The sequence below is a fragment of the Orbicella franksi genome, chromosome 6 (assembly GCF_964199315.1).
Source record: "Orbicella franksi chromosome 6, jaOrbFran1.1, whole genome shotgun sequence".
Taxonomy (NCBI): domain Eukaryota; kingdom Metazoa; phylum Cnidaria; class Anthozoa; order Scleractinia; family Merulinidae; genus Orbicella; species Orbicella franksi.
In genome coordinates this window covers 5,094,643-5,164,001 of record NC_138150.1, presented here as the reverse complement: position 1 = coordinate 5,164,001, position 69,359 = coordinate 5,094,643, and the positions used below count along the sequence as shown (strand labels likewise).

Here is a 69,359-nt window from a genome sequence, read left to right as displayed (position 1 = left end):
GCGTAGTAAGTCAAAAAACTGCGATTGAATGAAAAATTGCACTCTCGGTCTCTTCGAAATACGCCTATTTCTCGAGAACCGCTCATTAGAATTTCACGAAATTTTGCATGAGAATACATTAGGAAATAAGTAACTAGAGTATTGAAAATAATTGAACTTTAACAAAGGAGATTTGAGATATTCCAGTGAACCTTCAACAAGGGATAAGTAAAGTTCTCTCTGTTAAATTATTAGCAAAATGGTGTCAACTTGTGAGAATCGTTACAAGCTTGTTGCATGCAAATTATAAAGAAAATCTAATGACTGGTTTTTCTACAAATAAACAAAACCGATTTTAAAGGCCTGTTTATATTTATTCATGTTGCCATGGCAATGGCACATACGCCAGCTTAACTATCAAAAAACCAAAGTTTGTGTTGTTTACTTGCTTGCTGCCATTTTTGGCGACCGAGGGATCAAGGGTTTGGGAGAAAAAGGTGAATGAACACAGGTATCAAAACTGCGTTCAGCCACCTTAACAAAATTGATGATAAAGCCTTTCCAATGTACCAAACAACAGTGAAACGTGGAATTTTTCTTAAAGAATGCGTTGTTGCGTTCTTAGAGAATCCGTAACTTAGTAACCAGGCATTACATCAGACGATGAAAAACTAGTTTCCAGGCTCTTCGCCTGAAGTAGGTTGGAACGCCTGGAGGTTAAAAATTCGTCACGAACGAAATGACTTGTTTTCATTCGCTGTTTCAGGAGAAAAACTAGTTCGAAATAATCAATATCTTCGGAATTTTTACTCCCAAGGATGATAAGGGGCTGTGTTATCGCTAACGTGAAACACTTTTTATTTCATGCGGAAAAAAGCTCTGATTATGCTGAGGATGCGGATGTCAGCGAATTATGCGGATCCGCACCACTTCATCCTGTGAGATGCCCTGTATAGTGTTTTTACTATTTCACTGACATACATATACTCTACAATTTTAGGAATACATTGGGAACAAGGATCAGAACACCCTTATCATTAATGATTTGATCGAGCCAATCAAGGCCCAGTATGTTCGAATTCTTCCCCAAGAATGGCATGGACACATTTCGATGAGAATGGAGTTGTATGGCTGCGATTCAAGTAAATATTTATTGTGTTCCTTATATAACTTTGTCTCAGCATAAATGTCAATTACGTATCATTTACGATATTTGCGGCTCTAGCTTTTTGTGACTTTTTTTAAACTAAAAAAAAGAAAACTATCCCCACTTAAAGGAGCACAGTCACTGTTTTAGGTTATTTTGACGACGTACAAAATTACCTTTAAATTGAAGAAAACCTGAAAATAGTTCTTCGCCAAGATAGAAAAAGTACCAAAGAGATAATAATAAACCATAAAGGAACGAGAATGGCTAAGGATGGAGAAGATTAACACGGATTACAAACGACGAACTTGAAAAATTTAGGCTTAACTTTTCAAGATGTGCAAACCGTGACGTAGCTTATTCAAGAGTGTCTTCATTCTCTAAACGAAGAACAGCGGTACGAAAAATGAAAACTAGAGTGATAACTCGAATACCAGGGGGTTACAATTAAGACTCCCCGATTGTTCATCGAGAGGTACATTTTTAATCGTTGCGTCATTGAAACTTGTCGCCCTACTCCTTCATCGTGGTAGCGTATAGAACTCACAATTGGTCATTCTAGCTGTTACCCAAATTATTTTCTCAGACTGTCTTTACAATGTTCCAGTTGAAACATAAATTCTTTAAAAATTTAAAACTGACAGGACATTTTATTTCATGAAGGAGCTGTCAAAGGTGACTATTCAGATTGGGGAGAATGGGACCAATGTTCGGTCACGTGTGGTGGAGGCTCCCGTTCAAGAAGCCGATCATGCACCAATCCCCCTCCACAGCACGGTGGAGCAGACTGCTTGTCTCTGGGACCGAGTCAGGAAACTGGGTCTTGCAATGAAAGTCCTTGTCCAGGTAAACTTGTGTGAAATTATAAAATATAGGAATAGGAGAGTGATGGGTTCCTGATAAAGCAGGTATAGCCAAAAGTTGCCCAGAAGAAAAATATTATTACAGTTGTTGTTTACTCCCTGTTCGATGATTATTCCTGATTAATTATAACAAATTGGTTCAGTGCGTGCCCTTGGTGAGGAAGGTATCCCGCAAAAGTGAAAACGCTCCGGAAGACCAAGCATTCTCTGACTTTCTGTCAGGAAATGAGGAAAACAGATACCTCGTGGTACCTCAACGCAGTGGCTCACACCCGCAAATCAGTTATCGTCTGGCAGAGTTTAAACCGAAACTGCCCCTAGTAGCGTTCATAATGTAGAGTATCAACTGCAAAGGTGGACTGACTCCTTCGAAATGCTTTTCGAAAAGTAAAAAACTGATAAATGTTTTAGAGTAAAGATTGTGTTTGTGTTTCACGTTCGTCACTAGTTACACATAGTGTTCTGTGGCTGAATTCTCTACTCTACCCTATTCTATGATATGTCATTATACTATACTGGAATTCATAGCGAATGGTGGTTACTCGGATTGGGGACCATACGGCAAGTGCTCAAAAACTTGTGGGGGTGGGGTGCAAAGACGAACAAGAACATGTACCAATCCACCACCTTCAAATGGCGGAGAAGGCTGCAGTGGACTAGGACCCGACAGTTCTACCAGGGAATGCAACAATCAGGAGTGTCAAAGTAAGAGAAATAAATGTTATTTGCATAGTTAGTTACTGTGCCTTCTTGGAACAAAATAAGGCTTGTTATTTATTTATTCATTTATTTATTTATCAACCCGGACAACCGCATAAACAAGATATGCAGTCGCAATATTTTTTGTTTTTTGCTTTATGGATTTCTTTGTCCTCTTGGAGAGGGGGAAGGGAATGTAACTAAAAAAACCCTTTGTTGTGTGTATCTTCATTCTTACTTTACTACACTTTTTTCGACAAACGAACCTTAAAGTAGTCCTTAAGGGTAGAAAATATATAAAAAAAGTCAGTCTTAAAAATATTGTACCTTTTGACTCCAATGCTGAACTTAACTTAATTGCTTTGTTTTGCTTAAGTACAAAATTCTTATCAGTAAGTATAAATCGAGTCATAATCGTACGACTTGCTTTCTCTTTTTCCGTCACTAGGTATGGGTTGTAAATGTTAAGAAGTCGCTGATTATATTTCTTTATTTATTCGTTACATCCTTTCTTGATTATGAACAGACCAAATTTCGACTGAGATTTTAATTAAACATCTGTATGTGTTCATGTGAAAACTTGACGAAAAGTGAGTATTTGATTTTGGCAAACATCGCGCTTATCGCAGATGTCCTTCCCTAGCAGAACTAATATTGCATTGAGATCGCTTTTACAAACAAGCTTCTAAGATAGAACGATCACGCACGAGGCCATCATCAGACCGCGTAGGTTAGAGGATGGTCGGTAGGCTTAACAATTCATAACTGGGCGGCTGGAGCGATTCCCCTCCTAACTGGCTCCATAGAATAAGTTTCTTGTCAGAACATTTTCTTACTGGTTATACTTTGATTTCCTGCTAAGGAGATTAGACCTGTCAGCAGTTAGGATACTGCCTAGACAAACACAAACTTATAAGCCAGAGTGACTTTCTTGCATGGGATAACTAGTTTAATAATGTATCATTTGATGGTGTAATCAATACGAAACCAGTTTAGCTCTCGGAAGTACTTTTCTCAAATATAAATTTCCAAGTGACTATTTTTAACATGCCGTCCTCCCGTTGAGGGATGTCGTGTCTTTTGTATGCGTGTCGACCGAAAATATTTTAAGAACGCCTGCTAGCACGTGAATTCGAATAATTGACAAGTTAAATGAACATCCATCGAATTACTCTTTGAGAATTAGCATGTAAGTTAGTTCGCGAAGTTCGCGAAGAAAGTTTCGTAAGAGAGCTCAGAGAATTTCTAAGCGAACGTAGATTGAGATGTGATGCGTAGAAACGCATATTAAGGCTAAGAAAAATTGTACGACGCTGTGGAACTCTGAGGTAAAGGTCAAGATTAAAACGTGGTGTTTTCAAGGGAATTGCAAGAAAACTACGGCAAAGTTCTATATACCCAATCGCTGTTCATCCCCAGCAAAAATGAAAGGAAAAAAAGACCTTTGTGCCCGATTCGTACCAGTGGCCTTAGTATGGTAATCCAATATTGTAATCCTGCGTCCTACTAACAGCGAAATATGATGCAATTATTTGAACCTGAACAATTATGCACAGAATCGCTTTACTAAACTGGTAATTGCTCAGCTATAAATAACTCAATCCAAAAACAAAACAGACAGTGTTAAGGCAAATGATACAGAGATGATGCCTGCTAAATTTCAGACCTACAGCTCTAATACTCAAGCTAGAAAAAAATATTTGTTAAATTACAGAGCATGTATAGCAACGTCATTACAGAGAATGTATGGGCATGTTCACATAATTGCGATTTTCTCGACTATAAATGATTCAATCTAAAAACAAAATGACCATTTTAATACCAGTCATATACGAATACTTTTCACCAAATATCAAAAGAAAAGGTCTAAAATTGGAGCTATACGAATTGTGTAATTATTTAATTATAATTATTTAGTTTTATTTACTTTATATCTTGTTTGTGTATTTATTTATTTATTTATTTGAGCACTAATCTGGAAGTCCAGTTGCAAGTAGATTCAATACATTTACCACACGATGACTGGAAATGTACAAAAAATCGAAAGGAAATGAAAAAACCCCTAAAACGAAAAAAATATGGTCTTGTTATTTCTTTTTATTATATGGCTGTCTCACAAGGACTGGGAACTACCGAATTCACGAATTTGATTGGCTGAAATCGATATTGAACGCAGTCTAGATTTAGTAAGATCTAGATCTAGAACGGTTACATTTTGCGGTGAAAGAGCTGCGAACTAAATTACAAATATATTGACTATCTTCTGAAAATATTTATTTATGGAAGTGCGTGCCAGAAAGCCGGATGAGAAAAAAAGTAAAGAGAACGAACGAATTTAGGCACCTTCGAGTTCAGCTCATCACCGTTCGCAAGCAAAATGTCAGCTAGTACAAATCAGTTCGTCCTGTACCCCGACCTCGATCACGATTCTCCTAGACAGACCTCCTGCTCGGTTAATAAGAGCTAAATAATTGGGAAATCACATTATTTCACTGAAAACGCTGTTGAGCATGGAAGCAGTTGAGCAGGCCAAAATGGACACACAACAGCAAAGTGGCGTATTATCTTATGAACTGTAATTACTAGCAGTTTAGTTTCGTTCACGGTCAAACTCCATTAGTGTGGCTGCGCTAAATGGAAGCTGTACAGTTGAGGCCACGGAGAATATGTTTTATACATGTTATATCATTAGTCTCCATTTAATGTTCTGAAAATATTTGTTACTGACAGAAACGTGGAAGCCAATTGGATGCTACCAAAACAGAGGACGAGCCCTTGGCGACATCCTGTTCAAATTTAAACGTTTTGCCAAAACTTCAACGAAATATGAGCAATGTGTAACCGCGGCTTCCAACCAAGGGGCCATGTTGTTCGGTTTGGAGGACACTAAATGCTGGACTGGAGAAAATGCAGCAGGGTCTTATGATATGTACGGGCTTGCCAAAGGAAAGTGCTAAACTGCTAAAAACGGCTTGCGTTATGGCTTCATGGCCTCAGAAACAATGTTCGTGTACCAAAATAAAGAAGGTAAATATTTAGTTTACATGCCGCTTTGGTTACTTACTTATTTCTCACGATGCCATCGTTTTACCCTTTTATATAAACCGGCCGGCCAATACTTTTATGGGTACATGTTTTTATGACTATCGGCGACCCTGCAAAATAATAGGTCGGAATGGCCTAGCATCCCATCCAAACGGAATAGTGGTACTCCTTGAAGCTTTATCCTACGTAACCTGAAGTTATTATCGTCACTGACCAGTATTTCCCCAATCCAGTCCCTTGTATTGGATGGGATTTCACCCAGGGCTTGCCTTACTTTTGATTTACTGTACCTCTACTAACACAGAACGTGGAACTTCAAAAACTGAAGGGCCAGGTTGTTACTTTTCAGCCATCAGGGGGCACTTCACAATGTAACATTCAGCCAAGGTACTTAGTTGTTTGAAAGATTGCACGTGGCTGTTTAAGTCATACTCCCGGATATATCAAAACATGGCTAATGGAGGGATCCGGAAATGGTTAAGAAGCCCGGCAAACTTCAAAGAAGCAAACAAACAGGCTAACAGTTGTTTCGGAAGGTTCTTGACCCTGCACACCTTTTGTTTTATGCTCATCGACTACGTATGAATTACATAATCGTAATGCTTCTATTGGTTAGTTGAGCACACATAACCACCTTTTGTATTTTGCCAGGTTTTGTGCAGGGTCAACCCCCAAAGCAACCAACAAAACATATAACAAATAACTTCGGCAGGTATCTTAACCAGCTCCCTCTTTTAACTATGATCAAAACCAATGCCAATGCACACAAAAGTTATGCAATTTACATACATACAAAAAACTGGGACTATACGGATAGTGACAATCCTTCCCCTAAAGAGTCTACTTCTTCTGTTCTATGTATTAAAGGTGTTTGGCAACCACTTGACTGCTTCAACAACGTGTCCCCTAGTGACGCTTTCGCTTTACCGGAATTATTTGACGACAAAGTGAGTGCTAAGGGCCCCGATGCAATTTTTGACTACTGCAAGGAGAAAGCTGAGGCGTTTGGCTTCAAGATTTTTGGAGCAGACAATAAGAACTGTTGGTCAGGAGATGACGCTGAGAATACTTACAAGAAGTACGGAGAGTCTAAACTGTGCGAGTTTAGCAGGAAGACCGGCCATGGGTCTGGACTGGACAAGAACGGAGATGTGTTTGTTTACAAATTGGCCTGAGGTAAGCGGAATAGGGTTAAAACAAAAGAAATCATTTGCATTTGTTTAAGCAATAAAGCTTTGACATATCTAGCGTGGGTTACGCGGTCGCCTATTGTTTGATGTAAAATATCAAACACGGAAAACCGTGTTTGACCACATTTTCAAACACCCAGAAGAGAATTGAAGACGCAACGCGTGGCGACGTGCTTTTTACAAACTTCGCGGTGTTTGAAAATGTTGTCAGAGACGGTCTTGAATGTTCAATATATCTTGTCAACCGACACTAACACTACAGAGAATACTGGAGAAATAAAATCATAAAATTAAATCAATCCGGCTGTTATGATCAGATATCCAAACATCGTCACGGTTATGATTTCCTTTGTTTAAACTTGATGAATTGTTAATGCGTCTGAGGAAGAATATTGTTGAAAGGTCTGGGTTGTTTAATCTTTATACCCATAATCTCATGATCCCATAGTTCCCCATCGATAACTCACAGCCATTACCTTCCATTTGATAAATGAGTTGCGTTGGTCTATTTTTAATTATATATATTTTTCCTTTTTTTTTAGGACTTTGGAATTGCAGAAGATTACCAAACCGGGAATAAGCCTAACATAGACTAAGGGGTGCTGGGATAATTGATAATGAAGTGGGGATTTCTAACAACGAAATGTAGTTTGCTGAAAAAAAAAAAAAAAAAAAAAAAAAAAAGAAAAGAAAAGATGACGCAAAAAAGTGGGTTTTTTCTTTAAGCTAGGTAGTTTAATTATATTGGGTCTGGGTGCAAGAGATTTTATTGAAAAGGAAATAAAACTGTTTTGGTTGCAAACCAATTTAAGTCTTTTTGTCCATCCTTGTAGCACACCCCTTATCGCAGACCAAAAGATCTAGGTCTAATAGAGTTCCTAAAGGGGTAGGGAGGGGAGAGGGACCACCTATGTTAATGAACGACCAGGTTAGAGTTCAACTGATTTGATAGGGTCGTAACTCTTTAAGTATGCGAATATCTCGACAAACAAGAGGTTCTAGCAAAAGAGTTGTACCATAGATTTATTTCAATTTTTTCGATTTTCTCGCTTCTAATCATCATAAACACTCTAAATACCTAGGAAGAGAATTTAACGATGGACATTGCCTCAGTCAATTTTTTTGTCACAACATTGCCTCATTCATTCCTCATTTTTCTGGCTACGACCTTACTGCCACTGAATTTAGAATTTGTCCTAACTTCAACTAGGTCTGGAAAGGTTGTCATGGCCTCTCCAATATTCAGTCCTTGTTCCTACCCACACTTCAAGAAAATTCCACTTCAGTTTTTATCTTGTCTTATCCGTTTCATGGTTTCGTGAGAATCATCTTTACCGGTTTTATTGTATGTTGCTTGACTAGGGCTGGTGCGCCGATAGCTATGTACGAATTTTGAAATTACCTTTATGCGTGAACAGATCAGTGTTTCAGCAATTTCAGGATTCTTATCTTGCCTCGCAGGAAGGGCGGCGGCCTCATGGCTACTGCGCTCGTCTCCGGTCGAGCGGTCCGGGTTCGAGCCCTAGCCGGGGACATTTCGTTGTGTTCTTGGGTAAGACACTTCACTCTCACAGTGCTTCTCTCCACCCAGGTACAGAAATTGGTACCGGCGAACTCAATGCTACGGGGTAGCCCTGCGATGGACTAGTATACCATCCAGGGGGGAGTGGAAATACTCCTAGTCGCTTCATGTTATGGAAGCCGGGATTAGCTCCAGCCTGATGGACCACTTGTCTCGTATGCAGACTTGACCTATTTTTTAACCTTAACCTCTGATTAAGGCGAGAATTACTATTGCAAGTCCAGCCCAAGGAAAAGAATCTGCAAAAGAAATAATTGCCATTCTAATAAATGATTTTAAATCAAACAAGATCCAGCTAGTACCGTTAGCGAGGTCCTGTTTAAAATTTTCGACGGTTCCCTCTATCTATATTATCCACCTTTTTACAGGAGAGTTCCTCCTGTCTACTCCTCACCTACCCCACCAGCACGGGAGTGTAGTAATAAAACACAGGTGTAATTCGGTTACTTTAAAAAATTTCAAATTGTTCCTCGCATTCTTGTGAGACTGTTTGCACACACATTTTAATGAAACAACACCTTCATTAATTTCGTTAGCTTTTTTATGCCCTTTCTCATGACTCTTGATGTCAACTATAAACAAAAAAAATCAGTAGATTTTTTCTCGATTTGTCTCATTCTGTTAAAATGCTTTTAGAACATTGCGTTGAGTATCTTCTTTCTTGACGGGTAACACACATATAATGTTTGTTCAGGCTTTTACCCCAAAAATTGAATTCAGATAACACTAGCGTGATAATTTTCTATCTCAACCCCCGAAATGGTGTGACAACGACCACTATAACTTTTCCTCCAAAGGCTCCCACCCTAAGAATGCTACTGGGCCGAGCTCGCCTGGCTTGTGTAAAGAGGTAATTGGGAGAGTTTTGTGTTGCCTGATAATCGCTTGCAACATAGCCTGCAGTGTAGGTTTCTTGTTTTTGTTTGATGATGGTGGGGCTGTGGAAGGATGGGAGGCTGGTGGGCTTTGAGGGAGGGGGGTAAGCAACAAAACATTCCTTCCAAAAAATAATATATGAGTTAATATAGTTGTGAGCAAGGCGTACAATGGAGAGAGATCTTCTCTCAAAAGGTATTGAGTCGTTCATGTGAGACCTTGCGAGAGCTGTTACCCGATCCAAAGTACTTACTGTGAAGTATAGACCAAGTCCCTCCCGAATTTTCTTCTATTCATGGTCCAAGGGCAAAGCACGAGTAGCCAAAAATGGAGACCTTACGGTTTATCTGTAAATATAACGGCTGTCAAGTTAAAGGAGAGTAAGCTACAGTCCTTGGAATTGGGTAACGAGATGGCCTGGCCCATCCGTGTAGGAGTTCTGTGTCTTTACTCGGGACGGGATCCTAATCCATAGCAAGCTAATTCCCGGCATTTTTTTTGGTTGCCTTGACAACTCGCAGGTACGACAATATATCCCAGTAGCAGAGAGTCAACGTGAGAGTAACAGGTACACAACATAGAACCACGCTACTCCATTCACCGGGATCATCAACCGGCCTCTTATAGTGCGTATGGCATTATTTAAACTTTAAGAACTTACTTTTACGAGAAGAAGGTTGGCATGAATGAAGATGTGTGCTTCTCCGTTGACCGTCTTTCCCGAACCATTGCGGTCCTGTTACTAAAGGCTGGTTTCCATATGATCGCAGACGATCGCGGATCGCGGATCGCAGATCGCAAAAAGTTTTGCGATCGTCTGCGATCATATGGAAACACACTTCTGCGATCGTCTGCGATCCTGCGATCGTGATCGCAGACGATCGCAGAAGATAGAACCATGTTCTATCTTCTGCGATCGTCTGCGATCAATTGTGATCGTGCGATCATATGGAAACCAAAGTTCTGCGATCTGCGATCGAAACGTATCCCATGATATTTTGAATTCCGACCCATGATTCAACGCTTCTTTGCAAGAAAGCAACCGCTTATTTGTTGTAAACATGGCTGGCGTTGAACAAGGTAACGTTAGTAACGAGAAATTTATGGAGGAAGTTGCATGATATCAGTGCGTTTACCACCGTAACAGTAAAGATTTCAAAGACAAAAACAAAAAGGCTAACTACTGGGAAAAAATCGGGGAGAAATTTAATTTATCGGCGGCTGAGGCGGAGGTCAAATTCCGCAACATAAGAACTGCTTATGGTCGTTATCTGAAGCGATTGAAAACGTTACCTTCTGGCTCGGGGCGAGATGCAGTGCCAAGGGAATTTCAAAATAGGTTGACAAAAAGAAGGAATACATTTGCTTGCAGCAAAATTTCCTCCTCGACGTCCGCCATATTGTCTGCTGCGATTTTCCCGCCAGCACAACGCGCGTGTAATTTTGACAGCTCCGCTGTCCGAAATACATGCAACAGTCGGTTCTGCGATCGCTTGCGATCGTCTGCGATTATATGGAAACAACTCTCTTTGCGATCGTCTGCGATCTGCGATTTGCGATCCGCGATCGTTTGCGATCGTCTGCGATCGTCTGCGATCATATGGAAACCAGCCTTAAACTCGCACAGTTTGGACTCCCCGTACTTCTTACAAGCATTCTTGGCGTCATCTCCTGACCAGCAACTCTTATTGCTTGCTCAAAAAAACACTTGTAGCCAAGCGCTTCAGCTTTCCCCTTGCAGTATGTTGAAAATTGCATCAGGGCCTTTAGCACTAACTTTTTCGTCAAATAATCTCGGGAAAGGGAAAGCATCCCTAGGGGACCCGTTGCTGTAGCAACCAATAGGTTCCCAGTCAACTTAGAGAGAATGAATGAGTTAACTTTATTCGTAAGTATAGGAGTATTTAGCTTAAATAACTAATTGTGCACACTCAAATGAAAAAAGTAACAGTGTTAGGAACATCAGAATAGTAAGGACGGGACTGCACAGGAAATGTCGTTCGTCTTGTCTATAAATTTTCCATATGCTCCATATGATGAAATTCGAGGTGCTTGGAAATAAGCTCAAAGCTAAAACTAAGGAGAGAACGGAGAAAAAAAATTGTGCAAATCCATGCTAATTAAGACTAGACATTAAAACGCCTCCACGGTTGTGATTTCCTTTGTTTAAACATGATAGATTATAAGTGTATTTGAAAATGAATTATGTTGTTTTGAAGGGTTCCTAGCCCCCCCTCCATTTTCTCAAGGTGCTCCAGTCCGACTCGCCAACACTCATAGTTTGCAAAACAAAAGGCATGTAGCCCCATTAATTTACCTCCTTACTTTTGGTAAACAAGCACAGTTTCTGATGCCAAGAACCCATAAGACAAACCGCCTTTAGTGGAGCCGCACCTCCCTGTAGCAGTTCCACAAATACCTTAAGAACTTGCAGCATTCTGGCCAGTCCAGCATCTGGTGTCATCTGAACCAAACACGTGCACCATGACTCCTTTTTTTGTTGGCTGTAGTCATGCATTGCCCATATTTTTTTGTATTTTATTTGTTTTTTTCTTTTACTGGTGTAGTGCATAACTTATAAATCGATCCGGCTGGCGACAGTCTATTTTCACCGGGACTACCATGTTTGAAGCGGAATGGAGACGCAAAGCCGTAAAGAAGCATGAAGAACAAAAACGCTGCCTCGCAGCCCCTCGTCCCCCGCCTACCCTCCCGTGCCCCCTCTGCCCTCGCAAATTTTATGCAAGGATTGGCCTGCTAAGCCACCTCCAAGGCCATCAAAGAAGAGAAGATCGTTAGAGGAAATTGATGTTCGGACAAAAGCCAATTGCGACGACGAGATAGTAAAAGAACGTGCAGGTCGATACGTAATTTACAACAATTACGTTAATTACAAACTACAAAGAAAACTTCACTGCACTACACTACAAGGATTACATAAGTTATTCAACTTAAATAAAATAAAGAGTAATTAAGGGAGTCTTAAAAAAACGAGGTTTCAGATAACAGCTACTGTTGTTTTAAAGGTCGTAAAGGTTTCCATTTTTTATCGTGGAAATGGATTTTGTTGTTTTTACTCGCGATAGAACGTTCGGTTTGAAAAGTTTTCTTTTTTAAATTTATCGGCTAACAGTCTTAAACATAAAGAGCCCTTATTTAATTTACAGCGGTAAATAAAATATTTACCTTCAAGAAGGATGTTGTTGACTAGGGCTGTTATATAAACCGTTAGGTATCTAAAATCCCAAAAAAGAACATCCTTGATATCAAACCTAACAGTTATATTTAAAGAATTAAGAACAACCTTTAAATCATCTCAAAACATACACACTTTTGTACACTAAGAGATGCTCTGTGGTCTCCAACACCTTTTCACAAAAATCGCATAAAAGAGTATCTTTTTCTTTAAACTTAAACCCCATCTTGTGTGTACAAGATCCTGTTTAATATTCTATATAGGAATTTTCTTAATTTAGTATCCAATGTTGTTTTGAAGGGCAGTAGATATATCTTTTCCCAGTCTAACTGGGATGTGTGCGTGCTGAAAGCTTCGTAAAAGCAAAACTGTCATATAAGACTACGATTGAAGATTTTGGAAATTGACTTTTTTTCCCTTCAATACGTAAATTGAAATCAGTTTTTGAGGAGATAGAGTTTTTATTTGTTTTTAATAGTTTGCGCCATTCTTCAGGAAAAGCATTGAACAGACTGAAAGTAGAAAATGTTCAACTAGTGAAAGAGTTGAATATAATGGTTCCTTATTCCACTTGAACTCTCCCCTTGTGTGGTAGAGGTCTCCAAATTTTACGATTTAGCTTTTGCATCTTGCCAAATCGTTTAAATTTGAACAGGTTGTCACCCAGAGCTCGTCCTCGGCTTTGGTAGCGTCGCACTGGCTTCCAAGTTTCTGTCATTAAAAAAAAAAAAAAAAAAATTAACAAAACTATTCTAACAGCTTTTATTTTTGTTAAAAACTTTGATAAACTATAAGTACAAGAAATTATAAGATATACATATTTTTTCTTCTTCTTTCAAGTGATCGGTAATAGAAAAGTGAAAATAATGCGATTGGAAATGAACGAAATTTGCCTCTTTTGTATGTCTGATAATTGCAATAACAGCTACTGAAAAAAAGAATTTTTTTTTCAGAAACGAGACTAAAATGAAAAAGTTAATGAACGATTTGAAATCGTCTCGCTATTGGCTGTCTAGTGTGGCAAGGTTAGTTGCCCCCATGCCCGCCTGTCAAAATATTACATAATGTGAAACCAAAGAAGTTTTGTCTCACCTTGACACGTCTGATTGTTGCATTCCCTGGTTCTGCTTTCGGGTCCCAGTCCACTGCAGTCCTCCCCGCCATTGGAAGGCGGTGGATTGGTACACGTTCTTTCACTCGTCTGTTCTCCACCACCACAAGTCTTTGAGCACTCACCGTACGGTCCCCAATCTGAATAACCACCGTTCACTACGAAAATGGATAAAAGTATAAATAACGAAACAGTATACATAACAGTAGACATAATAGTGTACATAACAAAATAATATAAATAACAAAACTGTGGATGTCGGACTCGCTATGCAGCCGGCCCCGGTTCGAGTCCCGCTTTGACTACTCCCTGGATTTGTTTCTCGGTAGCCCCGAGTTCAAATCCTCGGCCACGCTTGTAAATAGTCAACTGGTTTGCCTCCGGCCAGTTGGGATTCTTAACAATGTTATATTCAACTTGAATTATTTGTTTCAGTTGTGGCAATGCTGTCGGGTCGAAGTCCACTGCAGTCCTCTCCGCCATTGGAAGGCGGTGGATTGGTACACGTTCGGAGCGAGTTTGATGGGATCTTCGACAAATTTATAGGTAGGTATTCTTTATTTATCCATTGGTTCACTTGATATAACATGCTTTTCCATCGAACCGTGCTTACTAATGTAACTAAGTTAATTTTCTGTACAGAATGATACTAAAAACTATTAAAAAAACTATCCTATATAATTATTAGCCATAGTGGTTTAACCTTAATTATATAAAATATTTAAAAGAGCTAAGAGTGGGCTGTATCTCAAAGGCAAGCTGTTTCAAAGAACAGAACCGCGATATCGAAAACTTCTAAAGCCTGCTTCAGTATTCGGTCCAGGGACGAAAAGGTTGTATTTGGAATTTCTTAGATTATGTGAGTGAACACTGAATATGAGATGCAGACTTAAAAATGATATTTAAACTAGTCAGAGAAGGATTTTGGAGAGCCTTAAACAGAATAATTGCTAGTGGCTTAGAACGCTTTCGCTCCAAAGAATCCCACCCGAGGTCACCGAGTAAAGTGGAAGTTCTTATATTTAAGTCAGAGAAAGTAATGAAACGTGCATCTTTATTTTGTAGTTTTTGGAGTCACTTAGAATGACACACATCTATGCTGCCCCATACAGTATGGTTGGATGAGAGTATGGCTGGATGAGAGTATGGTTGGATGAGAGCTTTATAGATCATAGTAAGAGTCCCACGGGAAACCAAGTTCCCGACACGCTTGATAGCCACACATAGCCTTAGAAAAATGGAGCGAGTAAAAGAGGGGGGAGGGGGAGGGGGAGGGGAAGGAAGGAAGGAAACGCTTGCAGACAAACCCCTGGATTTTGAAAACCGCCTACTTGGCCTTTCATGCCTGAGTGCGCACACTGAGATTTCGTGCTGTCATCGGCTGTCATAAATTAACCAATAAAATCTTCGGCCTTCCGTAGCGGAAGTAAACTTTGAACCAAAATAAACCTTAACTTGTCAAAATATGTCTGAAACAACGAGTGCACGGTGGGGACGGAGAAATCTCGATGAATAAAAGTTGGTAATTTATAATCAAACTATATTTCTACTCAATCAGTCTAAAAGGAAGGACTGCAAGGATGAAGTTTTAGCACAAATCTGCCAGAAAGTTAAAATGTGAGAAGTATTCAAGTCGCGTTAGTTATCCTTGTGCTCGCAAGATTCGAAATCTTGGAGCACTGTATTCATTCGTCCAGGAATCGATACAAGGTAAAATTAGCAAGTCAACTCCCACAAAGGCAACTCCAGTAAAGAAGCGTTTGCCGGAAACGCCAGATCCGCGAGTCGGTTCGAATGTTATCGCCTGTAGCAAAAACAAACAACGGAAAGTCTTCTCGGAAAACTCTGGAATTTGGGCAGGAGGGGCTTCAAACATCTAAGAGGGAAAATAACGATAATCTTGACCAGTGTCTGAATAAAGATAATCTTTCCCTTGGCCAGACGAAATCACTAGGTTTTCCCACGCAGTAGTGCGAATCTTCTGTCCCGCGGTTTATTATCTTGTCCTTGGCGCATGTGGCATTCAAGAAAGTGATGTTAAAATTAAAGGAACAGCTGCAAATTGTGTCGCGCTTGCTTCTGCAATAATGTCCAGGCTTCGAAAAACCAAAGCGTCGGTATTGCAATACAGGATTTCTACCGTCCTGTCGAAGCTGACGACTAAATCCTCTTTCAGCGAGAAAAGTTAAAGCGTTTTGTAAACAAGCTTCGAACGCGTCTTCCCCTTTTGTCTGGCACTCAAAGGTATTAAAATATCTTTGATCGACACATGCCAATAATATTGGACTAGCCCAGCCAATCACGAGCCCCGTTCGCTGGCGAACGGAGGTTTTCAAAATCCAGGGGTTTGTCTGCAAGCGTTTCCTTCCTTCCCCTCTCCCACCCACCTCTTTCTTTGTTTTGGCCTTCGCCCCATTTTCCGCGCAGAAAAAACACCGAAAATCCCGTTCCTCGGTCTCTCTTTGCTTCCAAACCCCACGGAAACGCTTGCTACGCAGGCTACGAAGAGCGAGCAATGTGGAAAAATATAATGCCCGGGCGGAGTATGGGGTTTGGACGTCTGGATGTTGCTTATACAAGGTAGACGTGTTAATAAACCGCTGTACATGTTTACCATGCTTGCTTGCGGTTAGCACGGTTAGGTTTGCTTGCGGTTAGCGTCACTCCATTTTGCTTGCGGTTAACGTCACTCCATTTTGCTTGCGGTTAGCTTTCATTTGTATGTTAGGGTAACTCTATATTAATTTATATTACTGTTCATTATATCTAGTTTTGGAGTGCCAGGGAAGCTAGCAGCCCGGTGGTACAGTGGTAAGAAAGGGCACAGTGGCCCGGGTTCGACTACCACTGAGTGCAAAATTATATAGTTCTTTTTCGTCATAAAATAGTTACAAAACTTAAAATTTTAAGTCGTATTTAGTTGACATAGTGTTTCTTCGTTTAGGAACCCGAGAGGAAGTCACCCTCAATCTACGCCCGTGAGATAGAAACACCTGAGCAATGTCGCGTTTTTCGTCCCCAGTTTTCATGGTCTACGGATGGAACGCCTGGGACCATGACGCCACTTTTGGCGACCAAAACGCTAGCATTTTAAGACTCGGGCTTTCCTACGGAAGCCCGAGTAAAAATACATCACTTCAAAATTCGTTATTCTGTTTACAAAAGGTAAGCAGAATTTACTTATGGTGCTCAAGAAATGGCTCAGAAACTGCTTCACGCGATGCAGTCCTTAATCATCAGGCACGTTGTAACTGAAAATACCTGCGCGGTAATTGACAATGCCCTTGCAAGATCTATCGTACTCAAAGATAGTACCAAAATTTGAGGTCAGACGCTATCCATGAATTAGAAAGCACTAAGAAAGAGATTTTTACAGTTGTTACTCCGAGATCTATGAATATCCCCTTGTATTTATTTGCAATTTGTAGTTTACGATTAACTACAGAACAAAGCTAATAACAGTCTCAAGTGATTTCCATTATACCTGGACATTCCTGGATGTTGCATTCCATGGTAGAAGTGTCAGCTCCAAGGACACTGCAGTCTTCTCCTCCGTTTGCCGGGGGCGGATTGGTACATGTCCTCTTACGCGTCTTCACCCCACCTCCACAAGATTTTGAACACTCGTCGTACGGTCCCCAATGCGAGTAATTACCGTTTACTATATAAGCGAGACAAGAAGAAACAAATCGGACCTCTCAGAATGATAAATTCAATGGATTACTTGCATATTATGTGGAAGTGAATAATTAAAATAACTGTCTAATTTCACGTGCGCTGATTGGCTTATTTTTATCATCAATAAGAGTACAGACGAATAAAATTTTAACTTTCAGGTCTCAAATTGTAAACTTTTTAACCAATGAGATTTTATGGACTTTTTTAAGTACATGTAGCCAGTAAAAAGCAAGAAGAAGAGCTATTGACAATGTTCGTGTCATTTTGAATAAACTTCACTTATCTTTGTTTAAGTGAAGTTTACGGTGTCTTTCTCCACATTTATTCCCACCATTTGACCATTTTGGGGTCTTTTTATTGTAAAAAACAAATTAACGTCAGTTTTTTATGGGTCTGTCCTCTTCGTCATAACATTCTCAAAGTTTATTGCGGAACCACGAGCCGCAGGCAATGGTTCCACAGCCACTTTGACGATGTTATGACGTGATATATCATCAATAAGAGGACATACCCATAAAATCTGACGTCAATTTGTTAAAACTGCTCATTTTTTACCGATAGCTTGCGTACCCACCGTTATCTAGAAAAACACTTTATTGCACGGTAGGTTTCTTTTAGTAGTGGATGTTTTAGTGTGTGTTCTGGAATTTTACAGTTTGGCAGTGTTACTCAATGGGAAGCTAGTCATATCTGGCTCAATAACGGTAAATAGTATACAGATTTAGCCAAGGCTAAAAGCAGAGCTCCCGGGCCTTGTTTTTACACAGGCTGATTAAGTTAACCCAGGATAAGCGAGAATTTTGATTTGTGTGTTTTCTCTTTAACTTGGCAGTGAGGTTTAGTTGTTTGGCCTTCTGAATTTGAGTAATCTCAAACTACACAGAACATAAGCAGTGAAAAACATTTTTATAAGAAAAATTTATACTTCGGTTAACTTTTAATCCTGGGTTAACTTTAACCGGATCAGTTCCGAATCACCCAGCCATGATTACAGTAAGTTAAACTGTTTTGAGCCCGCGATGCAATTTAAAAGCCGGTAGGTGGTCAGCAGTTAACTTTAAAAACTCCAAAGATGTGCTAACTTCAGTGGAATTGTCGTCCTTATTTTCTTCGCGGGATGAGTGAGACAGGATCGGTGGTCGTCACCTAGGCCTTATGGAACTTACCTGTTGCTATTCGCCAATTTTACCTGGACACCGCTGATTGTTGCATTCCCTGGTAGAACTGTCGGGTCCCAGTGCACTGCAGTCTTTTCCACCATGTGATGGTGGCGGATTGGTACACGTTCTTTTACGCGTCTGTTGTCCACCCCCACAAGTCTTTGAGCATCTACCGTACGGTCCCCAATCTGAATAACCGCCGTTCACTACAAAAATGGATAATAGTATAAAGAACGAAAAATATGTTTTTCTGCAGCGATCCCTTTCTATGTTCCCATAATAGTAATCATTTTATTTACAAAGCGCCAAATTTTCTAACTGCCCATGGCGCAGATTACAATAAAAATAGGGAAAAGATGCAAAAAACAGTAATAAGAAAAAACAAGGCATTGATAAAAAGGAAGGCAAAACGTCAATTTGAAAAATGTGAAAGATATTACTGGTAATTTTAAAATGTCTTTTGATTATGGCAATAAAATCCCAACAGCTTAAGTCATACAGAAAAATGCTTGTCAACCGTTCATCCGGGAACACTGGGCAGATGTTCGGATTTTGTATATTATTTAGCCTAGCGCAGGAGTCTTACTTCTAGCCTAGCTCTTCACAATGCTCTACCAGTCATACTAGGCAAATGATCTTTGTTTTTTTTGTTGTTTTTTTTAGCGTAGGGCTTAGCCTACACTGGAGCTCCTGGCAATCCTCTCCCAGCCACACTTGGCGAAGGATCTGTCTTTGTATGTTTTATAGCCTAGCTCTTCACAGTACTCTCCCAGCCACTCTGGGAAAGGCATTTTTTGTATGTAGTAGTCTAGTTTCTTTTAGAAGTGTCAGATTTTGAGGTCGTTGATAGGATGATCCAAATGTAGCTAATAATATTGTCCATATCCTTACCTGGGCACTCCTGATTGTTGCATTTGCTGGTACTACTGTCGGGTCCCAGTCTACTGCAATTTTTCCCTCCGTTTGCCGGTGGTGGATTAGTGCACGTTCGTTTTCGCGTCTTCACCCCACCTCCACAAGTCCTGGAACAGTCGCCATACGGTTGCCAATCCGTGTAACCTCCGTTAACTATAAAATGTGAGTGACGAAAAGCCAACTTTGCATCTCTGTACAAATACGTCAAGGGGAACGCGTTTGATGGTATCTTCGACAAATTCATTGTTTACATCTCGAATTTAAAAATATATCCCTTCAAAACCCGTTTGCTTTACAAAAGGCAAGCAAAATTTACTTATGGTGCTGAAGAAATGGCTCAAACATTGCTTCAAATGATGCAGTATTAATCATCATGCAGGTTTTATTAAACTTCCATGGTAATTGACAATACCTTTTCCAAGGTCTAGCGAGCTTAAAGATAAAGTTGAGTGCGAAGGTTATCTATGAATTACAGAGCGCCATTAAGATCAGACGTCAAAGGCACTAGAAACTGGCAGTTTAGCAACTGTTAGTCCTTGAGAAATATTTGACAAGTGACTCAAATAAGTAAAGGAAGGGTGAAAGAATTTTTGACTGCAAGAAAGAGGATTTTGCAGTTGTTAATCCGAGATCTATGAATATCCCTTTGTATATATTTGCAATTTGTAGTTTAGGATCAATTGTAACAAAGGTAAAAACTGTCTCGTTATACCTGAACATCCCTGGATGTTGCATTCCATGGTAGAAGTGTCAGGTCCAAGGGCACTGCAGTCTTCTCCTCCGTTTTCCGCGGGCGGATTGGTACATGTCCTGTTACGCGTCTTCACCCCACCTCCACAAGATTTTGAACACTCGCCGTACGGTCCCCAATCCGAGTAATTACCATTTACTGTATAGAAGCGAGATAAGTAGAACCAAATCAGACCTTTCAGAATGATGAATTGAATGGATTACTTGCATACTATTTGCAAGTGAATAATTGCTGATTTTTTCACCAATAGCTTGCGTATCCACCGTTATCTGTGAAAACACTATATGGCACGGTAGGTTTCTCTCAGCAGTAAATGCCTTAGTGTGTGTTATGGAATTTTACACCTTAGCCGTGTTACTTGATGGGAAGCGAATCACATTTGGGTCAACAACGGCAAATAATATATAGATTTAGCCAAGCCTAAACGCGGAGTTCCTGGGCGTGGTTATTTAAAACCTGATTAAGCTAATCGAGGATAAGCGAGAATTTTAATCTATTTGGGTGTTTTCTCTTTAGCTTGGCCGTGAGGTTTTCTGCTTATATTGTTTGGCCTTCTGAGTTTGAGTAATCTTAAACTACACAAAACATAAGCAGTGAAAAAAATTTTTATACAAGAAAAATTTATATCTCGGTTCATTTTTAATCCTGGGTTAGCGTTAATCGGCTCAGTTCCGAACAGCCCGGCCCTGATTAAATTAAATAAACCTGTATTGAGCCAGCGATCCAATCGAAAAGCTGGTACTTGGTCAGCAGTAAACTTCAAAAACGTCAAAGCTATCCTAATTTTAGTGGAATTTTGGTCCCTTTTTTTCTTCGTGGGATGAGTGAAACGGGGTTGGTGGTCGTCACCTAGGCCTTATGGAACTTATCGGTTGCTATTTGCCCATTTTACCTGGACACCCCTTATTGTTGCATTCTCTGGTAGAGCTGTCCCGCCCCAGTGCACTGCAGTCTTCTCCACCATGTGATGGTGGTGGATTGGTACACGTTCTTTTACGCGTCTGTTTTCCGCCCCCACAAGTCTTTGAGCATTTACCGTACGGTCCCCAATCTGAATAACCACCGTTTACTACAAAAATGGATAATAGTATAAATAATAAAAAATACGTTTACCTGTAACGTTCCGTTTCTATGTTATTATAATAATAATTTTATTTACATAGCGCCACATTTTCTAAATGCCCATGGTGCCGATTACAATAAAAATAGGGAAAAGATACAAAAAATAGTAATAAAAAATGAGTAAAAATCAAGGCATTGATGAAAAAAATTAAGTGATAAAATACAAAATAGCTTTTTGAAAAAAGGTAGGTAAAATGTCTACTGGAAAATTGTGAAAGACATTCAGGCAATTTTAAGTTGTCTTTTGATTATAGCAATAAAATCTCAAAAGCTTAAGTCATACAGAAAAATGCTTTACAACCGTTTTTCCTGAACACTACAGAGAGGCCCGGATTTTATATATTATTTACCCTAGCGAAGAAGGCTTACTTTTAGCCTAGCTATTTAGGATCCTCTACAAGCCATACTGGGCAAATAATCTTTTTTCGTTTGTTTTTTAGCCTAGCGCAGGAGGCCTCCTTTGGGGTTAGGGTTAGGGTTAGGGTTAGGGTTAGGGTTAGGCCTAGCTCTTCACAATGCTTTCCCAGCCCTACTGGGGGAAGTGACCTTTCTTTGTATGTTTTTCAGCGTAGCGCTTAGCCTACACTGTAGCTTCTGGCAATCCTCTCGCAGGCACACCGGGCGAAGGATATTTATTTGTATGTTTTACATCCTGGCCCAGGAGTCTAACTTTTAGCTTAGCTCTTCGCAAAATTCTCCCAGCCACTGTGGGAAAGGGTTTTTTTGTATGTAGTAGTCTAGTTTCTTTTGGAGGTGCCAGAATTTGAAGTCGTTGATAAGATGATCCAAATGTAGCTGATAATATTGTCCATATCCTTACCTGGGCATTTCTGCTTGTTGCATCCGCTGGTACTACTGTCGGGTCCCAGTCTACTGCAATTTTTTCCTCCGTTTGCCGGTGGTGGATTGGTACACGTTCGTTTTCGCGTCTTCACCCCACCTCCACAAGTCTTGGAACAGTCGCCATACGGTTGCCAATCCGTGTAACCTCCGTTAACTATGAAAGGTGCGTGACAAAAAGCCAATTTTGTATTTCTGTACAACTACGTCAAGGGAAACGAGTTTGATGGTATCTTCGACAAATTCATTGTTTGCATCTCGAATTTAAAAAAATATCCCTTCAAAACCCGTTTGCTTTACAAAAGGCAAGCAAAATTTACTTATGGTGCTCAAGAAATGGCTCAAAAATTGCTTCAAATGATGCAGTGTTAATCATCATGCAGGTTTTAAAAAACTTGCATGGTAATTGATAATACCTTTTCCAAGGTCTAGCGAGCTCAAAGATAAAGTTGAGCCCGGACGTTATCTATGAATTACAGAGCACCATCAATAACTGACGTCAAAGGCACTAGAAACTGGCAGTTTAGCAGCTGTTAGGCCTTGATAAATATTTGACTAAAGCTAGTGAATCAAATAAGTAAAGGATGGGTGAAATAATTTTTTACTGCAAGAAAGAAGTTTTCGCAGTTGTTACTCCGAGATCTATGAATATCCCTTTGTATATATTTGCAATTTGTAGTTTAGGATTAATTTTAACAAAGTTAAAAACAGTCTCATATATGCCTGGACATCCGTGGATGTTGCATTCCATGGTATAAGTGTCAGGTCCAAGGCCACTGCAGTCTTCTCCTCCGTTTGCCGGGGGCGGATTGGTACATGTCCTGTTACGCGTCTTCACCCCACCTCCACAAGATTTTGAACACTCGCCGTACGGTCCCCAATTCGAGTAATTACCGTTTACTATATAAGAGAGAAAAGAAGAAACAAATCAGACCTCTCAGAATGATAAATTGAATGGATTACTTGCATATCATTTGGAAGTGAATTTTTTTTACAATAACTGTCTAATATCTCGTGCGCTGATTGGCCTATTTTTATCATCAATAAGAGTAGAGACGGATAAAATTTTAATTTATGCAAACTTTTAAGTTTAACTTTCAGGTCTCAAATTGTGAACTTTTTAACCAATGAGATTTTATGGACTTTTTTAAGTACATGTAGCCAATAGAAAGCGAGAAGAGCTATTGGCAATGTTCGCGTCATTTTGAATAATCTTGATTTATCTTTGTTTAAGGCAAGTTTACGGCGTTTTTTCCCCACATTCATTCCCAGCATTTGACCATTTTGGGGTCTTTTTATTGTAAAAAAGAAATTGACGTCAGTTTTTTATGCGTCTGTCCTCTTATTGATGATAAATTCCGTCATAACATTCTCAAAGTTTATTGCGGAACCACTCCCCTGCGGTTCGTGGTTACACAGCCACCTTGACAATGTTATGACGCAATATATCATCAATAAGAGAACAGACGCACAAAAAACTGACATCAATTTGTTAAAACTGCTCATTTTTTACCGATAGCTTGCATACCCACCGCTATCTAGAAAAACATTTTATTGCAAGGTAGGTTTTTTTCAGTAATGGATGCTTTAGTGTGTGTTATGAAATTTTACACTTTGGCTGTGTTACTCAATGGGAAGCTAGTCATATCTGGGTCAATAACGGGAAATTGTTTACAGATTTAGCCAAGCCTAAAAGCTGAGCTCCTGGGCCTTGTTATTGCACAGTTTGATTAAGCTAACCCAGGATAAGCGAGAATTTTGATTTGTGCGTTTTCTCTTTAACTTGGCGGTGAGGTTTTCTGCTTAGTTGTTTGGCCTTTTGAGTTTGAGTAATCTCAAATTACACAGAACATAAGCAGTGAAAAACATTTTTATTCAAGAAAAAATTATACTTCTGTTAACTTTTAATTCTAAGCTAACTTTAACCGGATAAGTTCCAAATCACCCAGCCCTGATTACAGTAAGTTAAACTGGTTTGATCTGGTTTGATCCAAACGAAAAGCCGGTTGTTGGTCAGCAGTTAACTATAAAATCTCCAAAGTTCTGCTAACTTCAGTAGAATTGTCGTCCTTACTTTCTTCGTGAGATGAGTGAGACGGGGTCGCTGGTCGTCACTTTATGGAACTTATCGGTTGCTATTTGCCCATTTTACCTGGACACCCCTGACTGTTGCATTCCCTGGTAGAACTGTCGGGTCCCAGTGCACTGCAGTCTTTTCCACCATGTGATGGTGGTGGATTGGTACACGCTCTTTTACGCGTCTGTTGTCCACCCCCACAGCTCTTTGAGCATTTACCGTACCGTCCCCAATCTGAATAACCACCGTTCACTACGAAAATCGATAATAGTATAAATAGCAAAAAATATGTTTACCTACAGCGATCCCTTTATAGGTCACCATAATAGTAATCATTTTATTTACAAAAAACCAAATTTTCTAACTGCCCATGGGGCCGATTACAATAAAAATAGCGCAAAGATACAAAAAATAGTAATAAAGAATGACTAAAAAACAAGGCATTGATAAAAAAAAAATTAACTGATAAAAATTAAAATAGCTTTCACAGAAAAGGTAGGTGAAATGTCTATTGGAAAATTGTGAAAGAAATTCAGGGATACCGTAATTTTAAAATGTCTTTTGATTATAGCAATAAAATCGCAACAGCTTAAGGGCCCATTACCCGATTTATGCGCGCGCTCGCTCTCCGGTTACTTACGTCAGCCTGAACGAGGAAAATAAAAACAACTCAATAACTTGCAAATTCGCTTACATTTTAGATGTTTTTCTTTGTGTTTCACAAAATGCAAAGTAAAAAAAGTACAAGCAAAGACAAAATAAGAAAAAGACAGAAGAGCAAGAGCAATAGAAAGAGAAAAACTAATTTCGTGTGGCTTTGTCTGATCTTACCGAAGTGCGCTGGTAGTGTAAATTGCGCACGCGCTGATAGGGTAACTTCCAATATATATCGGGCGCACTTCCGGTTTCTTTAAATGCTAAAGGAAACGCGGTTTTTCATTAAATCCAGCCTTTTTCGACGGATTTCGATTAAACCCAACGTTGGAAAGATAGCTATGCATTCCTTTTTCAAAATCATGCTTTTTCCAGAAAATTACGAATATTTTAATATTTCAAAATTCCCTCAAAATCTGACCTTTCAAAAATGAAACAAAATCTATGCATAGCGTAATGAGGATTTAAATTAAAATATTAAATCAATGAAAAAAATCCCGATAAAGTAATTTGCCTGGGAGCCTTTGCGTTTTTTCAGTATTAGTCACATGACCATGGGCGTGGCCTGATGACGTCATCACTAGTGTTACTGATCATGAAAAAGTTAAAACACATGAAATAACTCTGAACTAACTAAAAATGATGAGGTTATATGAAAATAACTTTTCCTTAGCAACGGCTCGAAAAGATCGGTGAATGGGCCCTTAAGTCATACGGAAGAATGCTTCACAACCTTTTTTCCTGGAAAACTGGGCAGAGGCCCGGATTTTATATTATTTAGCCTAGCGCAGGAGTCTTACTTTCAGCCTAGCTCTTCAAAATGCTCTCCCAGCCATATTGGGCAAATGATTTTTCTCTGTATGTTGTTTTAGCGTAGTGCTTAGCCAGCACTGTAGCTCCTGGCAATCCTCTCCCAACCACACTGGGCGAAGGATCTTTCTTTTTATGTTTTTATAGCCTAGCTCAGGAGTCTAGCTTTTAGCCTAGCTCTTCCCAATATTCTCCCAGCCACTCTGGGAAAGGCTTTTTTTGTATGTAGTTAGTCTAGTTTCTTTTGGAGGTGCCAGAATTTGACGTCGTTGATAAGATGATCCAAATGTAGCTGATAATATCGTCCATATCCTTACCTGGGCATTTCTGCTTGTTACATCCGCTGGTACTACTGTCGTGTCCCAGTCCACTGCAATTTTTTCCTCCGTTTGCCGGTGGTGGATTGGTACACGTTCGTTTTCGCGTCTTCACCCCACCTCCACAAGTCTTAGAACAGTCGCCATACGGTTGCCAATCCGTGTAACCTCCGTTAACTATAAAATGTGAGTGACGAAAAGCCAACTTTGCATTTCTGTACAATTACGTCAAGGGGAATGAGTTTGATGGTATCTTCGACAAATTCATTGTTTGCATCTCGAATTTAAAAATATATCCCTTCAAAACCCGTTTGCTTCACAAAAGGCAAGCAAACTTTACTTATGGTGCTCAAGAAATGGCTCAAAAATTGCTTTAAATGATGCAGTGTTCATTATCATGCAGGTTTTTAAAAACTTGCATGGTAATTGACAATACCTTTTGGAAGGTCTAGCGAGCTCAAAGATGAAGTTCAGTGCGGCTGATATCTATGAATTACAGAGCACCATCAATGACTGACGTCAAAGGCACTAGAAAATGGCAGTTTAGCAACTGTTAGGCCTTGATAAATATTTGACTAGTGAATCAAATAAGTAAAGGATGGGTGAAAGAATTTTTACTGCAAAAAAGATGATTTTGCAGTTGTTAATCCGAGATCTGTGAATATCCCTTTGTATATATTTGCAATTTGTAGTTTAGGATTAATTGTAACAAAGTTAAAAACAGTCTACTTATACCTGGACATCCTTGGATGTTGCATTCCATGGTAGAAGTGTCAGGTCCAAGGACACTGCAGTCTTCTCCTCCGTTTGCTGGGGGCGGATTGGTACATGTCCTGTTACGCGTCTTCACCCCACCTCCACAAGATTTTGAACACTCGCCGTACGGTCCCCAATCCGAGTAATTACCATTTACTATATAGAAGTGAGATAAGAAGAAGCAAATCAGACCTCTCAGAACGATGAATTGAATGGATTACTTGCATATTATTTGCAAGTGAATAATTGCTGATTTTTTCACCAATAGCTTGCGTATCCACCGTTATCTGTGAAAACATTATATGGCATGGTAGGTTTTTTTCAGCAATGGATGCTTTAGTGTGTGTTATGGAATTTTACACTTTGGCTGTGTTATTTGCTGGGAAGCTAATCACATTTGGGTCAATAACCGCAAACAATGTATAGATTTAGCCAAGCCTAAATGCGGAGTACTTGGGCGTGGTTATTTAAAGTCTGATTAAGCTAACCGTGAATAAGCGAGAATTTTGATCTACTTGTGTGTTTTGTCTTTAACTTGGCCGTGAGGCTTTCTGCTTATATTGTTTGGCCTTCTGAGTTTGAGTTATCTTAAACTACAAAAAACATGAGCAGTGAAAAAAATTTTTATAGACAAAAAATTTATATCTCGGTTAATTTTTAATCCTGGGTTAGCGTTAATCGGCTCAGTTCCAAACAGCCCGACACTGATTACATTAAATAAACCTGGATTGATCCAGCGATCCAATCGAAAAGCCAGTACTTAGTCAGCGGTAAACTTCAAAAACGTCAAAGCTGTACTAATTCTAGTGGAGTTTTGGTCCCTTTTTTCTTCGTGGGATGAGTGAAACGGGGTTGCTGGTCGTCACCTGGGCCTTATGGAACTTATCGGTTGCTATTTGCCCATTTTACCTGGACACCCCTGATTGTTGCATTTCCTTGTAGAGCTGTGGGGCCCCAATGCACTGCAGTCTTCTCCACCATGTAATGGTGGTGGATTGGTACACGTTCTTTTACGCGTCTGTTCTCCACCCCCACAAGTCTTTGAGCATTTACCGTACGGTCCCCAATCTGAATAACCACCGTTTACTAGGAAAATGGATAATAGTATAAATAACGAAAAATATGTTTACCTGCAGCGATCTCTTTTTAAGTTCCCATAATAGTAATCATTTTATTTGCACAGGGCGAAATTTTCTAACTGCCCATGGCGCCGATTACAATAGAAATAGCGAAAAGATACAAAAAATCGTAATAAAAGATGACTAAAAAACAAGGCATTGATAAAAAAAATTAAATGTTAAAAATTTAAATAGCTTTTACAAAAAAAAATAGGTAAAATGTCTATTGGAAAAATGTGCAAGAAATTCAGGTAATTTTAAAATGTCTTGATTATGGCAATAAAATCCCAACAGCTTAAGTCATACAGAATGCTTCACAACCGTTCTTCCTAGAACACTAGGCAAAGGTTTTTAATATATATTTATGTATATCTATTAGCCCAGCATAGGAGTCTTACTTTTAGCCTAGCTCTTCACAATATTCTCCCGGCCACTCTGGGAAAGGTTTTCCTTTGTGTTTGCTAGTCTAGTTACTTTCGGAGGTGCCAGAATTCGAAGTCGCTGAAAAGATGAACCAAATGTATTGTTCATATCCTCACCTGGGCACTCCTGGTTGTTGCATTTGCTGGTACTGCTGTCGTGTCCCAGTCTACTGCAATTTTTTCCTCCGTTTGCCGGTGGTGGATTGGTACACGTTCGTTTTCGCGTCTTCACCCCACCTCCACAAGTCTTGGAACAGTCGCCATACGGTTGCCAATCCGTGTAACCTCCGTTAACTATAAAATGTGAGTGACGAAAAGCCAAGTTTGCATTTCTGTACAATTACGTCAAGGGGAATGAGTTTGATGGTATCTTCGACAAATTGATTGTTTGCATCTCGAATTTAAAAATATATCCCTTTAAAACCCGTTTGCTTCACAAAAGGCAGGCAAAATTTACTTATGATGCTCAAGAAATGGCTCAAAAATTGCTTTAAATGATGCAGTGTTCATGATCATGCAGGTTTTTAAAAACTTGCATGGTTATTGACAATACCTTTGGAACGTCTAGCGTGCTCAAATATTAAAGTTGAGTCCGGACGTTATCTATGAATTACAGAGCACCATCAACAACTGACGTCTAAGGCACTAGAAACTGGCAGTTTAGCAACTGGTAGGCCTTGATAGATATTTCAATAGTGAATCAAATAAGTAAAGGATGGGTGAAAGAATCTTTTACTGCAAGAAAGAGGTTTTTGCAGTTGTTAATCCGAGATCTATGAATATCCCTTTGTGTATATTTGCAATTTGTAGTGTAGGATTAATTGTAACAAACTTAAAAATAGTTTCATTATACCTGGACATCCTTGGATGTTGCATTCCATGGTAGAAGTGTCAGGCCCAAGGACACTGCAGTCTTCTCCTCCGTTTGCCGGGGGCGGATTGGTACATGTCCTCTTACGCGTCTTCACCCCACCTCCACAAGATTTTGAACACTCGCCGTACGGTCCCCAATTCGAGTAATTACCGTTTACTATAAAAGCGAGATAAGAAGAAACGAATGAGACCTCTCAGAATGATGAATTCAATGGATTACTTGTATATTACTTGGGAGTGAATATTTCGCAATAGCTGTCTAATTTTTCGTGCGCTGGTTGGCTTATTTTTATCATCACTAAGAGTACAGACGGATAAAATTCTAATTGATGCAAACTTTCAAGTTTAACTTTCAGGTCTCAAATTTTCAGCTTTTTAACGAATGAGATTTTATGGACCTTTTTAAGTACATGCAGCCAATAAATAAGCGAGAAGAGCTATTGACAATGTTCGTGTCATTTTGAATAAACTTCACTTATCTTTGTTTAAGGCAAGTTTACGGTGTCTTTTCCCCGCATTTATTCCCGGTTTTTTGATCATTTTGGAGTCTTTTTATTGTAAAAAAATAAATTGCGTCAGTTTTTTTATGCGTCTGTCCTCTTATTGATGATAAATTTCGTCATAACATTCTCAAAGTTTACTGTGGAACCACTCGCCTACGGCTCGTGTTTCCACAGCCACTTTGACAATGTTATGACGAAATATATTTTGCTAATTTTAGTGGAATTTCGGTCCCTTTTTTCTTCGTGGGATGCGTGAGAAGGGATTGCTGGTCGTCGCCTAGGCCTTACGGAACTTGTCGGTTGCTATTTTTCCATTTTACCTGGACACCCCTGATTGTTGCATTCCCTGCTGGAACTGTCGGGTCCCAGTCTACTGCAGTCTTCTCCACCATGTGATGGTGGTGGATTGGTACACGTTCTTTTACGCGTCTGTTCTCCAAGCCCACAAGTCGTTGAGCATTTACCGTACGGTCCCCAATCTGAATAACCTCCGTTTACTACGAAAATGGATAACAGCATAAATAACAAAAATATGTTTATTATGTTTTGTAGCCTAGCTCAGGAGTCTAGCTCTTAGCCGAGCTCTTCACAATATTCTTCCAGCCACTCTGGGAAAGGCTTTTTTGTATGTAGTAGTCTAGTTTCTTTTGGAGGTGCCAGAATTTGACGTCGTTGATAAGATGATCCAAATGTAGCTGATAATATCGTCCATATCCTTACCTGGGCATTTCTGCTTGTTGCATCCGCTGGTACTACTGTCGGGTCCCAGTCCACTGCAATTTTTTCCTCCGTTTGCCGGTGGTGGATTGGCACACGTTCGTTTTCGTGTCTTCACCCCACCTCCACAAGTCTTGGAACAGTCGCCATACGGTTGCCAATCCGTATACCCTCCGTTAACTACAAAACGTGAATGACGAAAAGCCAACTTTGCTTTTCTGTACAATTACGTCAAGGGGAATGAGTTTGATGGTATCTTCGACAAATTCATTGTTTGCATCTCGAATTTAAAAATAAATCTTTCAAAACCCGATATGCTATTTATAAAAGGGAAGCAAAGTTTACTTGTTTCTCAGGAAATGGTCCAGAAAGTGCGTCATACAATGCAGTTTTAATTGGCAGGTTTTAAAAAGTCTGCATGATAATTGACAATACTCTTTGCAAGATCTAGCGTCCCCAAAGATAAATTTGATGCCGGACGATCTATGAAGTACATATGGAGAGCACCATCAGTAGCTGACGTGAAAGGCGCTAAGAAAATTGTAATTTAGCAACTGTTGGTCCTGTTAATTATTTGACTAGTGAATCAAATAAGGAAACAAAGGGTGAAAGAATTTTTTACAGCAAGAAAGAGATTTTTGCAATTGTTACTTCGAGATCTATGAATATCCCATTGTGTACTTTGACAATTTGTAGTTTAGGATTATTTGTAACAAAGTCAAAAGCAGTCTTAACCATTTACTATATAGAGGCGAGATAAGAAGAACCGATCTCGGACCTCTTAGAATGCTAAATTTAATGGATTACTTGCACCTTATTTACAAGTGAATAATTGCTCACTTTTTATCCAATAGCTTGTGTACCCACCGTTATCTGGAAAATCATTTTATAGCACGGTAGGTGTCTTTCAGTAATGGATGGTATAGTGTGAGTAATAATATACACGGGAAAAATTAATTGATTTTGATTGCCCGAGAGCAGTGCAGTTCAACTGTAAGACCAGTGCAAAAAAGGGGTTCTTGCAGTTGTTACTTCGACATCTATGAATATCCCTTTGTACATATTGATAATTTGTAGTTTAGGATTAATTGTAACAGAGTTAAAAACAGTCTCATTATACCTGGACATCCCTGGATGTGGCATTCCATGGTAGAAGTGTCAGGTCCAAGTGCACTGCAGTTTTCTCCTCCGTTTGCTGGGGGCGGATTGGTACATGTCCTCTTTCGCGTCTTCACTCCACCTCCACAAGATTTTGAACACTCGCCGTACGGTCCCCAATCCGAGTAATTACCATTTACTATATAGCAGAGAGATAAAAAGAACCGAATTGGACTTCTAAAAACGATAAATTCTATGGATTACTTGCATATTATTTGCAAGTGAATAATTGCTTATTTTTTCACCGATGGCTTGCGTACCCGCCTTACCTGGAAAAACATTTTATCGCACGGTAGGTTTCCTTCACTTATGGATGCTTTAGTGTGTGCTATGGAATTTTAAACTTTAGCTGTGTTACTCAATGGGAAGCTAATCACATCTGGGTCAATAACGGCAAATAGTATATAGATTTAGCCAAGCCGAAAAGCGGAGGTCCTGGGCCTGTTTATTTAAAGCCTGATTAAGCTAACCAAGATTAAGCTAGAATTTTGATTTGTGTGTTTTCTTTTAAACTTGGCGGTGAGGTTTTTGCTTAGATTGTTTCTGAGTTTGAATAATCACAAACTACAAAAAACATTAGCAGTGAAAAACGTTTTTACACTCGCAAATAAATATTTCGGTTAATTTTTAATCCTTTGTCAGCGTTAACCGGCTCAGCTCCGAACAACAAAAAGAAAACAAAATAAGAATAAAAAGTGACCAAAATAGCAAGCCACTGATAAAGATTGAAAATAGCTTTGATAGGAAAGGTAGGTTAGATGTCTGTTGGAAAAATGTGAAGGAAGTTCATAAATTTTAAAATGTCTTTTGATTAAGGCAATAGATCCCAACACCTTAAGTCAGAAGTCTTACTCTTAGCCTAGCTCCTCGCAATCTTCTCTCGGCCATACTGGGCAAATGATCTCCTTTGTGTGTGTTTTAGCCTAGCGCTTAGCGTACGCTGTAACTCCTCGAAATCCTCTCCAGCCACACTGGGCGAAGAATCTTTCTTAGTTTGCTTTATAGCCTAGCTCAGGAATCTAGCTTTTAGCCTAGCTCTTTACAATAGTCTCTGGGAAAGGCTTTTTCTTTTTATGTTCTAGTCTAGTTGGCTTCGGAGGTGCCAGAGTTCGAAGTCGCTGAAAAGATGATCCAAATGTGGGCGATAATATTGTCCATATCCTTACCTGGGCACTCGTGATTGTTGCATTCGCTGGTAAAACTGTCGGGTCCCAGTCCACTGCAATCTTTTCCTCCGTTTGCCGGTGGTGGATTGGTACACGTTCGTTTTCGCGTCTTCACCCCACCTCCACAACTCTTTGAACACACACCGTACGGCTTCCAGTCTGAATAACCACCGTTTACTACAAAAAAGAACATAAAATTATTACGACGAATGGCCTATTTCCTCTATGAAACTCGCCTTCAGGGAATCATGGTTGTTGTATTCATCGAAATAACCATCCAGTCCAAGATGATGATTCCCTGCAGGCGCATCTCATTGAGGGAATTAGGTGTTGCATTCTCAAGCAATAGTGCTTACAATCAGAAAGAATGACTGTATTGGAAACGTGCACGTAGACCAATCTTTTTATAATGTGGTGGGGCTGTGGTAGGGTAGGAGGCTGGTGGGGTTTGATGGAGGGAGTATGCAACATGACACTGCTTAAAGTAATCTTGTGTGTTATAAGTCAACGGAGTTGTGAGCACGAAAATGGAGGGAGGCGCTGACATTAGGTATTTCCTACAAGGTATGTGCTATTTGTCAGTATTTTCATTACTTTTTTAAAATCAAGAGTTCCGCTATAAATGTAGAGGACATGAGTATTTCAAAAAGGTAGCGTAAGGTAAAAACTAGTTAGCCAACCCTGTTGATAGGTCAAGTTCGGGTGAGTTAGTTTTTTTAGGAGTTTATACAATAAAGGTAGGGCATATTACCAATTAAAGAAAGTATTGAAGATTCTTACTTGTTTTACATCCGTACAGTTCTACTCGCAAAGCGATGCGAAAGTACCAGCCCTCAGGAATGATTCGTATTGATCTTGTAGTGATTGGTGGAATCAGGTCATGCTTGACAACGCTGTCTTCATCATTGTTGGCTTTAAAAACCTTAAAAAGAATAACTGTTTTGTAAAATGTAGATTTTTTCTCTGTACCATTTTAAGAGACCTACTGTGCGCATTATTCAACGACTATCTCGATCAGCTGTTCTGTTCAGCTGTTCTGCACGAAATTGAGAGTTGATCAATCGTAGCTCGTGCAATTTCTTGGACGTTTTTGCACCAGTTTAAGAGAAACTCACTATTTGCCGTGTCTTTACTTTGAGAAATAAAAGTTCTTCAATGGCTTTTTGCATCTCTGAGATCGTATATTAATTGATTGTGATTTCTACTTAAATTACCCAAGGACGTTCGCGCTAATTGTTTCTGCGCATCCTTACTGTGCACGCAAATTCGCACGCCACGTCATACATGTACGCGCGCTAAGTAATAAAATGAACGATGATAGGGCAGATGGCCATTGCTCTAGCTTTTCCTGGATTTAACGATCGCGGACGCTCGGTGACCCCTATTTTTCTTTTGATGGATCATTTTCTCTACCGATTTTCTGCGTTTAGCATTTAGCGATGGTGCATATTGTTTTTTGCATAATGCACCATCGAATTTCGTTCTTTTTAGCTCGTCCTTTATCTTCGTGACGTTTCAAATGCCTCTTGAAGGGTTAAGTTTTGTGGAAACGTTGGTAACATTAGGAATTGTTTATGCAACAGACTTACTTCTACAAAACATGACTAAGATCGTTTGCCTCCGTTAACTTACCTTCGATATTTTTAACTATAAACCCCTGTAGACCATACTGAATTACAGGGTAGTTTTCCACACGTTTTATCTGTGAAACGAAGTCGGTGACCCCCAATTTTTTTTGTATTCCTGACACAAGTAACTCATTATCTGACTACAGTAAAAATTTTAACAAAATTTAACGACTGGAAAATTGTCGCTGTTAATTCCGTCCACAGAAATTCTAGTCTCCTAAGCAGCCATTTTTTGGGATGCCAAGATGCGCTCCCCCCAAAGGGAGGAGCGTTCAGATGCGGAGGAGACCACCGAAAGTCTTGACCAATCGTATTAATTCGATATTAGATAAGTTAACTGTAGGTGACCTCCAGCAGGGACAGTGGGCAGCTAGTATTTAAGATACGGAATTGAAGTTGTCTACTCTATTGTATAGTATTGTAAATTAAAACTTAATTATTTTCAAAATATTGACCTTGGTATGCCATTCTGGCTGGTATTGCTGGAGGTAACCGCGGTCATCAACGTATTGAAGGGTGTAACTCTTGACATAAAAAAGCCCATCGTGATAACCCTGGGTGGCAATGCCAGTAACTTGCGTGTCTCTACCAAAATTGATCTGAAGCCATTGATGCTGATCACTCTCTGCTGGTATCCAGCCTCCTCTACGTGAAAATCTTCCCTTATAGTGCAGCCTAGCATTTCCAGGAACGAACGATGAAGACGGAAGGGCCATCGTAGAGGAGGCTGTTATTGCGGAATCTGGAATTGACTTATCTTGCATCCCCAGTGGATCCTCACAACTGACCTCGTGAGGTATTTGGAAACCTAAGAAAACAAGACGGGGAAAACAAGGCTGTTGGTCTATGTGAAAAGAAATACCTTTAACAACAAAAATAAAAGTTCACATCGAAAAAAAACAGGCAGGCATGGAGAGTGTTAACGGACAAGTTAAAGGGTAACCAAAAAGTACAACGACTACCACTACAACTATCACTACAAACACTAATGCCACAAGCGCTACCACTACCACCCCACTAACACTACTATTACCATTACCACTGCGACAACCACTACCACTATCACTAACACTGCCACAACCACTACCACTACCACTACCACTACCACTACCACTACCACTACCACTACCACTACCACTACCACTACCACTACCACTATCACTACCACTATCACTACCACTACCACTACCACTACCACTATCATTATCACTACCACTACCACTACCACTACCACTACCACCACCACCACCACCACCACCACCTGCCACTGCCACTGCCACTGCCACTGCCGCTGCCGCTGCCGCTGCCGCTGCCGCTGCCGCTGCCGCTGCCGCTGCCGCTGCCGCTGCCGCTGCCGCTGCCGCTGCCGCTGCCGCTGCCGCTGCCGCTGCCGCTGCCGCTGCCGCTGCCGCTGCCGCTGCCGCTGCCGCTGCCGCTGCCGCTGCCGCTGCCGCTGCCGCTGCCGCTGCCGCTGCCGCTGCCGCTGCCGCTGCCGCTGCCGCTGCCGCTGCCACTGCCACCACCACATCACTACGACTTCGACTACCACTAACTCTATTTCTACCACTACCACTAACGATACGGCTACAGCTATCGCTTCTGCTACCACTACTGCCACCACAACCACTGCCACTACTAAGACCACTACAACTACCACTACCGCTACGGTTACTGCTCCGCTTACGGCTAGCGCTAGCGCCAACACTACCGTAACCACAACCACTCTCACAACCACTACCACAACTACTACCACTACCAATACCACCACCACCACCACCACCACCACCACTACCACTGTTGTTACTGCTACTGCCAGCACTACCACCACCATCCCCATCACCATCACCACCAACCTCACCACCACTACCTCTACTGCTGCCACTGCCACTGCCACTGCCGCTGCCACTGCCGCTGCCACTACCAATGTGGCTGATGCACCCGTTACCTCTGCCACGGTCACTACTGCTACTGCTAACACTACTGCTACTGCTACCCCAACCGCAATCACAACCACCACCACTACCACTACTGCAAACCACTACCACTACCACTACTGCTACTGCCACCATCCCCATCAGTGCTGCTGCTGGTGCCGCTGCCGGCTACCACTACTAGCTACCGTTACCAGCAACCACTGCTGGCTACTGCTGCTTGCTACTACTGCTGGCTAGCGCTGCTGGCTAACGCAGCCGGCTGCTGCAAGTGCAACCGTATCACCACCACAACCACGAAAATTACCACAACCATTACCCCGACCACTACCGCAATTACTGCCACGACCGCTGCAGCTACTGCTAATGTTACTAATGCTGCTACTGATATAGCTACACCAGCTTCCTTTGTTACTTTTCGATGATGACAGCTCCGTACCTGATTTACAACCATAGAAATCAGCCCTCAATGAAATCCAGACATGGTATTTCAATGGATTGATTCGGATGTAGCGTGCAATAATAGGAGTCGTTAGGTTGTGACTCACAATTGAGAATCGATCCTTATTCCCCTCAAATTCCTTAAAGAAAACAAAAGAGTACGGCGTTCTTGATTAACAACATGAGATAATTGACTAAAACGACACAATAGAACGCGCGGAATATAAACAGATTACAACCAAGAGTGGATGAAGGGTAAGGGAGTTAAAGTGGGCTTTACCATTAAAATCACTCTCAAGTTAATTTTAGACCTAGTACCCAATTCTTTGGCGGTTAGACACAACAGCTGTTACGTCGATGATTTAATGGAGGATGAAAATACATGTAAAACGGCTAGGGCTTTCCAAGTGAATATAATCCTCGATATGATTCTCGATATGATTGGCTATTTCAGGACTCTACTGTAGGTTTGAAAACCAGGAGTGTGCTAAAAATAACTTGAGGAATTACCTTGAGAGCGAGGTCTATATGGGGAACTTACTCTCTTGCTTTAACTTCTCTCTTGATCAAAACAAAACAACTCACAAAAAAACTATTGGGTTTTAGATTGAAGAAAAATTACCTTGACAGAACCGTCTTCCAGGTAGTCACGGAAAGATTTTCCGTCATAACTGTACGTCAGACGATACTTTTTCACCCATTCGAAATCATCGTCTCTTCCTTGAGTGGAAACTATCGTCACTTTAACGAAACGCCCAAAATTCACCTGAAACCAACTGTCGTCTCGTAGATTACCAGCTGCCCAAGCTCCATAGTGTCCAGGCTTACGCCTGAAATTAAGTCTTCCATTGCCCGGTATATATAAAGTTTTACCCGGAGCTTCATAGCTTGAAGCAGTTATTGAGGAGTCTGAAATAGCGTAATTTTCCAGACCTAATCCTTCCTGACAAGCGGGGGGTAGTGGGGTGGGAAAACCTGAAGGACAAATGGTGATTTTTATTTGTAGTTTGTTTTATTTTAGAAGTGACTTATGTACATGCATGTAGCAGTGAGAGAAAACGGTCATTGGATGCCCCTAATGTAATATATCAGTTATACAAACTGCTGACTAGCTATTGCCAACTTACTGCACAATTGTTACAGTACAAAGATTCTTCCTTAGACTGCTTAGATGGCCCATCATTAAATCAAATGCAACGTCCCGGTTTGGAGTTTAAGCAACTAACAACGCCACCAAACAAAAGGTTTAATGAGGAAAACAATGGCTGTACACGTGCGGTATAAATCTTTGTATATTTCTCTTGAGATAACAAAGTTTTGCCTATTTTGGTTTTGGTGAACGTGAGCCTCGACGGCTAATTTTTCGCATTTTCTTTTGAAAATGATCACTGGCGTTACATATCAAGTTTGGGTTGGTCTTGGAACCAATCGGCGACTGAACAGATCTAGATAATAAAGATATTCAATGGATAAATATATTTCTGCTTTACAAGGCCTCGTTGTCGACGTAGTCATTATGTTAGCTCCCTAGTATCAGAAAAGATACGTTGATTAATATATAACAGAAGCATTCACTGGTAACATCTCCCTACCTGAACGACACCCATACAACTCCATTCTTAGTGACATCCATCCACGATACGATACCGGTTGAACTCGGATGTAGCGGGCATAGATTGGTGGATCCAGTATGTTGATATGAACGCTGTCTCGGTCACTGTTACCTTGAAAGACCTAAAGTGATAACAACAGACACGTGTACGTAATGGCAAGTGTCAACAAAGCGTTTAGCAAAAGCGGACGACCACGATCAGGGTGTCTGATTTCAAGGAGAACGAAGTGACTGGACAATACGATATTGAGAGCTTATCTAACAAAGGTCAAATAAAACGTTTGTGGAGTTAGCCTCATTGTACGGCGTTGGAGATGGAATGGAGCGATCTGGGTTCTTGCCCTGGGCTGGGTAATTGCGATGTGTTCTCAGGCAATATCACTCTTCGCCGAGGTGTATAAATGGATGCCGGCGAACTTAATGCTGGGGTGCGGTGGGATATCCCTTCGAAGGACTGGGCTCCCTTCCACTGGGGGAGAAGAAATACTTCTAGTCGCCAGTCTTGATAAACTACGCCCTTTATGTACAATTTAATTGGCCCAACGTAAACTTTCTTTTCCTTCAGTTAACGTGAAAGTTCAATTTCCAAAGGATAAAACGAAAACAAACAAACAAACAAACAAAGAGACGAAAAAGTGAATTACTGTATGACTTTAACTTTAGTGTTTTGGTTTCAACTTACTCTGTCAGAGCCATATTGACCGTTCTTGTAAAACTCAAAATAACCGCCATCATAGCTATAAGACACCTTGTATTCAGTCACCCACTCATATACTTCTGCTCGGCCCTGAGTTCCGATCTTGGTCACTATTGTAATGTCACCAAGATCCACCTGAATCCATTGTCCTTGTTCCAGGAACGAAGTTGACCATGCACCTGCTTTGCCTTTCCCTGGCCTGTGATTAAGCCTGGCATTGGTAGCCCCTCGAGCTACACTATGCTGCAAATATAAGACGTCGATTCATAAATTTCTTGTTTGATTGTCCTTGTCCTCTTATTAAGGGAATTGAGCTACTTCGCACTGAAGCTCTTTACTTTCAAGAGCACCATACGAATGCACCTCTCAGCACCCCTAAACTTGTTTTTCTTTCTTAAGTCTGGCGGTTTTTTTATATGTATGTTTTGTTTTTTGCTCTACCTTAATCTAAAATGTAATTTGTAAATTCTTCCTTCATCTCTACTACCCAACATTTAGACTCTACTAGGCTGGAGGCTAACTTGAAAACGTAACGGTTCATTAAGCCTCCATTTTCATTAAAATAAGATTAAAACAGTTACCTTAACCGATACATGCTACATATATTAAATACACAAAAATGTTATAATATTTATATCTGTATTGAGAAAATAAAGATGTTGTTGTTGTCTTTATAGAAAGAACCCTATGCAGCATAATAATCAGTACCACATGAAAGTACTGTTCAATAGCAATAGCTGCTGCTGGAAATCGGCTTCAAAACCGTTCAAAAGCGTTAGAAGCTGACGATCGTTTCTCGAAATTCACCGACGGAGAAAGCAAAAATGGCAGATTTCAAGACTACGAGACGTGACCAGTAACTACTGACACACTATTACTGGACAAGAATCACAATCGCATCAAAATAATAAACCAAATTTGAGTACGGTAAAAACAACCAACGGTACCTTGAGCTAACCCGCCTGATATGTCGTGAAAGAGTATACTGCACAAGTATAATGTATAGAATTACTCAAGCCTAAAAGCGGGGCTCCTGGGCCGGGCTGTTCAAAGCCCGATCAAGATAACCCAGTTTAAGCGAGAACTTTGATTTGAATTTTGTAACTTTGCAGCGAGGTTTTCTGTATATTGTTTGGCCTTCTGTTTTGAGTTCGAATAATCTCAAAATACACTAAACAAAAGCAGTGAAAAGCATGTGTATAAAAGAATTGCGTATACTTCTGTTAATTTTAAACCTGGGTTAGCGTTCACCGGCTTCCGAGCAACCCGGCCCCGTTTACAACAAGTTATTCAGACATGAGCCCACGATCCAATAGAAAACCAGCATTTGGGTTGCCGTCAACTTTTAAAAGCACGTGACCTCGATGAGCTCTGAACTTGAGCTCACGATATGGTCACGTAATACCGGTCAGCGGATACCTTGATTTGACAGGTGTCAATTGACCATAACATGGATGTCCAATATCAAAGAAGGAGGCTATAAATCAAGGCTGTGTGTTTCTGTCAACCTTTAAGCTGGAGTATGGCCGCCATCTTGCGCGACTCCGTCGTCGTCGTCGTGCGTACGCGCCCACGAGCAATACCGCTAGCCATGATAACCATGAGAAAATCAATTCATGGGTTTCTTGCTCTTTCCTATATGGGTATGGGGCTCCGCTTGGCGGCCATTCGGGCCGCCGGAGTTTCGCTAAAAATGTACTGCATTTACCTCGTAGTTAGCTTTGATGTCAGAGTTGGGGATTTCCCCATTTTCCATTCCGAGGGCTTCTTCTTGGCAACCTGAAAGTATTAACAAAAGTGAAGTGTAATAGAACCCATAACTAAGCAAAACACCTTCTTTTTTATATAAAATGAATCTTTTTGGCAGAAATTCATGAGTATTTGCAGTGCTGCAGTACGAAACTTAGGTCTATTGATAAGGCTACAAAACCGATTTAACTCAGGCCTTTAGGTAAAAAAGCTGTAGCTTGGGGGGTCTTTTAACTACAGTCGAACCTCCGGTTGCGACCACCTCTCGTAAGCGACCACCTCTACTCAGCGAACAGTTTTCCACAATACCAAAAGTTTCCAAGTCGAATCACTATATTTGGAACCTCTTGTAGGCGACCAGCTCTCGTAAGCGACCGTGGCCACTTTTAGAGCTAAAAGTTTGAAATTGTCTTTTGTTTTTAACCTCCCGTAAACTACCACTTAACAGATAATAGAGCGGAAACTGGAGAATAAGGTATTGTAACATTGTCGGGTTCCTGGATAGTACAGGGGACGGAAATGTCTTGATGGGAAGAATCAGAATCTTTCTCGAAATTAACTTTTCCAACGAATAAAGCATTTAAAACATGGGGTAAGTCTCTGCAATTACCATATGCTAATGAGGCAAAATTTTGACGCAGTATGGTCTAAGCTCTCGTAAGCGACCACCTCCCGTAAACGACCACCTAGGCTCGACATTTTGGGTGGTCGCCTACGGGAGGTTTGACTGTATGACAACCAATGGATGCCGTACATATTTGCCTTAAATTTCCGTTCTCAATAAATTTAAGTTAACTATAACACTTTATAGCAGACTAGCGCATTTTATGTTAAACTGATATATTTTTTGACCTTTACTAGCTCATTAGACATTTTGAGTGGTCATTTGGAAGTTCCAAAATAGCAGTCGCTTTTCGTATTGGCTGCACATTCTGACGAGGTACTTAATAAATTGATTGAATTAACATTGACTAAGCTTTGTAGTTTTAATACTGTACACGTACGAAAATCAGTGAAGTGCATGTAATTCTTAATTTTGAAAATAGCAGAATAAATTAAAACTCTTAAGTTTCATCCTACAACTTCTCGATGCATGCAATCCAATTATTTGTACATTCAAATATCCCTAGCATAGATCACGATCAAATTATATAGGCTAGTTGTATGGGTAATGTTAAGGACTATGAAAGCAGACTGGTGATGAAAATTTGAGACTTTCTTATTTTTCAGAGTACATACCTTTATCCGCATTTCCTGGAGAAGAAGAAAGAAAACGGGGTTACAATGTGCAAGAGACCTACACCTTTAATTATAACAATGAGACTAGACAAGTAAAAATCAATACAAGAAATCCCCTATTTTCCGTTTTGGATTTTTTCCTAATGTAATGATACTAACAGGTGCCTCTTAGCCTGACTTTAACCTTTTTTTATTCAAAAGTATCCCCCTCTCCTAAAAATGTATGATGTATTTTTTTCAGTAGATTTCTACTAGTATACTAATTATGCAAATAATGTTATTTGATTGGCTGCTGAGCCATTGAACAGTATCAGCCATTAGAATGCAGTGGCTTGGTCTGGTCCACAAAATTGAATCGTAACGTGTCCTCGTTTGTCCGACGTTTTGAAAGAACATTTAGAAATAAACGAGTAAATAAAATTCCTGAGAAAGCTAAGAGGAGGGCATTTACGGTTTCTTGGATTAGAAAAGCTCGAAAATTTTTAAAAAACTTGATAACCGGACTTACACAACTGCAAATGTCAAATTGACAATTAATTCAGTCCGCGCGAATTCTCTAAAGCGTGAAGTTTAATACTAATACCAGAAATAATTGGAATCGTTATTTTAAGGAAATTTCACTTAGAATAGTACTAAAACATAGATCATTCGCTCTCTATTACTATGAGGCGATAGTTGATTCGGCCTTCGGCCTCATCAGCTAGAAATCTCGAGCTCATAATCTACTTGTTAAATAGTTCTTTTATTTAAGAAATGGAAAACATGTACCGCGTTTCTGCGGCTTGTTCCCACAGCATTTCTCGTTCTCCCAAACTTCCACTCGTGTTTCTATAACTCGATAGAAACACGGAGAACATGCTTTCTATTTCTTTTAGAAAACATCGCGAAGAAAAAAATAAAAAAAACTTGTTAACTTTGATTATCAAAATGTAAATTCTCTATGCTCGCGCCATCATTACGTCAACAGCTCATGCTAGTTCTGTGTTTCTATCGAGTTATGGAAACACGATTTTTAACCAATCAGCGCACGTATTTTCGTAGGACCTTTTTCTAAGAGTATATGTATCAGTGAACTGTTGATGTAAAAAATACAGATAAATATAAAACTTCATTGCGACGGAAATAATAAATGAAAAAGAAACTAGTGTGAGGAAGTCTCTTCAGGATTAAAGTACAAACATTACATAAAAAGTCCGCTGTTAGTAATATGTGCGAGTTGATATTTGTTGCGACTTTTGCTGTCGGCCAGCGCTGCCGGCTAGCGCTGCCGGCTAGAGCTGCCGGCTAGCGCTGCCGGTTAGCGCAGCCGGCTAACGCTGCCGTCTACTGCAACCGCGACCCCTATCACCACCACAACCACGAACACTACCTCTACTACTACCCCGACCAGCAAAGCAACCACTGGCTACAGCTACCGCTAATGTAGCTGATGCTGCCACTGATACAGCCACAGCAGCTCCCTTTGCTACTATTTCGACGTTGACAGCTCCGTACCTGATTTACAACCATAGAAATCAGCCCTCAATGAAATCCAGAGATGGTATTCCAATGGATTGATTCGGATGTAGCGTGCAATAATAGGATTCTTTAGCTTGTGACTCACAATTGAGAATCGATCCTTATTCCCTACAAATTCCTTAAAGAGAAAAAAGAATATGGCTTTCTTGATGACCAACATGACATAATTGACTAAAACGACACAATAGCACGCGCGGAATATAAACAAATTACAACCAAGAGTGGATGAAGAGTAACAGAGAGTTAAGGTATCATGGTAGGTGAATTTTTACAAAAATTGCGAAAAATCTTTTTTAATGTTCAAATCGAGGAAACTGAAAGAAACATTTTGCAAAAAGAATGGGGGAAAAAAGCTTTTGTACTTTCTTAAGATAAAGAGAAAAATTATTTTTTGAACCTTACTAACCCCTTACGGCGCGTTGACACCTATAATTAAAACTCACCGCCAGTTGTCACGTATAATGCGAAATGCGATGTGATGATATTTCATCTGTTCACGCAAACTGTTCTCGATCTGGGTTGTTTCATCGCTAGTTAGCTTTCGTTCTTGTCAAATTTTCTTTATGTCAGGACGAAAACGCAAGAACATTTTTGCCCATTTTCGTCTTGGAAGAAGCCGAAGAGGTGAAAATTTGGTGGAAACTTGTCAGCGTCGAACAAGATCGTTAGCTCTGAGTGACTGTGGGTCGCACTGTAACCAAGAAGAATGGTTAAAGGAACTCGAGGACACTTGTCCCGCTAAGAGGCTCAAGGACAAACAACAAGAACAAGTCACACGAAATAGACCGTTTTCGACTGGGCGGTTTGTTGCCCCATTTCAGACCATGTGATGATACTCTTGAGAATTCTTCCTTTCAAATTTTCAAATAGTCGCGTATATATGAAAAAATAATTTTTAGATGGATAAAAGAACAATTCTCTAGAGAATATCACGTGGTCTATAATGGGACAACAAACTGCCCAAGCGAAAAAGGTCTATTGCTGGAGAACGGACGCGATTGCGAAACTTCCACAACGAGAGAGTCAAGCGCAGATATAAACCTCGAGATTTCCTCTTTTGGCTTAACAAGGCATGGTTTCAAAAAATGTCTGGAGAACAAAGAAACCTAAACTTAAGCGACAAAATACCAATAACGCCGACGAAATCTTCTGTTGTGAGTAAAATAATTCATGGAAGGCTAAATACCAACCTGTGTAAAGCTCTTGGCAGTTGTCGCTTCTCGGAGGATTTCACTGCGACGGGTTTCCGCGCCAGAATTGTGGACGTTTGTTTATTTCAAGTTATCATGAGCTATTGTTATGGTATACTGACCCATGCCGACATCTGTCAGTGCGGAGGGGATTTTTAACACTTCATCATACCAATCTCATAAAAGATTTTTCGTCTTTTTCTCGATAAAATAAAACTGTATATTAGGATAAACATTTTTAGTTCGTTTACGCGCGTCTTCCGATAGAATTGGCTGAAAAGCAGCATGTATGTTCCTGGATACCTGCTTCGGAAAAGGGTGACGGGCTTTGTTTAATTTCGCCTTCGTTTCAAAGTTATGGCCTTTTTAGTAGAAGAAAACAGTCGCATTGAAAATATCAAACTGTTGGAGTGTGTAGAAAAAAACCAAATCACATCGGGAAAATCGCCGACACCCTTTTTGAGGGTGATGTCTGAGACATTTCCGATGTTAATCGCACCGCTCCGATAATTCACGCGCGGAAGCGAACCAGTTTAAGCGAAGCAGTGTTTCTGGGTATTTCTTTTAATATCACTGTGACAATACATTTTTTTGAAAACTTCAAAGACATGTTTATATTCTATAACTATTAAGTCCTCAGAAAATGTGTAAGTTGATGGGGTTTTCTTTCAAAGCGTCAGCGTAAGAGCACGTTTTCCAAACACTGTCAATCAACCTATCATAATACCTTAAAGTAGGCTTTATTACCATTGTAATCACTCTCAAGTTAAGTTTAGACCTTTAAACCACCGGATGGGCGGTTTGGCGGTTAGACACTACAGGTGTTGCGTGGATGATTTAATGGAGGATGAAAATGCATGTAAAACGGTTTGGGCTTTCCACGCGAATATAATCCTCGATGTGATTGGCTATTTCTGGACCTTCCTGTAATTTTGGAAACCAGGAGTGTTCTAAAAATAACTTGAGGAATTACCTTGGAAGCAAGGTCTATACGGGGGACTTACTCCCTTGCTTTTAATCCTCTCTTGATTAAAACAAAACAACACACACAAAAAAATATTGAGTTTTAGATTGAGGAAAAATTACCTTGACAGAACCGTCTTCCAGGTAGTCACGGAAAGATTTTCCGTCATCACTGTAAGTCAGACGATACTTTTTCACCCATTCTGAACCATCCTCTCTTCCTTGAGTGGAAACTATCGTCACTTTAACGAAACGCCCAAAATTCACCTGAAACCAACTATCGTCTCGTAGATTACCAGCTGCCCAAGCTCCATAGTGTCCAGGCTTACGCCTGAAATTAAGTCTTCCATTGCCCGGTATATATAAAGTTTTACCCGGAGCTTCATAGCTTGAAGCAGTTATTGAGGAGTCTGAAATAGCGTAATTTTCCAGACCTAATCCTTCCTGACAAGCAGGGGGTAGTGGGGTGGGAAAACCTGAAGGAGAAATCGTGATTTTTATTTGTAGTTTGTTTAATTTTAGAAGTGGCTGATGTACATGCATGTAGTTTATCAGTTATGCAAACTGCTGACTATCTATTGCCAACTTACTGCACAATTGTTACAGTACAAAGATTCTTCCTTAGACTGCTTAGATGGCCCATCATTAGATCAAATCCAACGTCCCGGTTTGGAGTTTAAGCTACTAACAACGCCTCCAAAGAAAAGGTTTAATGAGGAAAACAATGACTGTACACGTGCGGTATAAATCTTTGTACATTTCACTTGAGATGACAGAGTTTTGCCTATTTTAGTGAACGTGAGCTTCCACGGCTAATTTTTCGCATTTTCTTTTGAAAATGATCACTGGCGTTACATATCGAGTTTGGGTGGGTTTTGAGACCAATCGGCGACTGAACAGATCTAAATAATAAAGATTTTCAATGAATAAATATATATCTGTTTTTACGAGGCCTCGTTGTCGGCGTCGACGTAGTCATTATCTTAGCTCAATAGTGTCTGAAAAGATACGTTGATTATATAACAGAAGCATTTACTGGTAACATCTCCCTACCTGAACGACACCCATACAACTCCATTCTTAGTGACATCCACTCGTGATACGATACCGGTTGAACTCGGATGTAGCGGGTATAGATTGGTGGATCCAGTATGTTGATATCAATGCTCCTTCGGTCCTTGTTACCTTGAAAGACCTAAAGCGGACGACCACGATCAGGGTGCCCGATTTCAAGGAGATCGAAATAACTGGACAATGTGATATTGAGAGTCTATCTAACAAATGCCAAATAAAACAACGTTTGTGGATTTAGCCACATTGTAAGGCGCTTGAGATCGAATCGAGCGTTCCGGGTTCTTGCAATGGGCTGGATAATTGCGATGTGTTCTTCAACAGTATCTCTTCGCCCAAGTGTACTATAAATGGATACCGGTGAACTTAACGCTGGGATGAGGTGGGATATCTCTTCGAAGGACTAGCATTTCATCCATCCTAGTCTCTACTCGGGATAAAAGCCGGCCTTTATGTAGAACTTGGCCTAACGTAAACCTTCTTTTTCTTCAGTTAATATGATAGTTTAATCTCCAAAGAATTAAACGAAAACAAACAAACAAACGAACGAAAAATTGAATTACTGTATGACTTTAACTTTAGTATTTTGGTTTCAACTTACCTTGTCAGAGCCATATTGACCGTTCTTGTAAAACTCAAAATAACCGCCATCATAGCTATAAGACACCTTGTATTCAGTTACCCACTCATTTAATTCTGCCCAGCCCTGAGTTGCAATCTTGGTCACCTTTGCGATGTCACCAAGATCCACCTGAATCCATTGTCCTTGTTCCTGGTGGTACAAAGTTGACCATGCGCTTGTTTTGCCGTTCCCTGGCCTGTGATTAAGCCTAGCATTGGTAGCTCCCTGAGCCACACTATACTGCAAATACAAGATGTTGATTCATAAATTTATTGTTTGATTACTTTTGTTCCCTTATTAAGGGAATTGAGCTACCTCGCACTGAAACTCTTTACTTTGAAGAGCACCATATGAATGTACCTCTCAGCATCGGTTACCCTGGTTTTCTTTCTTAAGTCTGAGTGTTCTTTTATATGTATATTTTGTTTTTTGCTCTACCTTAAGGTGGCTCAAAATAATTTCCAGCACTCTAGATTTGGATGGGTGGTTCTAAGCCCTACCTACAGAATTTTTTTAAACTTTGCCAAAAGTTGCGTCTTATATTATCAAGCTTATCAAAAGTTGATAAAATAAAAAAAAAAATTTACCTGGCCGTTTTCGAATTATAAGTTTTTAGTTTGTAATACAGTTGCTATGGTAACCTATTGTGTAACGAAAATGATAACAATGTGTTCACCAATGATTGGGCAGTTTTTTGATACCATGATTGCAGCATCAACTGATAAAGAGTGGTTATAACGATCTATCAAAATCTAAGTGTTGGAAACTGTTTTGAGCCGCCTTAACCTAAAGTGTAATTTGTAAATTCTTCCTTCATCTCTTCTATTCAACGTTTAGACATTATTAGGCTGGAGGCTAACTTGAAAACCTAACGGTTCATTAAGGCTCCAGTTTCATTAAAATAAGATTACAACAGTTACCTTAACCAATACATGCTACATATATTAAATATACAAAAATGTTACAATATTTATATTTGTATTGAGAAAATAAAGATGTTGTTGTTGTCTTCATAGCAAGACTCCTATGCGTCATAATAATCAGTGCCACATGAAAATACTGTTCAATAGCAGTAGCTGCTGCTGGAAATTGGCTTTAAAACCGTTCAAAAGCAATAGAATCCGACCATCGATTCTCCAAATTCACCGGTGGAGAAAGCTAAAGACGCAGATTTCAAGACTACGAGACGTGACCAGTAACTACTGACACACCATTACTTGAGAAGAATCACAATCGCGTCAAATTAATAAACCAAATTTGGGTACGGTAAAAACAACTAACGGTACCTTGAGCTAACCTGACTGATATGTCGTGAAAGAGTGTACAAGTATAAATATGTATTGCATTTACCTCGTAGTTAGCTTTGATGGCAGAGTCGGGGATTTTCCCATTTTCCATTCCCAGGGCTTCTTCTTGACAAGCTGAAAGTGTTAACAAACGTGAAGTGCAATAGAACCATAACTAAGCAAAGCGCCCTTTTTTATATCAAATAAATCTTTTTGGCATAAATTTGATTGTATTTGCTGTACTGTAGTACGAAGCTTAGGTCTACTGATATGGCTAGAAAACCGATTTCACTCAGGCTGTTGGGTAAAATTGCAGTGGGTTGAAGGAGCTTTCAACTATGACAACCAAAGGATGTCGTATTTTCCTTGAATTTGATCTGTTCTCGATAAATTTAACCCAACTACAACTCTTTACAGCAGACTAGCGCATCTTTTGTTAAATTGATATAGTTTTCAGCATTTACCAGTTCATTAGACATTTCGAGTGGTCAGAGAGCCAAAACTAGCAATCGCTTTTCGTATTAACTGCTCATTCTGACGAAGTACTTAAAAATTAGTTGAATTAACATTGACTAAGCTTTGTAGTTTTAATACTGTACACGTACGAAAATGTACTGTAATTCTCAATTTTGAAAATAGCAGACTACATGACATCTCTTTATTTTCATCCTAGAACTTCTCGATTCATGCAATCCAGTTGTTGGTACATTGAAATATCCCTAGTATAGATAACGATAAAAATATAGCCCAGTTGTGAGGGTAATGTTAAGGACTATGAAAGCAGATTGGAGATGAAAATTTGAGATTTTCTTATTATTCAGAGTACATACCTCCATCGGCATAGTCTGGAAAAGAAAAAAAAAACAAACAAACAAGAAGAAATAAAGACGGGGTTAGAATGTGCAAGAGACCTACCCCTTTATAGCAATGAGACTAGGCAAGTACAAATCAATAGGGCAAGAAATCCCTTGTTTTCTGCAGTGGGTAGGGGGGGGGGGATATTTTCCTACTGTAGTAAATTGGTAATGGAGTTCCTAACGTATAGTAACAGGTGCCTCTTAGCCTGCTTTTAACCTTTTTTTATTCAAAAAATAGTCCCCTCTCCTAAAAGTGTCTGATCACAGGCGAACCACGCTATGTGTTCGTGGTTAACAATTGTTTATATGAAACGAACAGAATCTATGAGAGTTATGAATAAAGCGCTGAAAATTGCATATCTAAATTACATCTCGGTCTGAATATCCCAACAAAGTTAAATGAAACGTTAATCGACTCATGTGTGGTGTTTTATCGCCTTCCCTGGCCGTCTGAAATTACGTCTCCGGCCGAGAGTGTTATCATTTGCTTTATGATATAGATTTCACACGCGCAAAACGATAAAACACCCTTTTCTATGTTTTATACTTTGATAAAACATGGACTTTTGACCAATCAGAGCGCGCGCAGGGTCCCATCTGTATTATAAAGGGAAATAAAAAAGAAAAATATTGGAAACAAAAGGTCTTTATAATTCCAGAACGATAGCTAATGGTTATGAGTTTTATGTCGATTGGCAGCTTTAATTTGAGTATCGCTTATATTTATTTGCTTCTTAATAAAATTAACGTAAAAAAAACCAATCTAAAGTAAAAACCCAGTGAAATGCAAGAATAAGTGCTGTTCACGTCACAGTCTTCAGGTTCCTGTTGCATCGTCGAATTAAGACATTTTAAGAAACGGTCTTCATACAAAAAAGCCCACCTTGAATACTAATATTAATAAGAATTAATTCATTTAAAAACAAAAAAGCTAAAAGCTTTTTTTCGTCGTGTATGTATAAAAATAAAGATTCCTTACTACGGTAGTAATATACATGAAAAAATACTCGATTCTGATTGGCTGAGAGCAGTGCAGTTCAAGTGTAAGACCAGTGCAAAAAGTGTAACACCAGTGCAAATTACACATCGTAATTCTAGATTGCGATTGACTGCAACAAAATAGGAAATTTTCTAAGCCAATGATATCACATAAAATGATGACTTTGAAAAAACTTTTCTGGAATGAGAAAAAATGGTTCAAGAAAGATCTTCCGGCATTTCCTCCACGCGAATTTTTTCAAGTAATCATATGGTTTTTCTCGTTCATTTTGGAATTAATAAGCACTTGTGAGTTTTTCAAAAAGCCGAAATTGCACTCGCCGAAGCGGCTCGTGCAATTTCAGCTCTTTGAAAAACTTACTCGTGCAAATTAATTCCAAATTGAACTCGAAACCTTATGATAACCTATACCAATAGCCCTTTTGACGGTTAATTTTTCTCATTTGCATGACAATGCAATCCAACGTGGATGCGAGACAATTTCTGGCTGAAACTACAAAATAGCCCGAAATTGCCCCACATACATGCTAGATTTTATTGTAATGCAAATGAGCAAAGGTAACCGTGAAAATGGCGATTACAGTTGAAATAGAACTATTTTAAATAGCCCTATTTATGAAACTGAAATTTACAAAACACAAATTATCTAAATACATGGTCATTACATTGTCTTTTTAAAGCAGTTTGTGTTAAAATGATAATTATATTAAATGCGTTTCCTTTGAAACTGTATGTTGGGTCAATAAGATTATAAGCACAGCATTTTTATATTCCAAAGCTTCACAAAACCTCCTTTGAAGCGGTGTGAAAGAAATGTTATTGCATTATAAGAGCTGTGAGAGAAGAATTTGCCGATATTCGTAACCATAAAAAAGCCAACAGTTAGCAGTTAAGTGAAAGTCCAATAACCATGGTAGCCACCTGTCTATCTGTGTCATCGTGTAACACCTTGTAGTGAGAACTACCTGAAGTTGTAAGTAGTTAATATTTACCAGCAGGATAACTGACTACCTATGATGGAATAGCCTAGAACAAAAATGAGCTCATTGGCAGCCAATAGCGGTTTAGGATTACTAAACGAAAGATTAGATCAGTTGTTTAGAGTCTAGCATAAATACAGGTGTTTTGTGAATTGTTCTTCGGTTACGCCCACGGTGGTGGGACGCCGGATACCACTATCCCGTATTGGTTATGTTTTACGCTCTGACTGCGTTGTTGGATTAAACTTTACTGTTGAACCCAAGATACTGCGTATTCTCTGTCTTCCCGTTGGTTTGGTTTGCTGTAACAGATCCCGAAACCTCTAGGAGTCTGACAAACTCCGTCGCTGCAAGCGTGTTTGACTCTGGATTGTTGTAACAAGTATAACAACTTAAGCGGTCCAAAAACCTGTTATCACAGAGCACTTCGTACAATTTTGTTTTGGTATGTCACTGATCGCCAGAGCTTACGACTACCTTCCTCTATTTATTTTTCCTCGAGATAGCGCTAGCTTTTAAGGAACGAGCAAATATTCAAATTGATTCAAAAGGAACGTGTTAAATGAAACATCAAGTCAGGGAAAAATATAAATGGAGTTGACACATATGTCTTTTTCAAGTTAAGATATTGGAATTTTTACAATTTCTTTGGCTCTATTTGGTTAATTATTTTATTGCGTAAAGAAAAATAGGATACTCCTTGAAGCAAAACAACCTTCACAATAATGCAAAGAACATGGATATTCTTAGAAACGGTTAAAGGCTAAAAAGTAAGAAAGAAAGGACATTACTTACAAGTAGCATGTAGAGTAGAAAGTTATTCGTGGCCAGTAGAAAAATTACTTTTACTGAGAACTTCCAGTTAGTAACAACGGATTTTGTCCACGTCATCCAAGATATTCATCTTTGTTAATTAATTAAAGCAAATGTTACAATAAATGTTTAAATTTTTAAAACACACAACCCGTTGCGGTTTGACAGGTCTGACGGGTTTTAATAAAATTTTTGTTAAGTTTGTTGACATTAATCATGATTGTAACTCGCTTATCAGTAGGTTATGTTTACACGTGTGGTTTGCTGTGCTCTTGAACCTTGCAACGTATCTTCAGCATGACGAAAATGCATATAATAGGAAAACAATACAATGTTATTTCAAGTCGAAAAGTTATATTCATAGCCAGGTTACGCTCATAAGTCCGACTAGTCTCTTGCGAAGCGGAAGCAATATTTGCTATTCAAGTTTTAACACAACTTACTGCTTCTTTTTTGCCTAAATAAAATCAATATTTTGTCACCCTGCAACCTTTTTATCGTCACATTTTTGATGAGAAAAAAATACCTTTCCTCTATCTCTAGCAGTATTTTGTCTCTGATCTTACATATGGATCGATAACAAGAACGAAAACGTAACAAGCGTAAAACACGGATAAACATTTGGGAGCTGTTTTAGCCTCCACTTGTCTCACCAAACTTGATAATCCATACGACATAAGACAACAGTAGGACAATATGCTGTAGACTAAAGCGATTTATCTGAATAATTTTTTTTTTTTGGAGAAAATAAGTTAAAAATACTTGTAGAATTAAAACTCTGAAAAATCAGTTCCTTTCTACTTACCACTTGGTAGTAAAAGTTGAAGCAGCAAAATAACGTGTAGCTTAAAATTCATTATGGCAGTGAGATCTTGAGGAGCGTAACGCGTTTCACGAATATGAGGCTTTCTTTATAGAAATCGACACCTAATGGTAATTTAATTATGTCAAAAGATCAATCTCCTTCCCAGGGCTTTCCCCTCCCGATTTCAAAGGTAAAAGGCCTGGGAACGTGGTTGGTCAAAAGATCTGATTCGTGCCGTCAAAATACATTTCTAAATCTATGAACAGCAAACCGAGTTGTTAAGGAAGTTTGAAGTAGAATGAACAAGTCTTTATCCATAAACATAAGTTGCTGTTATTAAATTCAAAACTAAAGGCGAAGTAAATGCCTTATATTTTCTGGTCATGTTTTAATCATGGCCCTCAGGAGAAGGTTGGAAGGCAAGTAAAGCCATTAACCTGGACATACAGCATCCAGGTTTCCTAGCAACACTGACTAGAGAGAATTTACATCTTGGTCACCCTCCTGGTGTTCTTAGTGGTACATCAGTGATGACCAAATATGGAAGAATCTCTGTTAGTTGGACTATAGATGTCGAATGATGACCTAAAATGCATCATTCAGAACAAGGTTTCAAAAATGCTAAATAAATGTGCACAACGACATTTAATTACACTAAGTAGTTGCAGAAGGCTACTTTTCAAAACTTTTGAAATCAACTGATTAGACAGTAGAATTTCTCCCAGGATAGTTGTAGGGGTAACAATTTCTCAGTGTACCTGCATACAATTGTGTTGCGTGAATAATTATTCATATGCATACCGTATTTATTCGATTAAGGTAATTCCTCTGAAATAAAAGTGACAATAGATTTTTGTTCAAACTTTGTCCACTGAATATTTGTCATATGATAACTTCAATTTTTAAATAAAAAACGGGGGTGCCCATGCTCATTAAGGAGCAGTGAGGCATTGAAAATGCCCCATTTTGGCATTATTTAATGCTTATTATAAGAACGCATTCCCAGTAATTGTAACATCTTTGTGAGCTCGGACTCATAAAAACACGCATTAAACTACAGTAAATACATAGTGACGGACACAAATAAACGTTTTAAGTTTGATTCAGACAGAAAGCTAAATCCTTGATTAGAAATTTGAACCAAATTTCTTGACCTGGTTACCGACTGCAAAATAGACAAGACCACAGTGCACCTGCTATTTTTCTTATTTATTCAATTTTCAGCAATAGAAATTAGATGAGTATTTTCTCACGCAAAGCTTATGATTAGTTGATTACAATGACTGGAAAAAAAAACTGGGGTGCCAGTGCTCGTTGGTGAGCTAGAGCCATTTTTCAACTGACAGAGCTCAATATCAAGGCAAATCCGTCATGTTTTCAATGTGCGCGTGCACTAGCGCGCGCTAATGACGCCATAAATTATGCGCAGTAAGGATGAGCAGTGCAAATGTGAGGAATGACCTTAAGCACCCTGGGCACTTATTAAATTTTTGGACTTCGAGAGTGGGAACTTATTCGAGGCTGGGCGCTTATTAAATTTTCACCATTTTCAGCAAGTAGTAATTAATTTTGCAAGAAAACAAAAAATAATAACAAAACGTAAATATGTACCAGAGCAGAATTTAACTGTTCATGGATATTGCGGTTGATAACTCTGTGAATCCATTGGGTTAACGTTTTGCAGTTCCAGCGGTCTCTAATCTGGAATGATTACATAAATATAAACCCTAGGTCCACCACCAGACTTGAGCTTAAATGAAGCCATGTTTACCTCTAAACAGATCTCTTGCGGTTTTACAGCCGTCTCTCACCAAAAATAATTATAGAAATGCCTTCATACTGTAGCTATTTCGTGTTCCTTCAATTCCCCACATTACTCATTATTGCACTCTCCCCAGTCCCTCATTTCTCTCTGCTCAAGCACAAAATGAAAGTTGTAGAAAAAGTTACTTGTTACGTACATGTGCATGGTTTTATCCACTAACGGGAACAAAAATAATCTAAATAGTCTAAGTGACTAATTTCGTACTTGATTACATGTAAAATGAACGAGAAACCAGCTACGAACTTCCGCCACTTTTTTCTTGTGAACTGAAAGCTCTGTCTGTATGGAAAAGTTGAATTCGAAAATACTTTGCAACAGAAAATTAAGATGATGACCTAGAGGAAAGCGGGAAGAGGACTGTGGGGTGTCTATAAACACTACCAGCCACATGTATCATTACGTTCACCTTGCTCCAAGGGCCTCTCCTCTTTATGCTCCCTGGGACGCAAAGAGGAGAGCCGACTCGCTGAACAAGGTTGCCGTTATTTTATTCATATTAGCTATAAAGTTCACTTGATGTTACCTCTGACTTTGGTTTGTACTTGTCCAGCCAAAGATCTGCATCTCTTCTTGATTTTCTTGTATTTGGCTGGCTGCCTTCTATTTTTACAAATTAATGGTTCACTTTAAAGAGCAATTTTTACTACAGCACAAAATCTTATGTTTCAAAGACATTCTCAGACCATGAAATACATTATGAGTAAAACTGATTCTGGTCTTTGTACTTTGCCTTTGCTGAGGGAACAGTCATTATTCACTTGCTGATTTCTTTAGTTTGTCTTGTGAAGCAACATGAACTGATTCATGCTTCGATGATCCAAAACAAGATTAACTAACTAAGTTACACTCAAACATGGTGCATAGATTAAGCCTTAGATTAGAAACAAGCACCAATCAGAATGAAGTCGAGCAATAACGATATCATGCACAATTATGAACGTCACTATGAACAACACAATCAAGCCTGAAAAAAGGCGCGGTGAGAAAAAGAGACAATAGAATGCAAAGAAACATTAACATAATTCGAAAACATCAGATGTATCCCTTGTAATATTCTAAAAACGTTTGACCATATATTTCTTAATTTTCGACGACAGAAATAAGAAACAAGAACAACAAACAGCCTTTGAACCTTCTCCGGTCAGTCATGTTAGCATGCATTTCCCAGATCCCTAAATTTTAGGGCTGTCGCGAGCAACATCTACGGAACATTTAAGTATGATGTCATGCAAAGGCTGTTGAGAACTAAAAACAATTGGGAAGGCATTGGTGTGATTTGAATTCGACTGGAACCTCTGGCTACAGTTGGGCCTGGCGCCATTAAACTAAAGACTAATAACCCGAGGAGGAGTCTATGGTTAATGCTTTGATGTGACTGCACCTATTATCAGTTCACACGTTGATTCATTGGAAAGTCGCTGTCACATTTTGTTTTATTCAGTGTTGAGTAGTACTCAGTAGTTGACTTGCACCTGGGGTACCTTCATGAACACTGGAGTATATTGACAAAAACATGGCCAGAAAATATAAGACATTTATTTCGCCTTTACTTTTGAATTTAACAACTGCAAGTTATATCTACGAATAAAGACTTGTTCATTCTACTTTAAACTTCCTTAACAACTCGGTTTGTCGTTAAGAGGTTTAGAAATGTATTTTGAAGGCAACAATGAGATCTTTTGACATAATGAAATTACCATTAGTTGTCAATTTCTTTAACTGAAAAAACGTCACAATCGTGAAAAGCGTTAGTCTTTTCAAGCTCTCAGTGTCATGATGGACATTAAGCTACACATTATTTTGCTGCTTCAACTTTTACTACCAAGCGGTGAGTTAATTTTTTTTCTTTGCTTGAACAATCACAGCAATTACAATTAATCTTACACTACAGTTACAAAAACAGAGTCTACGGAGTACGTATCTACGCATTACAATTTACATGTTACATATTACGAACTTACAGTATGCTACTTACAAAAAAAAAGGAACTTTGATATTTTAGAGTTTTAATTCTACAAGTTCTTTTTAACTTATTTTCTCCAAAAAAGAATTTATTCGAATAAATAGCTTTAGTTTATGGTACCTATTGTGCTAACGTGTTCAACTGTTGTATGGATTGTACGTTTGGTGAGACATGTGGGAGCTAAAACAGCCCTCAAATGCTTATGCGTGTTTTTTGCTTGGTTCTTGTTATCGATCTACATTTAAGGCTAGGAACAAAGTACTGTTAGAGTCAGAGCAAACGGACATTTCCTCATCAAAAAATGTAACGTACGTACGATAAAAGGTTGCAGGGCGACAAGAAACTGATTTTATTTAGGCAAAAAAACCCCAGTAAGTTGTGTTAAGACTTGAATAGCAATTATTGCTTCCCCTTCCATGAATAGTCAGGGTTATGAGGGTGACCCGGCTATAAATGTAACTTTTTGATTTGAAATTACATTCTATTCTTTTCCTATTGTGTGCATTTTCATCATGCTGAAGATACGTTGCAAGGTTCAAGAGCGCAGCAAACCACACGTGTAAATATAAGCTAATGATAAGCGTGTTAATGTCCTGATTAATGTCAACAAACAACAAAAATTTCATTAAAAAGGCATCAAATCTGTCAAACCTACAGGGGGTTGGTTTTAAAAATTTAAACAGTGAAAGTTATAAAAGTTGCTTTAGCCAATCAGCAAGAATGAATATAGTGGACGTTTGCTGTCACTAGCGGGAAGTTAAAGTAGAAATCTCTTTTTCCGCTGATCACCAATAACTTTCTATTTTTCATATGCATAGTACTTAGTACTTTCTAATTTTTTAGTTATAAACGGTTCGTAAGGGCAGAAAATATCAGTTTTTTTTGCATTCCTGCGAAGGTGGTTTGGCTCCTAGGAGTAGCCTATTTTTCTTTAGGCAATAAAATATTTAACCAAATAACGTTTTACTCTCCCAAAGAGCCAAACAAATTGTGAATATTCTAATATCTCTCTTCAGAACAACAAATAAATCTATTCCATTTGTACTTTTCCCTTACTTTATTTTTCATCCTCCCTTAACAGGTTCCTTTTGAATTAATTTAAGTACTTGCATGGCCTTTAAAAGCTATCCCAAGGAAAAATACATTAAAAGAGGTAGTCACAAGCTGTTTATCTACATGTATAGCATCCTCTGGTGATCAGAGACTTACCAAAACAAACTTGTAAGAAGTAATCTAATAATACAATAACATTTCTTTCACAACGCCTCAAAGGAGGTTTTGTAAAGCTTTGGAATAAGAAATGACATGACTTGCTTATAATCTAATTCACAAAATAGGCACGTAGAAATGAAAAGAGATAAACATAATTATCAGTTTAAACAAACTGTTTTAAAAAGACAATACAATGACCTTGTATTTATATAATTTTTGAATTGAATTTTAAACAGTTCTATTTTAATTTTCTTGTTCTTCGGCCATTATAATTTCAGAACAAAAAGAAAAGCAACAGCGATTCCAATTACCAATAGACAACGCATGGTCTAAAAACTCTTATAGTTATAGCCGTCACTTCTGAAGATATATGTTGTAACATACGAATTTAAACGTCAAGTTAATACATTAAGCTTTTAAGACCATGCGTTATCAATTGGTAATGTTTGTAACCACTGTTGATTTTCTTTTGGTCTTATTTTAATTAGATTAAGTTAGTAATCTTTATTTTATACATACACGACCACATCAGCTCTTCTGGTTTTTCTTTTTTTTTCGTGTTGAAATAAATTCATCGTTAATATATAGATTTAGGCCAGCCTAAAAGCAAAGCTTCTGGGTTGGGTTGTTCAGAGCCCGATTAAGCTAACCCATGAAAAGATAGAATTTTGATTTGAGTTTTGTAACTTTGCGGTGAAGTTTTCTGTATATTGTTTGGCCCTCTGTTTTGAGTTTTAATAATCACCATATACACAAAACAAAGCAGCAAAAAACATTTGCACAGATGAAAAAGTTATAATACTGGTCTGCGGATACCTTGTTTTCACAGTTGTCAACTGATCATAACACTGTCAATATCAAAGAAGTACACGGTAAACCAGGGCTGCATGTCTCTGTCAACCTATTATTTGGAGTATGGCCGTCATGTTGCGCGACTCCGTCGTCGTCGCCGTCGTGTGCACGCGCCCACGAGCAATACCGCTAGCCATGACAACTATGACAAATCAACTCATGGGTTTTCTTTTCTTTCTTATATGAGTATGGGGCTCCGCTTGGCTATCGCTCTGGAGTTATGAAGACCTTTTGTTTCCAACATTTTTTAATTTGCATATAGAAAACAGTCCTAAGAAAATACGCGCGCTGATTGGTTAAAAATCGTGTTTCTATAACTCGATAGAAACACATAACTAGCACGAGCTGTTGACGTGATGATTGCGGGAGCAAAGAGAATTTACACTTTGATAATCAAAGTTAACAGGTTGTTTTCCTCTTTTTCGTCGCGGTGTTTTCTAAAAGAAATAGAAAACATGTTCTCGGTGTTTCTATCGAGTTATAGAAACACTCGTGAAAGTTTGGGAGATCTCGAAAAAGCTTTGGAAACACTCGCCTAAGGCTCGTGTTCCCCCAGCATTTCTCGTTCTCCCAAACTTCCACTCGTGTTTTTATAACTCGATAGAAACACGGTACATGTTTCCTATTTCTTAAATATTACTTGACGCATGCAATTGAGAGTCAACTGAATGTTTACAATAGTGCCAGTAAATATAACTTGTACACATTACTAACAGCCGTGTTTTCAGGTAGTGTTTGTACTTTAATCCTGAAGAGACTTGATCACACTAATAATTTGTATTTCATTTGTTTTTTTCCGTCTCATTGCAGTTTTGTATTTATCTGTTTTGTTCACATAAACAGTTCACTGATACATATATTTTTTACATAACTATAAAAATTTATCATACATTTTTAGGAGAGGGTGATAATATTAAATTAAAAAAGGTTAAAATCAGGGTAAAAGGCATCTCTTAGTATAAGTTAGAAACTCCATTACCAATTCATTACATTAGGAAAATATCCCCCTACTCCAGAAAATCAAGGATTTCTTGTATTGATTTGTACTTCTTTAGTCTCATTGCTATAAAGGTGTAGGTCCCTTTCTTATTGTAACGCCGTTCTTTTTTTTCTTCTCCAGGATATGCGGATGAAGGTATGCATAAAAAAAAAATAAAAACGTCTCAATATTTCATCACCAATCTGCTTGCATAGTCCTTGACATTACCCTCACAACTAGCCTGTATTTTGATCGTTATATATACTAGAGATACTTGAATGTAGAAATAATTGAATTGCATGCATCAAGAAGATAATAAATAAAAATTAAAAGGTTTAATTAATTCTGCTATTTTAAAAATGATACTTCCTTTTTGTAGTGCGCAGTGTTAGAACTACATAGCTCAACCAATTTATTAATTACCTCGTCTGAATGAGCAGCTAATACGAAAAGCGATTGCTATTTTAGACTCTCCAACTGACCGCTCGAAATGTCTAATGAACTGGTCAATGCTGAAAAATATATCTGTTGGACAAAAAAATGCGCGAGTCTGCTCTTAAGTGTTATAGTTAAGTTAAATTTAGTGAGAACAGAAATTCAAGGAAAATACGGCAATTATTGGTTGTCATAGTTGAAAGCTCTCCCAAGGCACTGAATTTTTACCGAAAGATCTGAGTGAAATCGGTTTTGTAGCCATATCATAATCAATACTCGTACTGCAGTACTGCAAATACTCTGTATTCATGCCAAAAAGATTTATTTTATATAAAAAAGAGAGCGCTTGGCTTAGTAATGAGTTCTTTTGTCCTTCACGTTTGTTAACACTTTCAGGTTGCCTTGAAGAAGCCCTGGGAATGGAAAATGGGAAAATCCCCGACTCTGCCATCAAAGCTAACTACGAGGTAAATGCAATACATATATCTTATTAAATGTTTCGGTGTGTAGTATCGCTGTTTATTTTTTTCCCAAGAATCTGAGCGGGCCGGATTCCTTAAAGTGCCTATGAAGTAAAAAATAATTGCTGCTGATTTGAAAGGCTTTTCAAAGTAAAGAAGAATGACGTTTTCCTTTTTGGAATATCTTTTATCGTTTTAGAGATATTCACGTTTTTGTATTATAAGTGATGACGTCATAGGTGGTTCCACTAAAACAGTACAACACTCAATCAAGAATATCTCTAGAAATATCAAAGCAGTGTACTTTAAACTTGGCACCAGAAATGTAAATCAGAAAAGAAACAAAATGACACCCGTCGTGCCGTCGCCATGACAACAGTTGTGCCGCTGGTCCTGTTTTAATTAAAACTAACATTACCAGATGTTATCTTAAACAAGGATCATCCACTCCCAACAACCTAGTGGGGAGAGTTAAGACAATATGGGAATCATGTGTGTTCTGAGCAAGACCCTCTGTCCCTTTTCGAAGTGTTGCAAATTGGCATATGTGGTTTTTCACAGAAAGAGACTGGAGCCAAAAGTGTTGCCATGGTAACAACACAGAAGGTGTCATTCTGTTTCCTTTGTGATGCACATTTGTGGTGCCAAGTTTGAAGAACATTGCTTCAATATTTCTAGAGATATTCTTGATTCAGTGTTTTACTGTTCAAGTGGAACCACCTATGATGTCATCACTTTCCTCATTTGCATAATGCAAAAACGTTAATATCTCTAGAACGAAAAAAGATATTCCAAAAAGGGAAACGCCATTCTTCTTTACTTTGAAAAGCCTTTCAAATAAGCGGCAATTATATTTTACCTCATAGGCACTTTAATCCTCGAATTTGATTGGCTAATCATACGCACGTGACCGGTCCAGCTTTTTACGACACGGCTCACGGGCCGGATTTTATCTGCGCTGCCTAAATTTCGCTGCTAAAAGTTAGCGGTAATCGTCAATCCTTTGCCTTTTTTACACATCCATCGACGATTAGTCAATGCAAGTTTTCTCTGTTCACTTTAAAATGGCAAGGAAAGTCACTGTAAGTAAATTCAATTGAGTGTTTTGAAGTTGTGAGAGTTTGCTTGGTTGTTTGTAGCTTAGCGCTGTAATGTCGCGTAATCCTGTGGTTCTCTCGCGGTAAAATTTGAGTCAATTTCAGTCGAGTTTACCTCTCTGATCGTTGCTGTATTCAGAAGAATTTCTGTGGAATACACTTAACGAATTTCCTCGCTTTCTGCTATTCAATTTACGATAAAAAGTCTGATTTCAAGTGATTTTAAAAGCAACGACTCACAGAAATTGTTTTTGCAGTAATCAAACTCCGCACGAAATTTCACACCGCAAAAACAATTTTGGAGAACTTAACTGGTGAAATAAATGCAATTAACATAAAGTAGTTCGAAAAAACTTTGTTCTTCAATTAATCTTTGTTTGTCTACTATCTGAGTTACTCGCTCTTTGCCGAGATATTTTACAAATAGTTAGTAGACGGCGCGCAAGCCGATTCAATGACAAGAGTTGAGTAAATAAAACCCATTTGTAATCTGTAAAACCAATGTGGCTGCTTCTAGGTAACTTCACCAGAAGAGTTTCAAACCCAAAACGACGTTTATTCACAGGTAGCGAGTACTGCTCGGCGTACAATTTGCTTCCTTAACACTGAATTACACGGATGTACGATTTACCCGAGATAACAATCTGGATGACAAAAATGAAAAGATATAAACTTATATACTAACACATCGCCAAGAAAAAGACTAACAACAATTCGCAAAAGATACAAAAAACTGTTTCTCACCGTTTAGGTCTTCGGTAACACATGATACGATCCGATGGAAAACGATTTTGTTTACATCTAAGCACCACGCGATGCGAAAACACGAAATGGCGGAAAGCACGACTAGTGAGCGGTTACCTAGCACTTGAAGAATGTCCGCAGATACACAATCTGGCTGAACTGCAGCCACAACCAATTTACTGCAGGAAAAAAATAAACATGTTATTTGCCGGCTTAGGGTCGGTCCGTATAGTGAAAAACTGTGACCTTGGGCTTGAAAATGCTGCCCGAGGCCGCTCAAGACCTCGATCACGGTTTTTCACTATACGGACCTCCCAGCCGGTAAATAACATATATACATTTTTACGAGTTGTACCGTATTTTGACGAGCCCGTAGGGCGAGTCGAAATACAAACAACGAGTAAAAATATAAAGCGATACTACACACTAAAACATCTAATGAGAGATTTATAATCTAACTGTAGTAGTCAATAAATTTATCAATAAAAGAGGGAGACAGTTTTGCGTGCGCGCGCCGACCTGTATACGGCAAACAGGTTTTCTACCATAAAAATAACTGTACAATATCGCTGTATATTTGTACTGTTATTTGGACGGTATTCGCTGCAGTTGGACAATAAATATTTATACTTGTATACTCTTTGAAGATACATCAGGCGGGTTAGCTCAACATACCGTTAGTTATTTTTACACTACCCAAATTTGGTTTAATATTTTGACGCCATTGTCTCCAGTAATAGTGTGTCAGTAGTTACTGGTCACATCTCGTAGTCTTGAAGTCTGCAATTTTGAGACTTTCAAGTTAACCTCCAGCCTAGTTATGTTTAAATATTGGACAGGACAGGTGAAGGAAGAATTTACAGTTTACACTTTAGTTTAAGGGAGAGAAAAAACACAAAACATTCACAAAAAAAACCCACATTAAGAAAGAAAAACAGGGTTAGGGATGCTTAGAGGTACATTCGTATGGAGCTCTTGAAAGTAAAGAGCTTCAGCACAACGTAGCTCAATTCCCTAAATAAGGAGTCACGGGCAATCAAACAATACATTTATGAATCGACGTATTGTACTTGCAGTTTAGTGTAGCTCATGGAGCTACCAATGCTAGGCTTAATCACAGGACAGGGAACGGCAAAACAGGCGCATGGTCAACTTTGTTCCTGGAACAAGGACAATGGATTCAGGTGGATCTTGGTGACATCACAAAGGTGACCAAGATCGCAACTCAGGGCCGAGCAGAATTATATGAGTGGGTGACTGAATACAAGGTTTCTTATAGCTATGATGGCGGTTATTTTGCGTTTTACAAGAGCGGCCAATATGGCTCTGACAGGGTAAGTTACACCAAAACACTAAAGTTAAAGTCATACAGTAATTCAATTTTTCGTTTGTTTGTTTGTTTTCGCTTTATCCTTTGGAGATTGAACTTCCACGTTAACTAAAGGAAAACAAAGTCTACGCTGGGCGAAGTTGTACATAAAGAACGCATTTTATCCCGACTAGCGACTAGAAGTATTTTTTCTCCCCCAGTGGATAGGATGCTAGTCCTTCGGAGGGTTATCCCACCCCACTCCAGCACTAAATTCACCGGTACCCATTCATACACCTAGGGGAAGAGAGATACTAGAGAGCTAAGCTCGCGCGTTTTTGAGACGCAGGCGGCAACCGGAAGAGAAGATTTCGCATGCTAGGACCGTATTGTCTCCCAGATTTTTTATACTACTCATCTCTAATGAAGAAAAGATACTTAGCAATGTGAATATGTTTGTGTGAGGACAAGTTAAAAGTGAAAGTAGCTCACTTGCAACTTTTTGCATTCTGAGCAATTTCTAGTTTTCTAGATATCGGAGCAGCTTTTAGTACTGTAATTGGCCATATATGCTTCCATATTTTACAATGTTTCAGTAGACAACTTGTGGATTTCTTTAAATTTTTAAAACTTTTTTTAAATTCTTTTTTAAATTTTTTTTAAAATTTTGTTAAAAAGAATTTAAAAAGATTTTAAAAAAGTTTTGATATTGATGCGTAGTATTTACTCATACGTATTGTGAACAAATTTATTTAGCGACGCTGGTTACACGACAAAATTGCACAAAAATGCTTAGAAATGTTACTTTTGTTGCACAGATTGCATATTTTTGCATCAGAACAAATAAAAGAAGAGAGAAACAAAAAAGTTTTGGCTTTGTTTAGCAACTTTTGAGCAACTTTCGTTACAAAAAGCAACTTTTGACTTTTTTTGGAGCAATTTTTGAGCGACTTTTTGAGAAATTTCGGGCAACTTGTGGCATGCCCTAGGCGTACCGAACAGATCTAGACAATCGCGAAAATATCAATTCATTTTTGACTAGGCGTCGTCGTCGGCGTCGTCGTCGTCGGCGTGCTTAAGCTCCCTAAAGGTCAGGTAATACGGACAACATTTTTCTTCAACTTGTCTCGCAACATTGTTGCATTGCAAGTTGAAACACATTGTTGCACGTATTACCACGTTTGTGGCCAACTTATCTCGCAACAAAATACAGTGCTTCAAGTCTGCGGAATTCTTCACGTATAATCGGTCAATCGTGTTTTTTAAATAAAGATGGTGCCTTCTTTCAAATAATTTAGCGTTTCCACGAACTTCCACTTCGATTTCTGGCCGTCATTTTCTTCTTAATTTTCCGTGCCAGCGAAGTTCTCTCAGTATGAAGCTCGCTTTCGTTTCAGATTGCTAGGCGAAAAGTTGTGTTTTTGCGACAGTTCTTCCACGCCGTTTGTCTTTTTTGCTGCTTGTGTGAAGGGACAAACGAGGTGTCCCAAAGACTATGATAGCCCTTGAGGTCTTTGCATAGGGCAAATTTATGACAATCCGAGAGTTACTGGTCTACTTCGAATTCACGCCCGCCTTCACCGTCCGCTATGTTTGTTTTGTTTGCCGCGTTGCCACTCTCCGCGACAGCCAATCACAAGCGTTGAATTCAAATTTGTTGCAAGACAAGTTGTAGCTTCAGCGGTAATACGAGCAGCAAAACTAAAATTAGTTGCAGAAAGTAGAACTCGAGTCTACTTTGCGCAACATGTTACCTCAACTTGCAACACTGTAATTTGCTGCGAGACAAGTTGGTCACAAACGTGGTAATACGCGCAACAATGTGTTTCAACTTGCAATGCAACAATGTTGCGAGACAAGTTGAAGAAAAATGTTGCCCGTATTACCGGACCTTAATGAGGGTAACTCCACAAACGTTGTTATATCTGATAGTTTTTAGCTACACTCTCAATATCGCATTGTCCAGTTCGATCTCCTTGAAACCGGCCACTCATCGTGGTCGTCCGCTTTTGCTAAACACTTTGTTGACACTTGCCATTACGTACACGTGTCTGTTGTTATCACTTTAGGTCTTTCAAGGCAATAGTGACCGAAAGAGCGTTGATATCAACGTACTGGATCCACCAATCTATGCCCGCTACATCCGAGTTCAACCGGTATCGTATCATGGGTGGATGTCACTAAGAATGGAGTTGTATGGGTGTCGTTCAGGTAGGATTATGTACAAATATACGCACGTATGACATAATCATAATACTAGAGAGCTAAAATAATGACCACGGCGACGCCAAGACCGAGGCCTCGTAAAAATAGATATATATTTAACCTTTGAATTTTTTTATTATCTAGATCTAGCTGTTCAGTCGCCAATTGGGCTTAAAACCCGCCCAAACTTAATATGTAACGCCAGTCATCATTTCCAAAAGAAAGTGCAAAAAATTCGTCGTCGGGGCTCACGTTCACCAAAATACGCAAAACTTTGACATTTCACGTCATATACACAAAGATTTATACCGCACGTGAGCCATCTAAGTAGTCGAAGGAAGAATCATTCCACCATAGCAATTGTACAGTAAGTTGGCAATAGCTAGTCAGCAGTTTGTATAACTGATATACTATATGCATGTACATAGGTCACTTCTAAAATAAAACAAACAAATAAAATTCACGATTTCGCCTTCAGGTTTTCCCACTCCGCAACTCCCTGCTTGCCAGGAAGGATTAGGTCTGGAAAATTATGCCATTCCGGACTCCTCAATAACTGCTTCAAGCTATGTAGCTCCGGGTACAACTTTATATATACCGGGCAATGGAAGACTTAATTTCAGGCTTAAAGCAGGACACTATGGAGCTTGGGCAGCTGGTAATCTACGAGACAACAATTGGTTTCAGGTGAATTTTGGGCGTTTCGTTAAAGTGATGATAGTTTCCACTCAAGGAAGAGACGATACTTACGAATGGGTGACAAAGTATCGTTTGACGTACAGTTATGACGGGAAATTTTTCCGTGACTACCTGGAAGACGGTTCTGTCAAGGTAATTTTTCCTCAATCTTAAACCCTTTTGTGTGTGTGTGTGTGTGTGTGTGTGTGTGTGTTTTTGAAGAGTACCGAAGGTAATTCCTCAAATTATTTTTACTCATGGTCTTCAAAATCGGGGGAAGATCAAGAAATAACCAATCATGTCACGAGTTATAATCACGTAAAGAGCCCAAACCGATCTACACGCATATTTATACTCCATTAAAACACCCACGCAACACCAATGGTGTCTAACCCCCAAAAAACTAAGTACGATGTCTGAAAATATCTTGAGAATGATTACAAAGGGGATAAGACCCACGTTAACTATCTTACCCTACATACACTCTTGGTTTTAGTTTGTCTCCACACGTTCTATTGTGTCGTCTTAGTTAATTATGCCATGTCGGTAATCAAGAAACCCGCACTCTTTTGTTCTATTCAAGGAATTTGAAGGGAATAAGGATCGATTCTCAATTGTGAGTCACAAGCTAAAGAATCCTATTATTGCACGCTACATCCGAATCAATCCATTGGAATACCATGTCTGGATTTCATTGAGGGCTGATGTCTATGGTTGTAGATCAGGTACGGAGCTGTCAACGTCAAAGTAGTAGTAAAAACAGCTGCAGCGGCCGTGTCAGTAGCAGTGGCAGCAACATGAGCGGTAGCGGTAGTGATCGTGGTTGTGGTAGTGCTCGTCGTAGAGGTCGTGCTAGCGGTCGCGGTAGTGGAAGTGGTAATGGTAGTGGTAGTGGTAGCGTTAGCAGTAGTGTTAGTGGTAGTAGTCGAGGTAGTGGTAGTGGTAGTGGAAGTGGCAGTGGTAGTGGAAGTGGTAGTGGCAGTGGTAGTGGAAGTGGTGATTGTAGTGCTAGTGGCAGTGGCATTGACAGCGGTACGTAGTTTTAGTGGTTGTGATAGTGGTTGTAGTAGGAATTTTCATACAGTAATTGTAATGGTAGTTGTAGTTGGTGTGGTTGCGGTTGTGTTAGTGGCAGTGGCAGTGGCAGTGGCAGTGGCAGTGGCAGTGGCAGTGGCAGTGGCAGTGGCAGTGGCAGTGGCAGTGGCAGTGGCAGTGCATTGGCATGGCAGTAGCAGTGGTAGTGATAGTGGTATTCACTGTGGATGTGGTAGAGGTAGTGGCAATAGTAGTGGTAGAGGTAGTGGCAGTGGTAGTGGTAGAGGTAATAGTAGTGGTAGTGGTAAAGGTAGTAGTAGTGGTAGTGGTAGTGGTAACAGTAGTGGTAGTGTTAGTTGTAGTTGTAGTGGCAGTCGTAGCACTCTTTGGTTACTTGTTTACTTGTCCGTTAACACTCTACGTGCCTGTGTTTTTATGGGTCGACTTTCATTTTTGTTGTTAAAGGCAACAACAGCCTTGTTTCCCCGTCTTGTTTTCTTAGGTTTCCAAATACCCCAAGAGGTCAGATGTAGGGATCCACTAGGGATGCAAGATAAGTTAATTCCAGATTCTGTTGTAACAGCCTCCTCTACACTGGCCCATGCGACTTTATTGTACGCTCCTAGTAATGCTAGGCTGCACTATAAGGGAGGAGTTGGACGTTATGGAGGCTGGATACCAGCAGTGAGTGATCATAGTCAGTGGCTGCAGATTAAGTTTGGAAGAGACACGCAAGTGACTGGTATTGCCACGCAGGGTTATTACCATGGGCCTTATTATGTCAAGAGTTACACACTTCAATACGTTGATGACCGCGGTTTCCTCCAGCAATACCAGCCAGAATGGCATACCAAGGTCAATATTTTGAAAATAATCACGTTTGAATTTACAATACTATACAATACAATAAACAACGTTAATTCCGTGTCTAGCTGCCCACTGTCCCGGCAGGAGGTAACCTACAGTTAACTTATCTAAAAGCGAATAAATACGATTGGTCAAGACTTTCGGTAGTCTCGTCTGCAACCTTTGGGGGAGCGTGTCGTGGCATCCCCAAAAAATAGCTGCGGAGGAGACGAATTTCGGTGAACGGAATCTACAGCCTTAACTAGTATGCAGTAATCACAATCAATTAATATTTGATCTAAGAGAGGTAAAAAGCCATTGAAGAACTTCGACTTCTCAAAATAAAGAAACGACAAATAGTGAGTTTCCTTTAACTTGCAAGAAATTGCACGAGCTACGATTGATCATTTCATATCTCAATTTCGTTCAGAATAGCTGATCGAGATGTTCGTTAAATAATGAGGACAATCTGGGTCTCTTAAAATGGTACAGAGAAAAAAATCTACATTTTACAAAACAGTTATTCTTCTTAAGACTTTTAAAGCCAACAACGATAAAGACAGTGTTGTCAAATATGACCTGATTCCACCAG

General features: G+C 39.3%; 3 protein-coding genes and 2 pseudogenes across 5 annotated transcripts; 3 read left to right on the top strand and 2 right to left on the bottom strand.

Moving 5' to 3' along the window:
* Positions 1–1,096: 1,096 nt before the first annotated feature.
* Positions 1,097–2,836, top strand: LOC145489549 (ectin pseudogene; annotated as a pseudogene). Its single transcript, XR_014049606.1, has 3 exons — positions 1,097–1,121; positions 1,790–1,972; positions 2,518–2,836. The product of XR_014049606.1 is annotated as an ectin pseudogene (transcript).
* A 10,729-nt stretch (positions 2,837–13,565) lies between these two features.
* On the bottom strand, positions 13,566–24,555 carry LOC145489548 (coadhesin-like). Its single transcript, XM_081468529.1, has 9 exons — positions 24,528–24,555; positions 24,307–24,483; positions 22,135–22,311; positions 21,085–21,261; positions 20,154–20,330; positions 19,418–19,594; positions 18,556–18,732; positions 17,173–17,349; positions 13,566–13,846 (listed from the first exon to the last, which is right to left on the bottom strand). Exons 1-9 carry the CDS (start codon positions 24,553–24,555, stop codon positions 13,635–13,637), a joined length of 1,479 nt encoding a protein of 492 aa, XP_081324655.1. The 3' UTR covers positions 13,566–13,634.
* A 336-nt stretch (positions 24,556–24,891) lies between these two features.
* On the bottom strand, positions 24,892–53,696 carry LOC145491291 (uncharacterized; annotated as a pseudogene). Its single transcript, XR_014049804.1, has 24 exons — positions 53,127–53,696; positions 49,503–49,517; positions 48,737–48,807; positions 47,366–47,626; positions 46,747–46,888; positions 45,817–46,169; positions 43,517–43,658; positions 42,023–42,037; positions 40,743–40,813; positions 39,020–39,277; positions 38,318–38,459; positions 37,348–37,700; positions 36,724–36,865; positions 34,809–35,161; positions 33,506–33,647; positions 32,726–32,902; positions 31,522–31,698; positions 30,405–30,581; positions 30,005–30,181; positions 29,162–29,338; positions 28,426–28,602; positions 27,678–27,854; positions 26,748–26,924; positions 24,892–26,189 (listed from the first exon to the last, which is right to left on the bottom strand). The product of XR_014049804.1 is annotated as an uncharacterized LOC145491291 (transcript).
* Positions 53,697–56,727: 3,031 nt separating this feature from the next.
* LOC145489547 (retinoschisin-like) lies at positions 56,728–64,623 on the top strand. The gene is made up of 4 exons (XM_081468527.1): positions 56,728–56,779; positions 60,099–60,113; positions 60,789–60,859; positions 63,771–64,623. The coding sequence occupies exons 1-4, from the start codon at positions 56,728–56,730 to the stop codon at positions 64,134–64,136; spliced, it is 504 nt and encodes a 167-aa protein (XP_081324653.1). The 3' UTR covers positions 64,137–64,623.
* A 2,056-nt stretch (positions 64,624–66,679) lies between these two features.
* On the top strand, positions 66,680–67,643 carry LOC145491311 (lactadherin-like; the record flags this gene model as incomplete). Its single annotated transcript, XM_081470480.1, has 2 exons — positions 66,680–67,039; positions 67,470–67,643. Coding segments are annotated over 2 exons (528 nt in total), but the record flags the coding sequence as incomplete, so codon positions are not given.
* Positions 67,644–69,359: the final 1,716 nt, after the last annotated feature.

Bases quoted from the DNA above. Each gene is read 5' to 3' on its own strand.
- LOC145489548 (XM_081468529.1), bottom strand. From the start codon at position 24,555: ATGGTGACCTATAAAGGGATCGCTGTAG. The intron at 17,350-18,555 runs GTAAAATTGGCG...TCGCTTATATAG, and splicing joins CAACAATCAGCGGTGTCCAG to TAAACGGTAATTACTCGCAT. The intron at 13,847-17,172 runs GTATAATGGAAA...CCATTTTCGTAG, and splicing joins CAACATCCAGGAATGTCCAG to TGAACGGTGGTTATTCAGAT.
- LOC145489547 (XM_081468527.1), top strand. From the start codon at position 56,728: ATGGACATTAAGCTACACATTATTTTGCTGCTTCAACTTTTACTACCA. The intron at 60,860-63,770 runs GTAAATGCAATA...TTGTACTTGCAG, and splicing joins CCATCAAAGCTAACTACGAG to TTTAGTGTAGCTCATGGAGC.